This window comes from Anopheles gambiae, chromosome X (assembly GCF_943734735.2).
Source record: "Anopheles gambiae chromosome X, idAnoGambNW_F1_1, whole genome shotgun sequence".
In the NCBI taxonomy this organism is placed as follows: Eukaryota; Metazoa; Arthropoda; class Insecta; order Diptera; family Culicidae; genus Anopheles; species Anopheles gambiae.
The window spans coordinates 27,140,657-27,212,745 of NC_064600.1; the positions used below are offsets into that span (position 1 = coordinate 27,140,657).

Sequence of the window (72,089 nt, forward strand, 5' to 3'; positions counted from 1 at the left end):
GATGTTAAATCTGATGCCAACTCAATGTGGACAGCCTTGGTTACAAAACAGACGAACAAACAAATATAACCCTTTTTCGATGCTGCACGCCGATGTGTTCCCTTCATCATAATAGGCCCCGCGTAATCAACTCCACTGATGGAAAACGTTCTTGCTTGCCTAACTCGCTGTAGAGGAAGATCCGCCATTGGTTGCTGCAATAGTCTTGGTTTGCATCGTGTGCATCGTATACAATTATGGATGATTCTCTTAACGACATTTTCACCGCCTACTATGCAATACTTCTGCTGAATAGTGTTTATCATGATTTGAGCTCCTCCATGCATTAGCGTCTTGTGATAGTAGGTAGCAATTAGTATAGCAATGCGGTGTTTTCCTGGCACTAAAATTGGATGTTTATGCTCCTCATCTAAGTCTGAATTGCACAACCGACCTCCAAATCGAATAAGACCATCGTCCTTGCAGATTGGACTCAACAATTTCAACGGTGATGAACGACTAATAGGTCTCCCCTGCTTCAGCGATTCGATTTCCTTAGCATAAAATTCTCTTTGCACCAAGCGCATTACGATCTTCTCCGATCGTTGTACCGATTCTATCTCATTAGTTTCTGTGTTGTGCGCATCGCCCTTTCGTTCATCAAAGAATTTGTAGACGTAGGATACTACTCGCTTAAAATCCTTAAAATCCTCGGCATTTGAAATTTTATAAGTTGGCCAAGCAGTTTGGTCCATTTGCAGCCAATCTGGTCCATTCCACCAAAGATCATCTTTGATTATTTCGGTTGGAAATCTTCCTCTTGACACTACGCCAGCGGGATTGTGTATACCAGGAACGTGTCGCCATTCGATACCTTGAGTTGTGCATTGAATTTGCGATACTCTGTTTGCCACAAAAGTTTTCCATCGATTGGGAGAAAATTTCAACCAATATAACACAGTAGTAGAATCGGTCCAGCAGTATGTTTGTACTTCCATGTTGATCGATTTTCTCACTTTAGTTATCAGTTTGCTAAGCAAATAAGCAGTGCACAGTTCGAGTCTTGCTATGGTGTGCTTCTTAGACAATGGTGCCGCCTTTGATTTGGACACAAATAGCCGTGACGACATTGTCACGGCTAAATCAATACTTCGAACATATACACATGCACCGTAGCCGCTTTCTGAAGCATCGCCGAACCCATGAAGTTGAATGGTATCTGGATGAGCAATAGCAACCAGCCTCGGAACGCTGATCTCCTTTAGATGAACAAGTTGTGTTTCAAATAGTTGCCATTCCTCACGCAGTTGGCGTGGAAGTTCCACGTCCCATCCATATTGCTTGTCGTCTTGATCTCTTAGCGTCCACAAATGCTGCATAAATTGTTTCGCTTTAGCCTTTACTGTATCGATTATACCCAGTGGATCATATTTCCGAGCTACAGTCCGATAAACGCTACGCCTTGTTACTACCTGCTCCCCTTCGATCTCCGGCACTCATATACTCAGCAAATCAGATACAGGATTCCAAACAAGGCCTAAAGTTCTAACTGCGCAGTTTGAATTTGATTCATACAACAGCACTGGGTCTTGAGGTCCCTTTATGGCATCTGGCAACACTTGCGGACAATTTGACGTCCACTTTCGCAACGGAAACCCACCTCTATCTAGTAAGGATTTTGCTTCAAAACAAAGTTGTCTTGCTTCCTCTTCGGTATCTGCACCCGTGATAAGATCATCGACGTAAAAATCTTCCTTTCTAGAAGCATCGAGCGGAAATTGCACTCGATGATCTTCGATTATGCTATAAAGTGCTCGGATGGCTTGGAACGGTGCTGCTGCAGTACCGTATGTGACGGCATTAAGCTCAAAGGTTTCAATCGGCTCATTTGGTTTAGATCTCCACAGGATTCGCTGAAATCGACGATCTTCAGGATTTATCCATACTTGCCTATACATTTTTGCCACGTCAGCTGTGACTGCAACTGCTCTTGTTCTCCATCTTATTAAAATGTTGGTAGTATCCTGTTGAATGGTAGGACCAACCTTCAAAACATCATTTAACGATAAACCATTTAATGTTTTACATCATGCATCGAATACTACCCTGCATTTTGTTGTTAGACTATCCTTTTTGAAGACAGCATGATGTGGCATGTTATAGCCCTCACTTTCGGTCGCCTGTGTGGTAACTCTACTCATGTGTCCCATTTCTTCATACTCCTTCATAAAAGCTACGTATTCTTGAAGCATTTCAGATTCTCTAGCAAATCTTCTCTCCAGCCCAGTAAATCTCCACAATGCAATTTGTTTTGAATCACCCAACTCTAAATTTGACTTGAATGGCAATCGCACAATTATCTTTCCGGTAGAGTCTCGTGTGCTTGTATCAATAAAATGCTTCTCGCAATTTTGTTCTTCTTGACTCCAAACTCGTTCTTCACCAACTTCTTCAATATTGAAAAAGTTCTCCAATAGATTATTTAAGGTAGCGGCTTCATCTTGAGTTGACAAGGCACAAACTAAATTCACAGTATTAGGCTGAGATTTATACGGACCTCCAATTATCCATCCCAACTCAGTTTCAAGTAAAGTTGGATAATCATCAGCTAGTTTGATCTTTCCGCTCTCTATAAATCTACGAATATTTCAACTCCTAGAAGCATATCGATTTGGTTTGGAGCATAAAACTCAGAATCAGCTAGGTGAATGGTGTTTGGAATATTCCAGTTACTAATGTCAATAAATTGCGTCGGTACTTCTGATGTGATTTTGGGCAACATAAGAAACTCTGCATGCGAATGATAGTTCGATATTCTCAAGCAAGCTACGTTTTTCATGAAACCATAGCAAGCTACGTTTTTCAGACACAATCCCGCGCACTTGCAAATACACATTAAAAAGCACACTCTATTTCTCTCTCTCTCTCACACACACACACACACACACACACACACACACACACACACACACACACACACACACACACACACACACACACACACACACACACACACACACACACACATACACAAACACAAGTAACGTGGTAAAACAAGTGCAAGGTGCGTTGAAAACACCAGGGTTCTATCTTTATGTCCGATACTGTACCAACGACTACTTCAGTTAAATTCGTAATCTATCCTCCAATGCCACATACAGGTTCGTTCAATCGAACCCCTTTTAATCCGAGTTGTCTTGTCAATTTCTCTGTGTTAAAGTTTGTTTGAGAGCCTTTGTCAATTAATGCCCTGACAATACATAGTGTTTTGTGAATATTATCAATATATATCAGTACGGTTGATAACAACGCCCTTTTGCGCTTAGCCTTGTATGCAGTTGCTGTTACCGAGGGAACTGGGGGAATCATTTCTTCGTTTGCCATCTGTTGGGACCGCGAAAAATAATATCAAATGATTTGATGTTTCGAAATCGCGTTGATCTCGTGTATATAGGGCTTAAAAAAGGTGACGTGAAATCTTACGAAGTTTCCACCGTTGTAAGGCTTTGCCATCGTGAAATAAGATATAAAGGAGCGGAAGGAGGCAAACTAGCCTTTTGCTTGACCAACTATTACCACTGAAGAAAGTTACTATATAAAAGGACAGTCAACGAAAAATTAATCGTTCTTGTTTTTTTTTGTGACCTTTAAATTACGAAAGAAACGAGTGCGGCGGGGCCGCAACACCATCGATATGGTTCGTTTACATAATTTGGAATGGTATTTCCCTTTACAGTGTTTACATACGGAGTTAGATTTGCAGTATCGCACTGAATGGCCCACTCTTAAACAGTTGAAGCAAAGCATTTGGGTTTTTACTAACTCTTCTCTATTAGCAATTGTAAGGGCTTCAAAATTTGGACAAGAGTTTACATTGTGCGATTCACCACATACTACACACCGGTTTATGTTCTGATTACTCTCATAGACTTGGATAGGAAGAGCTATGTTGCGATTGGGTTTTACCTGCCTACCGGCCACCATGTTAACCTGATTTGTAAGATGATTTATCTGTACACTAATGCGTTTTTCGAGAAACTTGATTAAATCATTATATTTATCTTCGGTGAGATCAGCAGCATGTTTTTCCCAAGCCCAAACTGTATCCTCATCTAGCTTGTACAGCAGCATATTTGTTAGTGGAATATCCCACTGGTCAACTGGTGCCTTCAATCGTTGAAGTCCCCTAACTAGCCTTATTACTTCGTTTACAACACGCTGTAGTTCGTGCACTGAATTGTTACTCATGCGCTTCAAATTGTGTACACCCAGAAAATACTCTCGTTTAATACGCTTGGTGTTATCGAATCGTTTCACTAGTGCATCCCAAGTTGTTGTATAACTATCTGCAGTAATTGGAGTATGTTCAAATTGCGTTGCTAAAGGCTCTGTCAAGGACGATAATAGGTATTGCAGCTTGGTCACTTCTGGAATATCACTTGCCTCATGTACCATTGATTCGAATCGATCTTTAAAAGACAACCATTTTGTTATATCACCATTAAATGATGGCAGATCTACTTGCGGAAGCCGTATAGATGTATTGAATGAAGATGTTTGTTGCATTTCAGAACAAGGATTTATGTGAGTGGATTCTAGATTAGGGCTCCTTGGGGGATCTTGAAGAGAAGCTTTCATCTCGTGATATTTGCAATCAAAATTCGTCGTATCATTTACTATGCCTTCTAACACTTCTTCATTTTGTATTTTTTCATATGCCTGATCCTTCAATTCATCAAATTGTATGCGAATGTTTTCTAATGATTGCAGTCTACCTTGTTTTTCACGAGCTTTCGAGTTATCATACGTTCGCAGAAAATCGGCAATTAATTGAAGTTTCAAAAATATATCGCGTTTCTTAAGCTCAAAAATCTTTACAGCTAGTTTACTCATTTTGCACTTTGGGTTTGACACTCCTGATAATACGATGAACTCTCGGTCTAATGCGATGGCGGATTATAAGATGAAATGATCGTAGCTTCGCGTCACTGTAATACTCACGCACACGGTGCTGGTACTTGAAGCTTGTAGTATGATCAATCTGCACACAAACGTAGTGCCGATCTATGTGTCGTGGTTGCAGGAATATCGTGGTGGTTGCGTGGTTGCTGTAATGCGATGAAGTTGGCGCCGATCTGTGTTATACGATGAAACACTCACACACGATCAACGCGCAGGATGATGAACGTGTGGGAGGATGAATTCGCAGGAGGATGAACGCTCAGGATGATGAATGCGGGATGATGAACACAGTGGCTAAAACGGAGACTCACACAGATAACGATAGAATATGGCGTTGCAGTTGATGATATTTCACACACGTTGTAGGAGCAATACAATGATATTAATATCGTTGAATACACGTACAATCTTCAGCGAATACTTATATGACTTTAACAGGTTTGATTTATCTTCTCCACTCGGCGCAGCTGGTTGAAACACCCGATAAAGCAAGATGATGAATGCGTTTCGATGAAGATTCACGAGGATAGCGATGGATGAGCCAATAAATTCACTGAAGTCTAGATCACACGTTTTCCCGTGGTAGCGAGGATATCCGTATCGATAAAGCGATGAAAGTGCACAAGCGTAATTGTGGCGATGCGATACTGTCGTTGTTGGAAAGCCAGGGTACTGTACGCGCGTGATTGCGGCGGTACAAGTGTCTCGTGTCGGATGGGAACTGATAATTACGCACGCGCGTGGTAGCGACGGTGCCACAGATGAGACGAATATTCTCCAATTCACGTTGAGTAGCAAATGTTAAGAGCAATAATTTTAATTTTTACTAATTCGGATAAATCCGGTTCGAAGGATCAATGTTTCGATAGCTCTTATTTCGATGAGTTCTTTATTGCTACTAAAATTTCATAGGTTTCAATATTTGATCTTTAATGTCTCTACACAGCCGAAGCTCACCTCTCCACAGTTCATGGTCTATTCTAGAAACTCTCCAAATTCCCGTTAAACATTTTCAACCTGCTTCCTCAAGATTATGCGTAACACCAGGTCTTGAGGCAGGCAGCACAAGCAAGCAGGTTGCGTTAGGGATAAGTTTTCACTGAATAATTTTACAAAATATCGGAGCGCAAAGAATCTTCGACCAGTCACTATGACGTTTGACGTTTTGTAATGTTGGCTTCGACCAGTCACTATGACGATTGACGTTTTTGTAAATGAAGGAGTAATGTTGGCGTTTGTCGATGATGTCATCATCCCATCGCAAGACGAGGAGCAGGGGCTAGCAGCGAACCGGTTTGTGCTGGATGTAGCGCAAAGCGCGGGCCTGAAATTCAATTGAAAAAAATGCGTATTCCTGCAACGTCGTGTCGAGTATCTGGGATACCAAATCTACGAAGGGCGAATCGAACCATCATCGCAGAAAGTGGAAAAGTTAAGAAGTTTTCCCGTACCGACGAATGTGAAACAGCTTCAGTGTTTTTACGGTTTAGCCAATTATTTCCGGAAATTTATTCCTGATTTTGCGAATATGATAAGGCCATTATCGATGTTGTTAAAAAAGGAAGTTGAATTTATTTTTGATCGTAGTGCGATGGAGGCATTTGAGAGAGTGAAGCGATTACTAACGGAATATAAAGTTTTGCTCATTTTTAAATTGGGTCGTAAAACAGAAGTGCATACGGATGCAAGCAAAGACGCCTTGGCAGGGATTTTGATACAGTATGATGATGAAGGGAAGTGTCATCCATGTTTTTTTAATAGCCGGCTGATAAATGCAGCGGAAAAGAATTATCATTCTTTTGAATTAGAAGGATTAGCAGTGGTTGAATCTCGCAAAAAGTTCAGATGATACTTGTTAGATCAAAAGTTTAGTGTCATTACGGATTGCGTGGCATTGAAGCAAGCACTAAACAAGAATGTAGTTAATGCAAGAGTTAGTAGATGACTTGTCGTATTAGCGGAATTTGATTTTGACATTGAACATCGACCCGCTGAGAGAATGCAACATGTAGATGCATTATCACGAGTAAGTGTGTTAAAGATATCGGTATTGATTTTTAAGAAGATGATTAAGGCTCAAAAAGAAGACGAAAAATGTTATGAAATAGTACACACTATAGAGCTTGGAGGAAACTGTGGTAATTTCGTATTTACTAATGGATTACTTTATAAAGAAACAGGCCGACATAAAATAATTTACGTACCACGTTCCATGGAAGTAGAAATAGTTAGGCGAGCGCATGAACAAGGATATTTTGAAGTGAAGAAAACTATGGAGCGGTTAAGGGAAGAATATTACATTCCGAATGTTGAAGAAAATATTAATGACTGTATTAACAATTGTGTTGAGTGCATTTTGAGTGAGAAGAAGCGAGGAAAGGCGGAAAGCCATTTACAGCCAATTCCTAAGGGCGATGTACCGTTAGATACTTTTCATATGGATCATTTGGGACCCATGCCTTCGACTCGAAAATCTTATAATTATATTTTGACTATTATTGATGCGTTCACCTAGTTTGTTTGGATGTTTTCGACAAAAACAATATCAGCGCAGGAAGTTTTGAAGAAATTGGAAGTAGTGGCTACTATGTTAGGAGATCCTAGGTGCATTATTTCTGACCGTGGAGCAGCGTTAACGTCCGGAGCTTTTCGAAAATATTGTGAAGATCGTGGAAAAGAGACACATACGATAGCGACAGGGATTCCTAAAGGTAATGGTCAAGTCGAGCGAATTCATCGTGTGATCATACTAGTACTGACGAAACTTTCTATTAAGAATCCAGAAGAATGGCACAAATATGTCACTGACGTTCAGAAAGTATTTAATAATAGTTGGCAAAGAGCGATACAAACAACACCGTTTGAATTACTATTAGGAGTGAAAATGAAGACTAAAGAAAGTATAGGATTTATTACTCTATTGGCAGAGGAGCTGCAAAATAATTTTCAAGAGACCCGAAATGAATGGCGGACGTGGGCAAGGGATGGAATTCAGAATATACAGGAAGAGAACAGGAAGTATTATAATCTTCGCAGAAGACCAGCACGAATGTATCAAGTGGGTGATATTGTAGCCCTGCCGGAAACACAATTTGTCACAAGAAAAAAGGTTATGCAAAAGTTTTATGGTCCACTATGGTGACCACTAGTGCTGCGGATGCGTTAAAGCCATGGGAACATTCGGAACAAATGTAAGTCAGGAAAGGCCGTGTGGAAATGGGATTCGACAACTAAGGTATAATTTGTCAATTGGAAACGAAATGGAATTTACTTCGGGTGTAAGATGTAGATATGTACATATATATATATATATATATATATATATATATATATATATATATATATATATATATATATATATATATATATATATATATATATATATATATATATATATATATATATATATATATATATATATATATATATATATATATATATATATATATATATATATATATATATATATTTATAGTTTATATATATATATATGTTTATATATATATATATATATGTTTATATATATATATATATATATATATATATATATATATATATATATATATATATATATATATATATATATATATATATATATATATATATATATATATATATATATATATATATATATATATATATATATATATATATATATATATATATATATATATATATATATATATATGAACACATCCAGATTGGGGATGTCCATGGGGATATAGATTGTTGGATAATACCGTCAGCAATCATTTCTTCGATTTGCCTATTCACTTCTGCTTTATGAATATTGGGGTATCTATAATTTTTTGTATGAATGGGTATATAGTCTTTAGTTTTTATTTGATGTCTAATAGCGGTGGTGCATGAAAGTTTTTCTTTTTCTTGATGGATGATGCCTAGATTTTGTTTCAGAATTTCGAAAAGTGTATGTTTTTCTTCTTTGTTTAAATGATCGGTGCGAATTAAATTTTCGAGATTTGCTATGTAATTTTGCGGATGGTCATTATATGGGTGTGTGCTCATGTGATTTATTTCGATCATTTTGTCCAATTCATATGTTTTTGGTGGTTTAGTCCAATGAAATGTTAATGTCTCGCCGTAATTCCTGGCAAGAACTTTAGCATATCCTTGTTTTGCTTTATAAACGCCTGAAGGAATTATTGTATCTTTTATTTGAATGTCTTTTGGAAGAAAAATGTTTCCTTTTGTTTGACAAACAGGAAGCTTTATAATTTAAGAATTATTAGCATTTAATGTAATTGAAGGGGGTTCTAATGTTCTTATTTCTAAGTCAATTGTACGATCGGGTAGAATAAGTTTATGATTTTTTGTATCCATTAGTGTTTCCAAATCGCAGAGTGATTCGTATCCGAGTATTCCGTCAAAATAATTATGACATTTGAAAAGGTAAAATTTTAATTTTTTATCTAGAATGGTTATGAATGTGCATTCTTGTGATTTGAACTTACCATTTTTATTTTTTATGGTGATTGTTTCGCATTTCACTCTTTGAGTTAGTGGAACTAATTCTGGATTTAAAAAGTTTTTGTTTGCTCCGCTGTCTACTAAAAGTTTGATGTTTGAGCCATTTAATTTTGTTGTGTAAAAGGGTAGTCCGTTAATTGCGTTTAACTCGGTGGGATTAAGTTTGCAGTAATTTGAAAATTTACATCTTCTTCATTACCGGTTTCTTCGTCTGAATCGGATTCTTCTGATATTGTTTTTCCGTCATCTTCTTCGGCTGTATGCGAGAAAATTTTGTTTCTCATATTGGACCGTAAGGATTGATCGACATCCATGGGAACAATTTTTGTACGATCTGAAGATGGTTTCATGTTATTGAATGGTCTATTTTCAAGGTGTTTAGGTTGTGAAAATTTATTATCCCTTTTTACATTTTTGTCGACACTAGGATGTTTTTCGAACCCATTATTGGTGTTTGATTTAGTTCTGTCGGCGTTTTGGAATCTGCATAGAAAGGCATAAGCTGATTCCAAGTCTTCTGGTTGTGCGGTTTGTGCATATCCAAAATATGTTTTGCTCAGACCATTTATGAACGCAGCGAGGCATTCTTGTTCTAAAAACAGGTTAATTGCCTCTCAATGTGAAGCGTATACCGTATTCTGTCTTGCTACTGGTTTCATATTGATCAAAATTTCTTTTGTTTTTCTATAGGGAAGGCTCAAAGATTCGTTTTGTTTTAGGTTTCACAGTTGTGTTTGATACGTTGCGATGTTGTTTCGATCGCCATAAACGTTCTGCAAAATTTCTGCGACTTCATCAAAAGTAGTAGAGTTTTCGTTCACACAAATAGTATCACGTGCTTTGCCCTCTATCTTATTAATTACGGTCTGTTCGTAGACACTAAATATTTCTGGTGCCACATTGTTTTTGAAGAGGTCTAGTGTTTATTAACTGTTGTTAACCAACCGATTAACTGTTTTTTTGTTTCCGTCGAATCCGGGAATGACCCTAATTGGATCCGGGATACGAAAATAGTCAGCACTGCGACTCGAGGTCGTTTTCTGTTGTTGTTGTTGGAAGCGTTGTAAACTATCGTTTTCCGCTTGGAGTGTGTAAACGCGTTCCTCTAACAAGCGCATAGATTCAATCAGTGCGTGTATATTTTGTTCCATTTTCACTGGTATTTTCTTGTCCCTAGTGAATTTCAAAAAACGAACTTTTGGGGAAGGGGTATATTTTGGCATTCAATGATAAAAATTGTTTGTTGCCTACCGCCTTTTTATTATAAGAGTGGGTGAACTTATGCTTTAGGATGTAACTCACCTTTTTTTTATCCACGTGTCGGGAAATTAGGGGTTTCCGTTACCTGTCCTTTGCTTTGTCCTTCCTTTTCTTTTTCGGTCGCTCGTTGTCCACGGGTTGGGTCAGCGATTGTCCTTCCTTTTCTTCTTTGGTCACTCGTTGTCCACGGGTTGGGTCAGCGATTGTCCTGCGTTGATTAGTTTACCCAGTAACGCTGGCTGGGGAGTCTTGCCGCTAGCTTTTGTTCGAATGTTCTCTTCCAATTCTAAATAGTTGAAACCAACCGTTCGTGCACTTGTTCTTACACTTTATGAAATAATGAAATTCACGCGATCGTCACGAGTCAACCACGGATCGGGCGATGGAGCAAAGTCCGGGCGATACACAGATTTATTTCTGTTATTTCACTGCACTGTACTTGTATAGGCCGGTCTCGTAGTACAGTCGTCAACTCGTACGAGTTAACAACATGCCCGTCATGGGTTCAAGCCCCAAATAGACCGTGCCGCCATACGTAGGATTGACTATCCTGCTATGGCGGGAAATCAATTAGTCACTGAAAGCCAAACCCACAAGAGGTAAAGGCAGGCCTTGACCGACAACGGTTGTTGAGCCAAAGAAGAAGAAGAAGAAGTACTTGAACACTTGTGAATTGGGCCTAGCCGACTGCGCCAATTATGTAAACGATTGCCCAGAGTAAGTTTTAAAAAAATATTACTGGGGATCTTTATTTGCGAACTGCTAAACTAAGACTAAAGCTAACTTCTGGATTCGGTACTATTTAGCTAGGCTGGTTTTTTTGGTGCTGCCAGGTTTGCCGGTCACGTTGTCGTCCACGTTTATGATGATCATGTTGCCTCGGTCCGTCTGAACATACGACACCACATCTGGTCGTGGGAACCTGCTTCCAGTGGAGTTCCCGTTGGAACCTGACTCCGCGCGTGGAGTACCATCGATGGCTCGTTTTCTTATTCAGCACCTGTATCATAGCGCGTAGCGCATGTGTTCATATATATATATATATATATATATATATATATATATATATATATATATATATATATATATATATATATATATATATATATATATATATATATATATATATATATATATATATATATATATATATATATATATATATATATATATATATATATATATATAAACATATATATATATATATATATATATATATATATATATATATATATATATATATATATATATATATATATATATATACATATATATATATATATATATATATATATATATATATATATATATATATATATATATATATATATATATATATATATATATATATATATATATATATATATATATGAACACATGCGCTACGCGCTATGATACAGGTGCTGAATAAGAAAACGAGCCATCGATGGTACTCCACGCGCGGAGTCAGGTTCCAACGGGAACTCCACTGGAAGCAGGTTCCCACGACCAGATGTGGTGTCGTATGTTCAGACGGACCGAGGCAACATGATCATCATAAACGTGGACGACAACGTGACCGGCAAACCTGGCAGCACCAAAAACACCAGCCTAGCTAAATAGTACCGAATCCAGAAGTTAGCTTTAGTCTTAGTTTAGCAGTTCGCAAATAAAGATCCCCAGTAATATTTTTTTAAAACTTACTCTGGGCAATCGTTTACATAATTGGCGCAGTCGGCTAGGCCCAATTCACAAGTGTTCAAGTACTTCTTCTTCTTCTTCTTTGGCTCAACAACCGTTGTCGGTCAAGGCCTGCCTTTACCTCTTGTGGGTTTGGCTTTCAGTGACTAATTGATTTCCCGCCATAGCAGGATAGTCAATCCTACGTATGGCGGCACGGTCTATTTGGGGCTTGAACCCATGACGGGCATGTTGTTAACTCGTACGAGTTGACGACTGTACTACGAGACCGGCCTATACAAGTACAGTGCAGTGAAATAACAGAAATAAATCTGTGTATCGCCCGGACTTTGCTCCATCGCCCGATCCGTGGTTGACTCGTGACGATCGCGTGAATTTCATTATTTCATAAAGTGTAAGAACAAGTGCACGAACGGTTGGTTTCAACTATTTAGAATTGGAAGAGAACATTCGAACAAAAGCTAGCGGCAAGACTCCCCAGCCAGCGTTACTGGGTAAACTAATCAACGCAGGACAATCGCTGACCCAACCCGTGGACAACGAGTGACCAAAGAAGAAAAGGAAGGACAATCGCTGACCCAACCCGTGGACAACGAGCGACCGAAAAAGAAAAGGAAGGACAAAGCAAAGGACAGGTAACGGAAACCCCTAATTTCCCGACACGTGGATAAAAAAAAGGTGAGTTACATCCTAAAGCATAAGTTCCCCCACTCTTATAATAAAAAGGCGGTAGGCAACAAACAATTTTTATCATTGAATGCCAAAATATACCCCTTCCCCAAAAGTTCGTTTTTTGAAATTCACTAGGGACAAGAAAATACCAGTGAAAATGGAACAAAATATACACGCACTGATTGAATCTATGCGCTTGTTAGAGGAACGCGTTTACACACTCCAAGCGGAAAACGATAGTTTACAACGCTTCCAACAACAACAACAGAAAACGACCTCGAGTCGCAGTGCTGACTATTTTCGTATCCCGGATCCAATTAGGGTCATTCCCGGATTCGACGGAAACAAAAAAACAGTTAATCGGTTGGTTAACAACAGTTAATAAACACTAGACCTCTTCAAAAACAATGTGGCACCAGAAATATTTAGTGTCTACGAACAGACCGTAATTAATAAGATAGAGGGCAAAGCACGTGATACTATTTGTGTGAACGAAAACTCTACTACTTTTGATGAAGTCGCAGAAATTTTGCAGAACGTTTATGGCGATCGAAACAACATCGCAACGTATCAAACACAACTAACCTAAAACAAAACGAATCTTTGAGCCTTCCCTATAGAAAAACAAAAGAAATTTTGATCAATATGAAACCAGTAGCAAGACAGAATACGGTATACGCTTCACATTGAGAGGCAATTAACCTGTTTTTAGAACAAGAATGCCTCGCTGCGTTCATAAATGGTCTGAGCAAAACATATTTTGGATATGCACAAACCGCACAACCAGAAGACTTGGAATCAGCTTATGCCTTTCTATGCAGATTCCAAAACGCCGACAGAACTAAATCAAACACCAATAATGGGTTCGAAAAACATCCTAGTGTCGACAAAAATGTAAAAAGGGATAATAAATTTTCACAACCTAAACACCTTGAAAATAGACCATTCAATAACATGAAACCATCTTCAGATCGTACAAAAATTGTTCCCATGGATGTCGATCAATCCTTACGGTCCAATATGAGAAACAAAATTTTCTCGCATACAGCCGAAGAAGATGACGGAAAAACAATAATCCGATTCAGACGAAGAAACCGGTAATGAAGAAGATGTAAATTTTCAAATTACTGCAAACTTAATCCCACCGAGTTAAACGCAATTAACGGACTACCCTTTTACACAACAAAATTAAATGGCTCAAACATCAAACTTTTAGTAGACAGCGGAGCAAACAAAAACTTTTTAAATCCAGAATTAGTTCCACTAACTCAAAGAGTGAAATGCGAAACAATCACCATAAAAAATAAAAATGGTAAGTTCAAATCACAAGAATGCACATTCATAACCATTCTAGATAAAAAATTAAAATTTTACCTTTTCAAATGTCATAATTATTTTGACGGAATACTCGGATACGAATCACTCTCCGATTTGGAAACACTAATGGATACAAAAAATCATAAACTTATTCTACCCGATCGTACAATTGACTTAGAAATAAGAACATTAGAACCCCCTTCAATTACATTAAATGCTAATAATTCTTAAATTATAAAGCTTCCTGTTTGTCAAACAAAAGGAAACATTTTTCTTCCAAAAGACATTCAAATAAAAGATACAATAATTCCTTCAGGCGTTTATAAAGCAAAACAAGGATATGCTAAAGTTCTTGCCAGGAATTACGGCGAGACATTAACATTTCATTGGACTAAACCAGCAAAAACATATGAATTGGACAAAATGATCGAAATAAATCACATGAGCACACACCCATATAATGACCATCCGCAAAATTACATAGCAAATCTCGAAAATTTAATTCGCACCGATCATTTAAACAAAGAAGAAAAACATACACTTTTCGAAATTCTGAAACAAAATCTAGGCATCATCCATCAAGAAAAAGAAAAACTTTCATGCACCACCGCTATTAGACATCAAATAAAAACTAAAGACTATATACCCATTCATACAAAAAATTATAGATACCCCAATATTCATAAAGCAGAAGTGAATAGGCAAATCGAAGAAATGATTGCTGACGGTATTATCCAACAATCTATATCCCCATGGACATCCCCAATCTGGATAGTCCCTAAAAAATCAGATGCAAGTGGAAAGGAGAAATGGCGCATCGTGGTTGACTTTAGAAAATTCAATGAAAAAACGATCGATGATCGATACCCTATTCCCAATATTGAAGAAATTTTGGACAAGTTAGGTAGAAGCATGTACTTCACTACACTTGATTAAAAATCCGGCTTTCATCAAATTGAAGTTGATAAAAAGGATAGACCAAAAACAGCTTTTAGCACAGAAAAAGGACACTTCGAGTTTATACGAATGCCCTTTGGCTTGAAAAACGCACCTGCTTCTTTTCAACGAGCCATGAATAATATTTTAGGTGACCTTGTAGGAAGAAACTGTCTCGTATATCTAGATGATATTATTATTTTTGGTAAATCACTCCAACAACATTTGGACAATTCGAATAAAGTGTTGAAAGAATTAATTGAATCAAATTTAAAGGTTCAATTAGACAAATGTGAATTTTTAAGAAAAGAGTGTGAATTCTTAGGACACATCGTAACTCAAGATGGCATCAAACCCAATTATTGCCAAAGCAGTTGTGCGTGTCGAGAGAGAAAACGTTCTCTTCATCTGCATACGGTGATTTAAACGAAATAGAGTGTTCTGAAAACGAAGTAAAAGAGAGTGCATCTGATATAGGCGAAATTACTGAGATAAATTACAGAGAGAGTGAAAGTGAACGAAATGAAACAGGTACAATTGGCGTTAGGAAATCTAAAGCATACGGCGAATATTGCGAAGATGAGCGCGATTATTTCGACTCATTGAGCGATACGCAAATTGACATTCGTAACATCGAGATCGTAAAGGAAACCAGTTTGAATAGGTCACATACAATGCTGATTCTGGACGACATCAATTACTTTTTTAAAAAGCGAGTTGCTAGTAGCGGTTGTTTAAGGGGACCGAAAACCATCACGTCATCATGGATATTTTCAAATCGCGATAGATATTCTCTACCGTTTGAGAACAACAGAAGAAAGTTACGGCAAAGAAACTGCTTTGGTCTTTGTTCTTTTAGTAAACAAACCGTACGCAACGGCTTGTGTACTGGGGGGGAGTATTGCCAAAGCAGTTGTGACAGCCGAACTAGACCACCACGATCAGCCAGGTTTAAGCCGCTCCCGAATATTGAGCGAATGAGAGCGAGTGGCACTGCAAGAAGAAGTGGCCAGTTGCGATCAATAATCGGGAGAAAGAGCACGGGATTTTTTTAACGCGCGTGTGCGCTAGAGTAAAATAAATACTTTTGCCGGAGTAAGGCAAGGAGCGAGATTAACGCGAGACTTTTATTTATCACTAGTGCGTTGTTAAAGAAACCGTCAATATTAGGTCGCAAATTTCTATTGCCAAAGCAGTTGTGACAGCCGAACTAGACCACCACGATCAGCCAGGTTTAAGCCGCTCCCGAATATTGAGCGAATGAGAGCGAGTGGCACTGCAAGAAGAAGTGGCCAGTTGCGATCAATAATCGGGAGAAAGAGCACGGGATTTTTTTAACGCGCGTGTGCGCTAGAGTAAAATAAATACTTTTGCCGGATTAAGGCAAGGAGCGAGATTAACGCGAGACTTTTATTTATCACTAGTGCGTTGTTAAAGAAACCGTCAATATTAGGTCGCAAATTTCTACATTAAAAAAATCCCCTGTGTTTATTGTGTTGAGCATAAGCTCGGATTAAGAGCAACACAACGTATCTAAACTCGGATCAAGAGTAGCAGTACAATTAGTCTACAATCCAGGAAGATGACGTGGCATACGTGTGAGCTGTTAGAGGATAGAGCAAAACCATCATCGTCTCCAAACCCAACGAAGACAACCAGCAGCTTCCCGATGAGTATAGCTCGTCAAAATATGTTGCTAAATCTGTTAGCTATAGAAGAAACAATGGAACTGGCCGAGCCAGAAAGACGAAAACAGGCAACAAGACGTAAATATGAGGTCCTGCTGGCTGAATTGGACAAAATGGAGTCGCTGGTAGATTTGCCTGTCACCACGGATCACGCTATTTCGGCGTGGATTGAACCTGAAGAGGCAAGGCACGTTAGGCGGCAACCGGGAGAGCCAAGGTTCATTCGGTGCAACAAAATAGAACAAAACAAAATAGAAAAAATATTGCATTGGCCCATACCAAAAACAACAACTCACATTAAAGGCTTCTTAGGAATCTTTGGTTATTACCGAAAATTCATAAAAGATTTTTCAAAACTGACCAAACCTCTCACAAAATGCCTTAAGAAAGGTTCTAAAATAACACATAATGACGAATTTATAAATTGTTTCAACGATTGCAAACAAATGCTCACTACTGATCCAATTTTAAAATATCCTGATTTTAGCAGAAAATTCATTTTAGAAACAGACGCAAGTGACTTCGCCCTTGGCGCTGTACTTTCACAAAAATTCGAAGATGGTAAGGAACACCCAATCGCTTACGCTTCTAGAACGCTTAACGAAACAGAGTGCAACTATTCAGCTACCGAAAAAGAGCTACTCGCCATTGTTTGGGCAACCAAGCATTTCCGACCGTACATTTTCGGAACAGTTTTTGAAATAAGAACTGACCACAAACCTCTTGTTTGGCTAAGACAGAAAAATGATTTAAATAGAAGACTTCTTCATTGGAAACTTGCCTTGGAAGAATTCGAATTTGAAATAAAGTATAAAAAAGGTACTCTTAATGGAAATGCAGATGCACTATCCCACATAACGGAAAACCCTGCTTTAACATCCGAATTAAATGCAAATACTGCCTCTAACAATACTGGCATTATGACGCAACACTCAGCAGATACTAATGATGACGAATTGATCCCAGCAACTGAAAAACCACTAAATGAATTTAGAAATCAAATAATACAGAAATCAAATAATCAAATAATAATAATGATTCTCGAGAAGCAATTACACTTTTCGGAAATTATCATAGAATAACAATAAAAACACCCCTTTTTGGACCAGCTATGTTGATCAACATAATCAAAGAATATGCATCTCGCAAATGTGTTACTGGCATTTGTTGCAGCGAAAAAATCTTACAAAACTTACAAATTATCTACAAAAACTATTTCTCTCGCGCAAAATCGATCAAACTATTTTGGACAAAAACAATTTTAAAAGACCTAACTCATGAAATTAACTAGGATTTGATTATTGAACGAAAACATAATGCAAACCATAGAGGAATTATTGAGACCAAACTAAATATTTCTAGAAAATATTATTTTCCAAACATGAAAACTAAAATTACTAAATTTATTAACCTTTGCAAAATATGTCAAAAAGCTAAATTTGAAAGACGCCCATATAAACAAAAATATCAAATTACTGCCACTCCTAAAAAACCTTTGGAAATCGTTCATATGGACATCTTTATAATTAGCGATAAACATTTTCTAACCCTTTGCGATAAGTTCTCAAGACTAACCATGGCGATTCCTTTACAATCAAGAAATGCTGTACATATACTAAAAGCACTAACTCAATTCTTCGCTAACGTTGGAAGACCTTGTTTGCTTGTGATGGACCAAGAATGTTCGTTTAAATCCACCACAATCAAACAATTTCTTGAAGAAAATAATGTAGAATTCCATTATACAAGTGTTGGTCAATCCTCTTCAAATGGAACAATAGAAATGGTCCATAGAACAATAAGAGAATTGCACAATTTAATCTCACTACGAGATTCTACAAAAAATCTATCAACTACTTCAAAAATTAATTTGGTAGTCTCAATTTACAATGAATCTATACACTCTCAAACGAACATATCCCCTAAAGAACTATTTTTCGGCTTCAAAAACGAAGATCCTATCCCTGAGGACCTTCAAGAAAGAATTAAACAAAAAGAGGAACTTTATAGAGTGTATGCCACAAAATAAAAAGAAAAAAATCCAAATACTTCGAAACATTAAACAAAACAAGAGAAGAAACAGAACTATTTAAAGACAATCACACGATCTACGAAAGGAAAAGAAATAATTTAAAACATGAAGAAAGGTATCGTGAAACGAAAGTTTTCGATAACCTAGTTACAAATATTTTAGACCGAAATGGAAGAAAAATTCATAAATCAAAATTGAAAAGGAAACGAAAAACCTAACATACCATTTAAATTCTTTTTCATCCTTACGGAAATCACAGCTGAATATTATAAAAAAAAAACTAAAAATGAAATTTGGAATGATTCATTTCCTCATAATAGTTTTGACTAATTCAAAACTTATAACAGCAACAATTTTTAGAGACTAACCTTAACTATATTCAGAATTTAGCCAATAATATTAGCCTAACCAACCATCTTAAGGACACCTTAGACTATAAAATCCTATCAGCTTATAAAACAAAATTAGGAAATATAAGACCTAGAAAACAAAAGATAGGCAAAATAAATGGTTTAAGAACAATTATGAAAATAATCGCAGGAAATCGCAGATCAGAAAACACTTAGAACATTAAGAATTTAGAACAACCAGGAAACAAAACCATATCCAACATTAACGCTCAAGTTAGAATTAATTCCGAAATAGAAAAATCAGTTAACAAAATTACACAAACTCTAAAAAAACAAAAATCTAAAATCAAATAATTAATCAGATAAAAGTCGTAAAAACTGAAATAGAAAATGTTAATCTTATCCTGAACATTGATAACATTGTACAACTGTAGAAGACATAGAAGAATAGACGGATGTAAAATTTGTAGCCAAGCATAAAAACACCATTTTCAATGTTAACGAAGAGTGCACGATTTGCAACAACCCACAACCGCTAAACGACGAGTGTATCTTAAATGTCATCAGAAATTATCCATCTAAATGTACCACCACCACGAGCTCTGAGCATACGAGGAATAATAATACGAGGAATGAAACCAGGAGTCATTCTAATCGATACCACCTTTGGCGTGTCAGTCATTGATTCATGTTCAAACAGCCAAATAAAAGCAGTACCCACACCAGAAATAATTCTAAACTAGCCAAGTATACAAGATCTACACACAAAGCATATTAGTAACATACATCAATTCCATTTAAAAACACTCCGCTTACGCACGCATACAATTGCAGGAGGGATAGTAATTGTTGTTCTAACAGACTTTCTTATAACTGCATTCTGCATCTACAAACACAAAACCAAACATGCAGAGAAGAAAATGTCTACCGAAGCAATTCAAAACATCATCCCACTGCAAACGTCGGTAAGTCGATCGAGGACGCTCGACGTTTAAGGAGGGAGAAGATGATAGCGCTACGCGCTATGATACAGGTGCAGAGTAAGAAAACGGTCTCAAGCGAGCCATCAATGTTACTCCACGCGCGGTGTCAGGTTCCAACGGGAACTCCACTGGAAGCAGGTTCCCACGACCAGATGTGGTGTGGTATGTTCAGACGGACCGAGCCAACATGATCATCATAAACGTGGACGACAACGTGACCGGCACACCTGGCAGCACCGAAAACACCAGCCTAGCTAAATAGTACCGAACTAAAAAACTTACTCCGGGCTTTCGTAAAGATATATATATATATATATATATATATATATATATATATATATATATATATATATATATATATATATATATATATATATATATATATATATATATATATATATATATATATAAATATATATATATATATATATATATATATATATATATATATATATATATATATATATATATATATATATATATATATATATATATAAACTCGAGACAGGTTTCGGCACATTAAAAAAAATTTTTTTTAGTCACTATACACTGTGCTTCATGATGCGTCGTTGAAGCATCAAACATGTTAAAATTAAAAAAAATATTAGATTGATGTTAGACGTTCTAATACGCTTGTTTTAAATAGGCTTCTTCACCCTTAACTGGCAGGGGCATCGAATGATCTCATCAGCAGCGGCACGAAATAAAATAAACCATCAATACACCGATAACACTTTGAATCCCAATCCAGCTTCTCCCACATCGTCTCAAGGTCACACACAAATTTATAAATGCTAACACCCACCAATAGCAATACACAACCGCAATGCACATAGGAGTATCAACGCATACACCGCAACAGCCAATCAGCTGGCGGCGGAAGGCACGGGCAGAAGCGCAAGTAAGGTAGGGCAGGGCGAGGGAGGGAGAAGAAGCGGACGAGAAAATGGGCGCCAATTATTTTAAATTTTTTGACCGTTTTTTTTTTGCTCCGCCGTCATAAATAGTTCGTCCATTTCGCCAACAGATGGCGCTAAACTTGCTCGACCCAGCGCAGGAATCGCTGAAGTCCAGCGCGGGGATCGGGCCAAAATCTGCGCTGTCCAAATTTGGTACATTTCCTGCGCTGGAAACTGCTCTAATTTGCGCAGCGGGGATATAGATAAAACTACTTGACTAATTTGGACTGCATGAAATGAACTGCTCGAACTACACGAATGAACTTTTTAATGAATTATGTAATGAACTATGGGACAAACGAATACACAGTTGCAAACAGACCGGCGATTAAGGTGCACTCTTCTCATTTTCATCAAATTTATACTGAGTTAATATCACAGTCCAGCACTTTAGTGAATATATTTCTCACACTGAGCCGGGTATAATTTCCTTCGTCGATCGGAGAGTGCCTCCGACTAGTAAGAAATGAGTGATTCTGATGTTTGTGTTTGATTGCACCTACTTTATTTGTGTTCTGATGACAGCTAACTTTAACTATGACTATCACAAGTTTTTATTTATACTTCCTGAGACATGTACATATGGTTTATGAATTGCGTAAGGTAACTTTCTCGTTTGAATCGTGAGAACGGTTGACTTCCTGTTTATGTTTGTTGCGTTTCTGAACATTGCTATTTCTTGAGACGTGTTTTGTTTGATATGTGTTTACTTGAAAAGGGTTTTAACTTGAAGTGTTTTAGTACGATACATCCGCACATACGCTTTTACTTCACAGTGAAGTCGTATGCAACATACAGGCCCCCGTAACTTCTCGTGAGAGGTTACGCATCTGTTGGTGCCTTGAATGGACGTATACGTAGACGTCTTCTATTACATCTTTTAGTTGCAAAAATCGCTAGTATAGTTAAGGATATGAGCGCAAAAGTTCTATTCGGTCTAGGATTGTTTTATGTATTGTTGAGGAGTACTCTTGATGCTTTACTACTTTTTCTAGTTTCTTTATGAAGTTTAAGCCTGGTGCGATTGCTCTTTTTGAAGCTTATTTAACTAGAGCACCAGTCGATTGAACGCGTTTTCCTATCCTTAATTTGCACCGTTTTTTCTCTAATCATGTGTACCTGTCGGATTTCTATTTTTGAAGCAAATTGTTCTGATTTGGGGGCTGCTAATGTTTTTTGTTTCAAGAAATCTGGACCGTCTAGCCATATCGAGTGCCCCTGTTTAGGTTTCGTAGCTTCGACTGCTGGATTGTCTTTTGAAGCTACCCAGTGCCACTGAATTCTTGATGTTCGATGGATAATTTCCCCTATTCGACATGCCACAAATTGTTTGTAATTGCGAGCTTCTGAATTGATCCATCCTAGTTCTGTCTTTGAATCTGTCCAATAGAATTCTTCATCTATATTCAGTCTCAATTGCTTTTTAATGGTATCGGCAAGTCTTGCACCAAGTATTGCCCCTTGAAGTTCTAACTTTGGTATTGTAAGTGGTTTTGTGGGAGCTACTCTTGACTTAGCTGCCAAAATATTGACATTTACTGTGTCACCTTGTATTGTTTTTAGATATACCACGGCTGCGAAAGCCCTTTCTGAGGCATCTACAATTTTTTTTTAGTTACTATACACTGTGCTTCATGATGCTTAGAAGGTCGTTGAAGCATCAAACATGTTAAAATTAAAAAAAAAATATTAGATTGATGTTAGACGTTCTAATACGCTTGTTTTAAATAGGCTTCTTCACCCGTAACTGGCAGGGGCATCGAATGGTCTCATCAGCAGCGGCACGAAATAAAATAAACCATCAATACACCGATAACACTTTGAATCCCAATCCAGCTTCTCCCACATCGTCTCAAGGTCACACACAAATTTATAAATGCTAACACCCACCAATAGCAATACACAACCGCAATGCACATAGGAGTATCAACGCATACACCGCAACAGCCAATCAGCTGGCGGCGGAAGGCACGGGCAGAAGCGCAAGTAAGGTAGGGCAGGGCGAGGGAGGGAGAAGAAGCGGACGAGAAAATGGGCGCCAATTATTTTAAATTTTTTGACCGTTTTTTTTTGCTCCGCCGTCATAAATAGTTCGTCCATTTCGCCAACAGATGTCGCTAAACTTGCTCGACCCAGCGCAGGAATCGCTGAAGTCCAGCGCGGGGATCGGGCCAAAATCTGCGCTGTCCAAATTTGGTACATTTCCTGCGCTGGAAACTGCTCTAATTTGCGCAGCGGGGATAAAGATAAAACTACTTGACTAATTTGGACTGCATGAAATGAACTGCTCGAACTACACGAATGAACTTTTTAATGAATTATGTAATGAACTATGGGACAAACGAATACACAGTTGCAAACAGACCGGCGATTAAGGTGCACTCTTCTCATTTTCATCAAATTTATACTGAGTTAATATCACAGTCCAGCACTTTAGTGAATATATTTCTCACACTGAGCCGGGTATAATTTCCTTCGTCGATCGGAGAGTGCCTCCGACTAGTAAGAAATGAGTGATTCTGATGTTTGTGTTTGAATGCACCTACTTTATTTTTGTTCTTATGACAGCTAACTTTAACCATGACTATCACAAGTTTTTATTTATACTTCCTGAGACATGTACATATGGTTTATGAATTGCGTAAGGTAACTTTCTCGTTTGAATCGTGAGAACGGTTGACTTCCTGTTTATGTTTGTTGCGTTTCTGAACATTGCTATTTCTTGAGACGTGTTTTGTTTGATATGTGTTTACTTGAAAAGGGTTTTAACTTGAAGTGTTTTAGTACGATACATCCGCACATACGCTTTTACTTCACAGTGAAGTCGTATGCAACATACAGGCCCCCGTAACTTCTCGTGAGAGGTTACGCATCTGTTGGTGCCTTGAATGGACGTATACGTAGACGTCTTCTATTACATCTTTTAGTTGCAAAAATCGCTAGTATAGTTAAGGATATGAGCGCAAAAGTTCTATTCGGTCTAGGATTGTTTTATGTATTGTTGAGGAGTACTCTTGATGCTTTACTACTTTTTCTAGTTTCTTTATGAAGTTTAAGCCTGGTGCGATTGCTCTTTTTGAAGCTTATTTAACTAGAGCACCAGTCGATTGAACGCGTTTTCCTATCCTTAATTTGCACCGTTTTTTCTCTAATCATGTGTACCTGTCGGATTTCTATTTTTGTAGCAAATTGTTCTGATTTGGGGGCTGCTAATGTTTTTTGTTTCAAGAAATCTGGACCGTCTAGCCATATCGAGTGCCCCTGTTTAGGTTTCGTAGCTTCGTCTGCTGGATTGTCTTTTGAAGCTACCCAGTGCCACTGAATTCTTGATGTTCGATGGATAATTTCCCCTTTTCGACATGCCACAAATTGTTTGTAATTGCGAGCTTCTGAATTGATCCATCCTAGTTCTGTCTTTGAATCTGTCCAATAGAATTCTTCATCTATATTCAGTCTCAATTGCTTTTTAATGGTATCGGCAAGTTTTGCACCAAGTATTGCCCCTTGAAGTTCTAACTTTGGTATTGTAAGTGGTTTTGTGGGAGCTACTCTTGACTTAGCTGCCAAAATATTGACATTTACTGTGTCACCTTGTATTGTTTTTAGATATACCACAGCTGTGAAAGCCCTTTCTGAGGCATCTACAAATGAATGCGACAGTTTGCCTTAATGTTCGAATAGGATCTGACGATCTTAATATCTTCAACAGTTTTTATAGCGTCGAGTCCATAGTTTTTATAGCGTGGTGATATATCATCCCATTTGACCTTTTCCTACCATAGTTCATGCATGAGAACCTTTTACTTCTGTAGTGAGATTGATGACCAAGCCCAATGGGTCGTAGATTCTCATTATATTTGAAAGTATATTCCTTTTGGTCCATTTTGTATCCTCTAGTGGTGGAATTTATAGTTTATTTCTGAAAGTATCGTTCCTTGTGCATCAGTGCATGCCAAGAATTTTCTCATAAGTACAGCAATTATCCGCAGTACGCGATACTCGAAATACGCGAATTCGCAGTACGCGATTCTTCGAAATTTGAAAGTTCCATGTGTTTTTTTGTAAATGTTTTAATTTTTTGAGATATTTTATGCTCTCTTTGAATTTCTTTACTGTTCTTAAAGCATTTTGCATTAAATTTGTGAAAAAGATACCTGTTTTACAACAAAAAACTTAGATGCAAAACTCTGTGGCGATATTTTTCAACCCTCGAACCAGTAGTGTAAACTATTTTTCCATAGGAATCCGCCATACGCAAAAACTCGAGATACGCTATTGTGCTCGCTCCCGTACGATAGCGTATATCGGATAATGACTGTATCATCCTTGTTTTCAATAAAATGCGTCTCTTTATTCGCTCTCTTGTTCTCAGGAAAAAAGCTTATCAATTCGTGAGAATTTGATAAAAAGTTTGTATATAAATACCCGTCCGGCAAAATGAGTGTATTTTTTGAGTGATTTGAGTACCGTCCCCCGTTAGCAGTTACTCTTAGAGGAATGAGTTACACCCTCGCGCGAGCCCTCCCCACCCGTAACGCACGGTGCGCTCTGCAGTTCTCAATGTGTTGTGTTCTTTCCAATCATGCTACCAACACATCCAAAGATATTTGTTTCTTTCGTTTCTCGTTTTCTTTCATGCATTGCCACGATCGCAAATATGGACTTATTCTAACAAGAAACACAAACACGGTCATTTTTGGTTACATTAAACACTTTATTTAAACATAAATTACACTTTCACAACACATTAAGAATCCTTCATACTCACGAATGGCGTCATACTGCAAAGTACCGGGTCGAGCCAGGCTGCGGGAAACTTGTCGACAATCTGCGTTGCCTCTGTTCAGCAAATTCTTACCTGTCGATGCACGCACTGCATTTGCGTCTGTACACACTGTTCACTTCACACTTAATCAAAACACACCGGCGCACGAGACTTATAACGAAATGCGCATCAACGCACAAACACTGCGCGCGGGACTTAGAACGAAACGCACACAACCATCTCCGACAAAGCGTCGCGCTGTACTGGTGGTTTTGTACGCGTAGGAGGGGGGACATACGGAGCGATGGTTCGATACTGTAGTGTAAGCGAGACAACACGATGTGACGAGCAGTTCCAAGTTGTTGAGCTCGCTGAACGAAGGCACGCAGGGAGCTGCGTGGTAATTAGCCTAATCGTGAATTATCATGATTTTGTTCACTGTTTTTGCAGCATCTTCAATATTGGCGAAACTATTCAGATAATCATCTACATCAACTGTGTCAAACTCATTTCTTCAGATGGCCGCAAGTACAAATTTTCAGTGATTTGCGGGCCGCAAAGTTGAGAATGGAAAAAACCCCAATATTTATGTAAAATACTTTTTTACATTTTTATTGTTAAACAAATTGACTTTTTATACTCCTGGCTTCTTATCTGGAATCGTTTGTTATGTACAAATTCGCGAAGTTTTTTTATATGTGCTCTTTTTTATATGAGAAAAAATTTAATGTACTTTCAATGTTATTATTAAAATAGGACATTTTTGATTACTCGCGTTCTCTTACAGCAGTTCTGCTAGAAAATATCTGTCAAACACACTTTTTCTCTGAAGTATTAGAAGTCTAGCAGCCTGAAGTGAATCTTTTTCAAGCAATTCGAGCTATCCATCACTGGATGAATAACAAACATATTTGCTTGCAATTTTTATACAGATCAAGAGAAATATTTTAATAACACGTGTTTAAGCATTATTTTTCGCTGATTTCCAAGTTCCAAGTGTTCTGGTGATATATTCATTTCTTATAATAAGAACCCGTATTTTACGAATAACTTTTTTTTAAATTACGATAATTTTATCTGACGAAGATTCGTGGTGTATGATCCCATAAAGATCGGCAAATCTTTTTTGACACTTGAAGGGAGATGATTCGCGAATTGAGGAATTGAAAACTATGTGAGCTAATTTATTAATAAGCTTTGTATTGCAAGGCTTCGGCATTTCGATTATTTTTATCCTTAATCTAAATCCTTTAGGCTTAAGCGTAATCATATCATTTGGGTTTTCATTTTTGGGGAGGTTGGAAATTACATTAATTCGTCTTGCAGAATGTTGGGTACAAATAATTTCAGCTTGACAACAATCATTTTTAATAACATTTATGGTGGCATGATTATGACAAAAAACAAAAGTGGCTCCAATCGAATTTCAATGATGTAACATTCTAAGGTCGGAAAAAAATCGGAGCCGAATGAATCCTTTACTCGGCAGTCGGGGGCATGGAGATTGTCAAATTCGGTAGGACAACCGATGACTCCAACGGTTCCGAATGGCTCTAAACGGCTCTATAGGCTTCGGACGGCACCGAACGGAACTGTTGGTTTGATTTGGCCGGATTCGAAGTCGGAATAGCTATGATCGGAAATAGTTTTGAGTCGTGGATGCGATTCCAGCAATCAATCACTAGTTGTTGCAAAGTTTCCTAGTGTATGTATCAAGTTATTTTCATTCCTTTTTCGTTTGTAGACAGTTGACGCAGATCTATTTTTCCATACAGAATGTGCAACCGCGTGTTTACAAAATTATGTTAATATTCAGAATTTAATCGAAACATAATACCACTACGTTTGCATTCGATTCCATTTTTCTTAAGGGTCTCGATTGATATGTACGTTTGTGTAGAATAAGTTTATGAGATGTTATGGGTACATTCATGTTAGTTTCGAAAAATATACCAATAACAGGATTGTTCTTCTTTGGAACCTTTAATACACTTTGACACATAGTAATAACAGATTGACGATTTGCAGTGCTTTCAGCAATTTTCAAAATACTCTCGCGTGCCGCATTCAGAATCGACGCATGCGGCCCGCGGGCCGCTAGTTTGACATACCTGATCTACATAATGATGATCGGTAATTGCCTTCACCACCTTTGAATTTTGTTCTTCGAATTTTAGAGCATTTTAATTCTTCACAAATTTCTACTTATGCTGGGGTCGCTCCAAATGCCATTACCTGCATAACGTAGACCTGAGGGTCTTTGTCAGGAGATTCTCTGTAAAAAAACACGTTGGGCACACTGATCTTATTGCTTAACCTTTACCTGGTGGAACATTTCCTTTATATCACCAGAACAAGCAATTTCGTTCTCACGGAATCTAATGAGAACACCAAATAAAGAAGTGGTAGCATCTGGACCGGATAGGAGGAATCAGTTCAGTGACCTTCCTTCATTTTTTTTGCTGTTGCATCAATTACTAGACGGGGCTTAGGTGAAAACTTGTTCTTGTTTACTATAGCAAAGTGAGGAATGTAGTTTATCTTGCGGTTATGTTCGAGTAGCTCTCCAGGGGTAGCCTTTCGCGCATATCATTTACTTAGGTATTCCGCAACAGTTGGGCCATTCCGATACCATTCTTTTAATTCAACATAATTTTCTTACTTTATTTCTTGGGATTTTTATCTAGTGAGTGCTTAGGGATAGCTATTTGGTAACTGTTGGTTGTCTTCCTTCCAAAGTAATCCTTTCTCGTATCGGTTTCCCTTAAACGCCAAACTATCCTTCATCATTTCCTGCCTCTGCTGTTCTAATTTTGGCATTGTCGATTCGTTTGATTTAACTCCAAATTCTTCAATTGAGGAAAATTTCTGCATCAGTGACGACATTAATTTTTCATCTTTTTCCCTTTGATCTTTGATTGTAAAAAGAGGACTTCGCCTGTTTATATCATTTTGCAAATAATGTTTTCCTTCTTCGAATATTTTCCATCCCAGGCGAGTCTTATGAGCTATCGGCTGGTTAGGTTTACCGGAGCGATATTCAATGCTTTGAGTATAATACAGGGTTTTCCAATTGAGTTTAGACTAGCAGCATACTTTTTTTCAATAGTCGCAATAGATTCTTGACTGCCATCCTCTATTTTTGATTATGATCAATGGATTTTTGACTAGGAGCAATTGATTTCAGCAAGCCGGTTGCTGGCGTGGAGTGACCAGATGATTTTTAGAGGTTATCGGTAGGAAATCTAAAGAAAATTCGATATTGGGGGCCTTCACGATTCTAGTTAGTTTTTTGTATGGAGTTTGACAGTTGGAGGCTGAAATCATGTAAATAATCCATACAAAACCACACCAAAAACTAGCCTGCGATGTTCAGTCTAGAACATTTTAGCCTAAAAGCTAGAATTAGATTCGAGTACCTGCTCGAAAACACAGGCTTGTTTACATATATCCCAAGGTGCATTAAAGAGATCAGGTGATCGAATCTGGAATCAAAGTGTATGTAGTCCAGGTGGTCTCATAGCATTTTTTCATAACTAATTTTGAACATCACTTTTTGACAGAACGAGTGAAAACTTTTACTCCAACGAGCTTTCTGGAGGCTTGACGAATACTCAAAACACTCTTACAATTTTCATTCATTAACAGAAGCGATAAAAATCAGTCTTCTAAATTCATACACCTTGGGATAAGCCCACCTGTATATTATACTCAATTAGATAGCTGCTCGAAAACTGCTATACAATGCAAACAGCTGACAGTCTGAAATTTCAGCCTACGAATTTCAAACGTAAAGGGCCCCATTTTCGGTAAAAACAACTTTTTATTAACTCACAAAATTTATTAAATTCCAATTTTAGAGTTGAACGGTGAATTTTTTTCTTTGACATAACAACCGCTGTCGGTCACGGCCTGCCTGTACCAACTAGTGAAGTGAGCTTGGCTTTCAGTGACTTACAGGGTTTTCCAATTGAGTTTAGACTAGCCGCATACTTTTTTTTGAATAGTCGCAATAGATTCTTGACTAGCATCCTCTATTTTTGATTACGAGCAGTGGATTATTGACTAGGAGCAATTGATTTCAGCAGGTCCCTCACAGGTGCATGACAGCCTAAGAGCGACGCGTTTATAACATCCGGTGTGACAGATCGACTTGAATAATAATCTGTGGATAGTATTTAATTTCATCCGCTCATTAGCTTAAAGCGTTTGTTTTACTGCAATATATCATCCACAAAATAAGATGTATTTTATTCGTCACACTGGGTATTATAAACACGACGCTCTTAGGCTGTCATGCAGGGACCTGCTGAAATCAATTGCTCCTAGTCAATAATCCACTGCTCGTAATCAAAAATAGAGGATGCTAGTCAAGAATCTATTGCGACTATTCAAAAAAAAGTATGCGGCTAGTCTAAACTCAATTGGAAAACCCTGTAAGTCACTGAAAGCCAAGCTCACTTCACTAGTTGGTACAGGCAGGCCGTGACCGACAGCGGTTGTTATGTCAAAGAAAAAAATTCACCGTTCAACCTTAAAATTGGAATTTAATAAATTTTGTGAGTTAATAAAAAGTTGTTTTTACCGAAAATGGGGCCCTTTACGTTTGAAATTCGTAGGCTGAAATTTCAGACTGTCAGCTGTTTGCATTGTTTAGCAGTTTTCGAGCAGCTATCTAATTGAGTATAATATACAGGTGGGCTTATCCCAAGGTGTATGAATTTAGAAGACTGATTTTTATCGCTTCTGTTAATGAATGAAAATTGTAAGAGTGTTTTGAGTATTCGTCAAGCCTCCAGAAAGCTCGTTGGAGTAAAAGTTTTCACTCGTTCTGTCAAAAAGTGATGTTCAAAATTAGTTATGAAAAAATGCTATGAGACCACCTGGACTACATACACTTTGATTCCAGATTCCACCACCTGATCTCTTTAATGCACCTTGGGATATATGTAAACAAGCCTGTGTTTTCGAGCAGGTACTCGAATCTAATTCTAGCTTTTAGGCTAAAATGTTCTAGACTGAACATCGCAGGCTAGTTTTTGGTGTGGTTTTGTATGGATTATTTACATGATTTCAGCCTCCAACTGTCAAACTCCATACAAAAAACTAACTAGAATCGTGAAGGCCCCCAATATCGAATTTTCTTTAGATTTCCTACCGATAACCTCTAAAAATCATCTGGTCACTCCACGCCAGCAACCGGCTTGCTGAAATCAATTGCTCCTAGTCAAAAATCCATTGATCATAATCAAAAATAGAGGATGGCAGTCAAGAATCTATTGCGACTATTGAAAAAAAGTATGCTGCTAGTCTAAACTCAATTGGAAAACCCTGTATTATACTCAAAGCATTGAATATCGCTCCGGTAAACCTAACCAGCCGATAGCTCATAAGACTCGCCTGGGATGGAAAATATTCGAAGAAGGAAAACATTATTTGCAAAATGATATAAACAGGCGAAGTCCTCTTTTTACAATCAACGATCAAAGGGAAAAAGATGAAAAATTAATGTCGTCACTGATGCAGAAATTTTCCTCAATTGAAGAATTTGGAGTTAAATCAAACGAATCGACAATGCCAAAATTAGAACAGCAGAGGCAGGAAATGATGAAGGATAGTTTGGCGTTAAAGGGAAACCGATACGAGAAAGGATTACTTTGGAAGGAAGACAACCAACAGTTACCAAATAGCTATCCCTAAGCACTCACTAGATAAAAATCCCAAGAAAGAAAGTAAGAAAATTATAATGAATTAAAAGAATGGTATCGGAATGGCCTGTAATGTGTTTGGATGATGTTACGGTCGCCATGTAATGTATTCGGATGATAGCTACGGTCGCCATGTAATGTTCGGATGATAGGTACGGTCGCCATGTAATGCGATGATCGTACAACTGTACTTCGAGTATCGTCGCGGTAGGTCAGTTTTTACTGACATGAGCCGAGGTGGATTAAAACTTCGTTCGAGCGGACTTTTCGACACTTGATCGTCCAGGCGATCATAGAAACCTTTAGGAGGTTTCCCTTACTGGAAACGTTGGAGTTTAGAGGCCTTACCTTGGGTAGGGGGACATAACTAAACTCTTTAAATGAGAAGTCGATAGATGTAGGATGGGCATAGTCCTATCCTGACAGTCCGAACGAATCTGACTTGCCATGATCGGAGTTGGTTTTATTTATACTCAAAAGAAGTTAAGGGTTTCTCACATTTGGTTCCGGGTTGTATGTTGGAAAGTTATTGTTTTCACTCAGCTAGTTACGTTTGTCTTTTGTTGACAAGAACGATGGTTCTTGTCACTAAGTTTCTGTTTTGGGTTATAATGCATAAACTGTTCCTGCTTATGTTGTACGTTTCGGTTGGTTCTGTTAAGTGTGTCACAATTGTTTATGTTGTACGTTTCGGTTGGTTCTGTTAAGTGTGTCACAATTGTTTTTATATGAACGGTGTGGCCTGAGCTCTTCCGGGTGTGTATGGTATGATCTGATTTACTGAGTGTGTTATAATGAATGTGTTACAATGGTGTGATTTGGCTTTCCAATGTGTCTATAGCTGATAGTGTGTATTATAATTAGTTTTGTATAGCAGATATGCTACACCTCCTCCCTTTAGGAGAATAACGAAAATAATGAAATTGTTTGAAGTTATTCTTTTCATTTAATTAAGATACGTTTTTAGCTATGCTTATTTGATTTACTAATATAATCGTTTCTTATCTCTTAAGGCGGGTAATATTTAATGTAAATAGATCTATTATCTAGAGATAAAGAATTGGGAATATTTAATTTTCTTCTAAAATATTTAGATTCTTCTATGATTCCTTTGTTGGGTTCATTTCTACAGTTTTCTGCTTTTATAGATCTTATGACTTTTAGCATGGTAATGACATTATGAAATTTTTCTTTGAGCTCGTTTGGAATCTTGTCATAAGTAACATTATTTCTTGGTTCTTTTACATATTCTTCACATAATGTGGAATAATTAATTTTTTTAGCCTTATTATCGTGGCAATATAATTCATTGTTTGATTCATTTATATACTTTTTCTTTGATTTGATGTTACGTTTTATTTTCTTCAAATGTTTTGGCTCAGTTGCATGATTGTCGTTGCAATTAATTTCATCATTTATTTCCATGTTGTCTAGCAGTAATGAACTCTTGGTTACTTGTTCTTCAACCATATTTTTCTCATTGTCATCACTTGTAGTAATCATTTGAATATGTTGTTTGTTTTCATGTTTATAATCATTGTTATTATCATTTTCATTTTCTTTTGTTAAGTTATTATTTTCTTTAATGATTCTTTGATAGTAATCTCTTGATCTTTTCATATCATTATTTGTTTCATTATTTGATGCATTTCTTCTTTTTGATTTATCTTCATATTTTCTGTCATTAGAGTTTGCTTTGCTGTTAATCTGTTTATAATACTTCTTAGCATGGTCTTTCATTTCAATAGTATTTCTATAATCTTCATCATTTTGGTGGTAAATATGATTCTTATGTAATTGATTATTATTATTATTGAACTGTTCATAATTTATGTTATGTTCTGTTCTGATGTAATAACATTGCATTTTATTGGATTTGTTCTGAATACTATTGTTATAATTGTATTCGCGGTTATTATATCCTTGGCTAACTTGACTCTGACTACTACAATTGTTTAACTGATGGTGGCGTTTATAGAAACTGAAGTTGTTATTATTTCTATAACTGTAGTTGTTGGATGTTGTTTGAGTTGTTATTGATTGATTAAAATTTGGACAAAATTGATAATTATTTAGGGTGTCTTTATGATGAAAATCCCTGTTGTTATTTCTGTTATAGTTATTTGATCCTTGGAAATGATGTATCTGTGCGATGTTCTGCCTAGATTCACATTCATTTACTATTCTAGTCACTTCGTATATTGTTTCAAATTTTCCTAATGTTAAGGCTGTTCTTGAGTCTATATTTGTAATTTTATCAATCAGAGTTTCCACTCCTTTTCTAACTGCCAATTCGTTTGCAACATCGGCTGGTATATTTTTTTGTATATATAAAATTTTTAATTTTTCAGTAAGCTCTTCTATCTCATTGCATAGGATTTTTGTATTCTTTGTCTTTAGTGCTTTCATATCGGATATTATATTTCCTAGTTCTATCTTTTTCTCGCATCTTGATCTTATATCTTCCACAATTTCTGCTACTGTTGATACATTTGAAATTATTCCTGATTCAGCTTTTCCTGTTAATCTGGTATAAATAAATTCAACTAATATTGATTCCTGATCTACTGAAAACATTTTTTTGGCAAATTGTATCGATCTTATAAATGAGTTAAGTTGCTCGTTTGAGCCATTATACATGGGTATAAGAGCCAAAGCGTCTTCCAAATTGAACTGTGCCATTATTCGCGTTTTAATGTATTTCAATTCCGTTAAATTGTTTGAGATTATATAGTTTAATAAAAAAATGTTATTTTGTTTGATTTGTGCTGGACATATAGGTTATAGAAAATGTTCTGTACTGTTTGTATTTATCTTTTTTTTAATTTGATGCTCAAAAAAATCAGTATCGAAAATATAATTGTTTCTTACTTCTTTAATTATTTGCTGGGTATAATATTTTAATATGCTATCATTGATAGTAATAACTTGATTCTTTTGCGTTTCTTTGCGTTTGGGCATGTCTGATGCAGCGCAAACTCTAATGTTTGGCTTGCCTTCGCATTTTTGTTCAAATTTGCTTTTGTCATTTTTGTGGATAATTATCTGTATCTAACATGCAAGGGGGATACATTCCTAACCTGTTTTTTATGCTGCTCTTGCCAATTTATACAGCCTCGTTAGTAATATTTCAAATTTACGATACCTTCTTTAAATACATAGCATGTATTTGTTGTTGTTGCTGTTGCTGATGCTACGATCGTTACCGGTGCTTGGTGTTTAATCGGTGCTAGGTACATACTCGGTGTTGGATGTGAAGTTCTGCGATGTCATCAGTCGTCGCTCGATGTTCTGTCGTCTCAACCCCGACTCGTTCATTCTTGTCTGCCAATCCATATTGGGCAGTAGGCTCGGTTTGTCTTTTCGTCTTCCACGGTGGGAACGGTTGTTCCATTCAATCACGCTGATCACAACTTGTTTTGCACTGCACTTTATTATTCCATATCACTTGCTCCAAGAATCGTATAGATTGCTATACTGTACTGTGCTGAACTTAGGTTGTTGTTAAAAGTTAGCATTTTTTTTTCTATAGTTTCCCATTTCAAGGTTACTCTACTAGGTAAACCGATCGCATAAGCGTTAATACGTTTTTACACATTTAGGTAGGTTCTCACAACACTGTGTACGGTTAATGTTTGTTCGTCAATTAAACATTCAATTTGCACTTACACTGCACTAAATGTTTTTTCTTTTCATTCTGCACTGTACGAAACTTACTTGTAGCTGTTCTTTCATCGTTATTGCTTTTGTTTAGATATGGGTTACTTGCGCCAGCTGCGTTGATGAATGTTCCGTAAAAAAAATTGCACATTTGACACTTTTTTTTCACTTTCCGCCGAATGCCGGTTATGGTCACAATACTTTTGGTTCGTCACACGACACTTAAGCTTTACGTTACCGTTGTACGTATCACATTTTACTTGAAATAATTTGCTTACACTTTTGCCTGTCGATTGCAGATTAAGGTCACGGTCGCCATGTAATGTGTTTGGATGATGTTACGGTCGCCATGTAATGTATTCGGATGATAGCTACGGTCGCCATGTAATGTTCGGATGGTAGGTACGGTCGCCATGTAATGCGATGATCGTACAACTGTACTTCGAGTATCGTCGCGGTAGGTCAGTTTTTACTGACATGAGCCGAGGTGGATTAAAACTTCGTTCGAGCGGACTTTTCGACACTTGATCGTCCAGGCGATCATAGAAACCTTTAGGAGGTTTCCCTTACTGGAAACGTTGGAGTTTAGAGGCCTTACCTTGGGTAGGGGGACATAACTAAACTCTTTAAATGAGAAGTCGATAGATGTAGGATGGGCATAGTCCTATCCTGACAGTCCGAACGAATCTGACTTGCCATGATCGGAGTTGGTTTTATTTATACTCAAAAGAAGTTAAGGGTTTCTCACATTTGGTTCCGGGTTGTATGTTGGAAAGTTATTGTTTTCACTCAGCTAGTTACGTTTGTCTTTTGTTGACAAGAACGATGGTTCTTGTCACTAAGTTCCTGTTTTGGGTTATAATGCATAAACTGTTCCTGCTTATGTTGTACGTTTCGGTTGGTTCTGTTAAGTGTGTCACAATTGTTTATGTTGTACGTTTCGGTTGGTTCTGTTAAGTGTGTCACAATTGTTTTTATATGAACGGTGTGGCCTGAGCTCTTCCGGGTGTGTATGGTATGATCTGATTTACTGAGTGTGTTATAATGAATGTGTTACAATGGTGTGATTTGGCTTTCCAATGTGTCTATAGCTGATAGTGTGTATTATAATTAGTTTTGTATAGCAGATATGCTACAGGCCCAACTGTTGCGGAATACCTAAGTAAATGATATGCGCGAAAGGCTACCCCTGGAGAGCTACTCGAACATAACCGCAAGATAAACTACATTCCTCACTTTGCTATAGTAAACAAGAACAAGTTTTCACCTAAGCCCCGTCTAGTAATTGATGCAACAGCAAAAAAAATGAAGGAAGGTCACTGAACTGATTCCTCCTATCCGGTCCAGATGCTACCACTTCTTTATTTGGTGTTCTCATTAGATTCCGTGAGAACGAAATTGCTTGTTCTGGTGATATAAAGGAAATGTTCCACCAGGTAAAGGTTAAGCAATAAGATCAGTGTGCCCAACGTGTTTTTTTACAGAGAATCTCCTGACAAAGACCCTCAGGTCTACGTTATGCAGGTAATGGCATTTGGAGCGACCCCAGCATAAGTAGAAATTTGTGAAGAATTAAAATGCTCTAAAATTCGAAGAACAAAATTCAAAGGTGGTGAAGGCAATTACCGATCATCATTATGTAGATCAGGTATGTCAAACTAGCGGCCCGCGGGCCGCATGCGTCGATTCTGAATGCGGCACGCGAGAGTATTTTGAAAATTGCTGAAAGCACTGCAAATCGTCAATCTGTTATTACTATGTGTCAAAGTGTATTAAAGGTTCCAAAGAAGAACAATCCTGTTATTGGTATATTTTTCGAAACTAACATGAATGTACCCATAACATCTCATAAACTTATTCTACACAAACGTACATATCAATCGAGACCCTTAAGAAAAATGGAATCGAATGCAAACGTAGTGGTATTATGTTTCGATTAAATTCTGAATATTAACATAATTTTGTAAACACGCGGTTGCACATTCTGTATGGAAAAATAGATCTGCGTCAACTGTCTACAAACGAAAAAGGAATGAAAATAACTTGATACATACACTAGGAAACTTTGCAACAACTAGTGATTGATTGCTGGAATCGCATCCACGACTCAAAACTATTTCCGATCATAGCTATTCCGACTTCGAATCCGGCCAAATCAAACCAACAGTTCCGTTCGGTGCCGTCCGAAGCCTATAGAGCCGTTTAGAGCCATTCGGAACCGTTGGAGTCATCGGTTGTCCTACCGAATTTGACAATCTCCATGCCCCCGACTGCCGAGTAAAGGATTCATTCGGCTCCGATTTTTTTCCGACCTTAGAATGTTACATCATTGAAATTCGATTGGAGCCACTTTTGTTTTTTGTCATAATCATGCCACCATAAATGTTATTAAAAATGATTGTTGTCAAGCTGAAATTATTTGTACCCAACATTCTGCAAGACGAATTAATGTAATTTCCAACCTCCCCAAAAATGAAAACCCAAATGATATGATTACGCTTAAGCCTAAAGGATTTAGATTAAGGATAAAAATAATCGAAATGCCGAAGCCTTGCAATACAAAGCTTATTAATATATAAGCTCACGTAGTTCTCAATTCCTCAATTCGCGAATCATCTCCCGGCAGGCAATTGACGTTTCATACTAGGGCGAGGGGTGTTGAAACGCATGGAAGAGCAGGAAGAAACACGGACGAGCGGTGATGAACTGCAACTGTTTGCGTGCAACAGCACCAAACGGCATGTGACGACGTACAGTGTGTGGATGTGTGTGTGAAATTTTAGGCAGCGAAGATGGATCGAGGTTATGTTTACAAAGTGAAAGGGATTGATGCAGAAGCGTCTTTGTGATAAAATGTATTTTAGTTTCATATTTTCAGTGTTAAAGTTTTTAATGTGAACTTAAAAGTAATGAACAATGGTTTTATTCTCTTGTGTGCTGTTGGCGAATATTGAAGCGTTGAAATATTGAAGCTTCATATGTTAGTTTGTTGTGCTTAATGTGAAGCAAAACTATGTGCTTAAGTGTTAGAAATTAGAAATATTTAAACGTATCCGTCTAATGTTCAGTTGTACCGATCTAATTGTCAATATTTTTGGGTGTCCTTATCGTTTAACAGGAGAAACAGATTGGAGGTTAGATACGTGCAGCTATTTCGCCTCCACAGGTATGTATGTTAATTAAAGTTGTTGTATTTGTAACTTTTCATTAGGCTGACATTAATTAACTAATCGGATAAAATTTGCCGTTTAACATTAAGAATAATCGATGTTATCAGTGTTCTTCAGTTGTGTTTCAAGCTGTCCGAAGGCACACAAATCCGATTCACCTCGTATGCACCCAGCGGATTTCATGCGAAGGATATTGGAAAGCCATCAAAGAAGTGGGCATGATGGTAAGGAAACTTTGATTCTTTTTACTTTTAGATTTCTTATCCTTATTTTTGTTTACAACAACCTTGGATCGTCGGCGCCGGCCTTATGGAAACTGCGCGGTCAGAGCAACAACCGGAAGCATTTCGTTCCAGGTGGAAATTATCTCAAGTTTGGGAATTGAAGAGAGTTACGGCACACTGTGAACATCGTTGTAAACAATTGATGGTAATATTTATATAGGTAACATTTATATTTATATATTTATATATATGAATGCATGTGTTTATCGAATTATTCATTAATTCGTTTATTTATTAATTAGAGCATTAGTTTAGTTACGGAGCAGCTTATCCCGGCCTTTCTCGGGTTTAGTTGCTGTTGCTTGACCGCGACGATTGACACCAGAGTTTGTTATGGTCGTATTGTCGTCGTGTAATCGTGTTATTGCTGTTAACGTACTTTATTTATATCTATTAAGATGCAACAGCATTATTTATTTTCCGGAATATCGTTAGCGTTGTTCCTGCTAATAAGACGGAAGACGTTTGAAATTAGCACCTGTGTCAATCGTCAAACGGTTGACAGTGGGCACTAAAGTACAATAAATGGTAGGAGCAAAAACGCGATGGCTGTTACTGATTTGCAAAATGAAACCAACAGCCATTTTACATGTTTTATCTTAAACATGCATTGCACCTGAAAGCTACCAAAGCAAATGTGTATTTCGTACCTCCTGATTTGTGATAGAATAAAAGGTACAGTTCCATTAAAACAGTCGACCGATTGATTGATCCAAAGTTTGAAACGTTTGTGTGGCTTGTGCTGTGTTTGTGAAATTGGTGTTGTGAAAATTAAGTGTGAAAATGATGAAAAGAAAGCGTGAAACAGGCTCCTCTTATAAAATTGCTCAAGCCGATAACAAAAAGCTTGAGGCCGAGTTATTTGGCGAAAGTAGTTCTTTTGGGATGAGCAGCAACCCATCAGCAATTAATGAAGAGGACATTTGTGTGCATGATCTTCTCGTATGTGGTCCTCAAGATATTGATCAAGAAGAACACAACTATGATTGGATAAATATCGAAGAGATTGACAACTGCGAAATTATCAACGATGACGTATCCGAGATAACGTTGGAAAATGCACCGGATTCCCCAAAGGAAGATGAGCCAATTGAGGAAGTTATTAGAAACTGGGCTCTAAAAACATATCAGACGCACCAAGCACTCAACAGTTTATTGGCTATTTTGCATGCACGAACCGAATTTAACCTACCAAAAGATGCGCGTACGCTACTTAGAACAAAGCAGTGTGGAAAGGAAATAGTACCGATAGCTGGAGGAGAGTTTTGGTATCCGGGAGTACGATCGGTTCTCCACAACTATTTCCGGTGAGTAAACAATAATATTGTTTTATTCAGGAGCAGGCCGTATTGTTTAACAAGGCTGTTAAAAATGACAAAATCTAATGCATTTTTTTCTATTTGCAGTGATGTACAACCAACAGTAAATGAGTTTTCTTTAAATTTCTTTATTGATGGACTACCGTTGCACAAGAGCACCCGAAAACAGTTTTGGCCAATACTGATGAGCATTCACGAAATGCCAGAAGTTCCTGTGTTGATGGTTGGCAATTTTTATGGGCAATCTAAACCGAAGAGTTTAGATGAATACCTTCGTCCACTCGTGGAGGAGCTCAATGAGTTGATAGATAATGGTATAAAAATAGCCAAAAAGACCATCAAAATAATTATTAGAGCATTTATCGCAGACGCACCTGCACGAGCGTTCATAAAAGGTGTTGCCTATTTCAATCATAAACTGGGATGCCAGAGATGTACAGTCGAAGGACAATTTAGTAAAAAAGCTCGAGTGATGTATTTTTCGAAGATAGACGCACCAAGAAGAACGGATGAAGAGTTTCGTGGAGAAAAGTATGGTGACCACCACCGAGAAAGAACACCTCTACTGCATCTAAAGACAATCGATATCATTCGAAATATTATTATCGCGGATGTATTGCATTTGATAGACTTTGGAATATCACGAACATTAATCGTCGGATGGAAATCAGGAAAGCTAATAGGGCGCAGTTGGTCATCGGAAACGCTGAATTACATAAATTCGCTACTTCAAAAGGTGGAAATTCCGCCTGAATATCATCGCAAATTCCGTCGAATTGAAGACACTGGTTTATGGAAAGCCATTGAATATCACATGTTTTTACATTACGCCAGTTTTATAGTGTTGAAAAATGTATTAACTGAAATGGAATACAAACATTAAATGTTGTATTTTTGTGCAATAAGAGCATTTTCTTCGGAAATTTACAAACATTTTTGGCCAGAAGCGGACCGGCTTCTCAAACAGTTTGTTGTAGAGTATGGTGTCATTTACGGTGAACACCGTTTGACTAGCAATGTACATAGTTTGGTACATGTTTTCGAAGATGTGGACAAATTTGGAGTTCTTAAAAATATGTCATCTTATCGTTTTGAAGGTACATTATTTCATGTTAAAAATTCACTTCGAAACGGTCATCAGGTTTTGGTTCAGGCTGCAAATAGAATATCGGAACAATCTTCTAAATCTCGAACGGCAAGGAATAACTCATACCCTTATTTGGAACACGTAAAAAAAGGAGTAGTACTGCATGTAAATTATAATACCACATTTTATCCAACTTCTCAAGCAAATTGGTTTCTAACAAAAGATAATTACATTGTTCAATATTGTAGGACAACAAAAGTAGGATCTGTTATTCACATTTACGGGAAGGCATTTGATAAAATAATTAGTCCAGATAAATACTGTTCTTCGCCATTGATGGAAGACATTTATGAAGCTGAAGTGAACGATCTTTCTACACAAGAGATGGTATTTTTGATAGAAGATATAAAGTGTAAATTAGTTGCAATTAAAACTGATGATAGTAATTATGTATTTGTACCTCTTATAGACACATTAATGAAGTGAAAATAAATGATAAAATTTGACTTGACTTAAAAGGATGTTTACCTTTACCTTTTATAAGGTTGGCCGTGATATTGTTTATAAGAATTTAAATGTAATGTTTAAATGTAAATGTATGTTAATGTAATGTATGTTTTTTTGTATATTTGGTTTGAGTTCTTGGTTAATTATGAATTGGTAAAGTGTTTTACAATCTTTCATTTCATTTTCAAGATATTACGTTGGTGTTTCACCATTTCAGGATTTAGAAATTGTTTTTCTATCAGACGCAAGGACTGCTTCGAAGTTTATTAAAGAATAGATAAAAGCTGTAATATAATATCAATAGTACATTACAATAAATAAAAATGGAAAAGCAATATTTTTATCAATAAATAATATGTAATATATAAACGGCGATGCGGTAACGGCAACTATGAATAGGTAGAGCAATTTAATTAAATAAATATATTTTTATTTCTTCCTTCTATGGCAGCTTGTTTTAACATTTCCCTGCATGTTTACTCTTGCCGGTGCATGCGTCAGTTTTCTTTTTAAATATTCTTTAACATATTCTATATCTACTTCTATTCCTACGTGGTTTGTGGCGATAGACTTAAATAAGCGCACTGTATTTCGGTATTTACTAAAAGCTATTTTTTTTCCTGACGATCCTTCCCAGCTGCACCGTGCAAGAAAATTCCTATCAAACAACACGTCTAAAGCCTCATGCATCCTGTTGTTGGGATCCTGGCTGCTGATATCTGCATCTATCCTTTGAGTATAACTGCAAAATGCAAAATCATCTTCAGCTATTTTTGCTTCAAAAGCATCAAACTGTTGTTCATTTCCGATTTTTTCCATGGCTAAACTCTGCGCATTTCTTCTTATACCCTTCATAGGATTCAGTATTGTGGACTGCTCATTTAAAATCACCAATATCTGAGCGCTGCGTGCATCAATTTTCATTAACATCATCCGACAAAGAGGGCAGCAGCTTCCAGAATGCTCTGTTGAAGTAATTGAAAGGACTGTTTGCTTTGCTCCTGCTGCAGTCTGGTGTTCATCGTCGGTGATCATCATTATTGGCGACGAAGGCAGCACAGGTTCGTACACCGAAAACGTAGCAGAACTCGTTGACGGTTTCTGATAACTTTTCCTGGTTATATTTTCAGGCAAATTTATCACAACACTACCAGTTGCTCGTTCAGTCTTTATGTTCGATGTACCGGTGCTTGTCGATGGCTCTTGGTTTCCACCATCAACTATCTTGCCTGGCGGTCGGATCTGGCTAGGAACACCGGTAAAAGATTGCTCAGATATAGCAGTACTCGTTGATGGTTTTTGAACATTAACGCTGATCATTTTGGCTGGTGTACGGCTCACAACACAAACAGATCCTCCAGCAGCCGCTATCACCGATGCAGAAGCACTGGTGGGTAATTGTTGTCTTACAACAGTGGTCTTCATACCACGCTGGTTCTTCGGAGCATGAACTTCGGCAAACGATCCAATCGATGGTACTGCAGATCCCGTCAATGCCTGTTGTCTACCGATCTTCATGCCTGATTGCTGCGGAAGAGCATCAGTAACCGATACCAATGATGGCGCAGCAGTACTAGTTGACGGTTGCTGTCCATGTTGCTGGCCTAACGGACGGAATGGTGCAGCAACACCAGGTAATGTTGACCGATGATGATTACCATCACCGGCACTCGAGACCAGCGCTGACACTGCATCCGTTACCTTCACCTGTTCAACAACACGAACTGGCATTCTTTGTTGACTGAGCCGTGCGCGCTGACCGGCCACTGAAACCACCGAAGGCACTGCACTTGTTGTCGTGAGTTGTCCAACAACACGGACCGGCAAGCCGGGAGGACGAATGGCACTAGGAACGGCAACCGAAACCACCGTCGGCACTGCACTTGTCGTCGGAAGTTGTCCAACAACACGGACCGGCAAGCCGGGAGGACGGATGGCACGAGGAATGGCAACCAAAACCACCGATGGCACTGCACTTGTCGTCGGAAGTTGTCCAACAACACGGACCGGCAAGCCGGGAGGACGAATGGCACGAGGAACGGCAACCGGAACCACCGATGGCACTGCACTTGTCGTCGGAAGTTGTCCAACAACACGGACCGGCAAGCCGGGAGGACGAATGGCACGAGGAACGGCAACCGGAACCACCGATGGCACTGCACTTGTCGTCGGAAGTTGTCCAACAACACGGACTGGCACATCTGAATGACGAAACGACTGCACACCCGCAATGGCCGAAGGCATCACTTGTAGAGGAAGTGGTACTTGAGACTCTTCCACAACTTCTTCCTCCAAACGAAGACACGTTAGTTTATCTTGCGTCGACATGGTGTAACTTTTGCAAAATGTACGAAATTGCACTAATATTTTCAAATTTACACAAAAGACACTTTTAGACACTTTTTCACGAGGCACTGACACGATGTATTAACTTTGGAGTCTGAAGTTGAACTAAAATTGTTTAACAAAGTGTTAGCCCTTTTATACTGCATTTCGAGCAGACTTATGAATGAGTGGGAGGAGTTAAAGGACTTGTGGAAGAAGGAATAGGATATGGTGTAATGTCGAATATTGTGCCTGTTGCTTGTGCTACCGAATGTCGCCAAGCTCACGTACCCGCGTTTTATGTACCTTTTCTTGGTGTTTTCGAGTTACTCGCCACCAACATGCATATCGGCTGGAACTTGGACCCATGCTAAATTGAAGCAAAGTTAAAGTAAGTCTGACCTAAGTCAGTCCGAGTAAGTCAGTAGCTAAAGTAATATAAAGACAGTATGATAAACTGGTAAGTAATGTTAATTTTTTCATTTCAGCTAATATGCCGTGCGAAAAAGCAAAATAAACATTTAATTTTAATGTTTATGAAGCCAAACAGACATTATTTCTTCATCTAAAACGTTTTTGATGTGTTTTTTTCTCATCGCGTTTAGGCGTCGTGTATCAGATCGCAACTGCTAATAATTTCGTCGTCTGAGGCGGACTGTTATGGAGGTACCAAATCTTCAGTGATGATGAATGCGTTCACGAATCTACGAGCCGGTGATTGGCGGTATCCAGATCATCGTCGTACTGTTAGCTTACCTAAACTACCAAAATTAGTGACAATGTAAAATGTAAGAGAAAGACAAATTGACGATTAAAGTAATATAATTAAAATTAATGTTTAACATGGATTGCGCTCCACTAACAGTATTTTTCTCTTATATTGTCTATTTCAGTTGTGCTGTGAAGATTAGGGGAATTTGGGGCAAGTGTGCCAACGGGGCAAGTGTGCCACCAAGCATTTTTCCTTAAAAACTTTAGTTTAATGATCAATTGTGTATACAGTTGGTTGCTTTCCAATGACAAGGTATGCTGAGCCGAATTTCATATTGACCAATCGATATTTCGCATTGTTTTGAACTGATTAATATGAGCTTCAAAATTGTGCAGAATATTATAATTTTTTCATCCAACCAAATAAGCTCTCAAAAATCATGCGAACAATCAACCGAGAAAATATTTACACCACCGTATAGCTGAGAAAACGCGAAATTTTTTGTGGGGTTAGTTGAAAAAAACTTTCTTTTTGTCACTGAAAAATTCAATTTCAAAAAAGCTACAACTTTTGGGGTAAAAGAGCCATCTCTATTTGGGGCAAGTGTGCCACCATCTTTCATAGGCGCGAGCTGTCAAAAATGTAAACATTGTTGTAGCGTGCTGCGGTACGGTGCGCTTTTACGAGCGGATTCTACTCCGGAAAAACAGACCAGCAACAACCCATATTGCGATACAGTTTGTGATGAAAAGGGGTTCTGGTGACTCAAGACATGTAGGAATACATACACTAGTGGTACAAACGTAATTATTTCCAACTATGTAAGAAATACGGTTATTTTAATCAGGTGGCCGTCTTGCCCCATACGAGTGGCACTCTTGCCCCATAGCCCAAAAAAGAACGTCTTTTTGGATCCTTTTTAAAACACTTCAAAAACTGTTTTGTTTGCACTTTTTTCAAGCGAAATTCATTTATAAGTGAGGAAATAGATGTAAAATGGTTATGAGATTGAAATCGGCTTTTGAATAACACGTTTTAGTGAGTTATAACTTGAAATGCTTAAGGTGGCACACTTGCCCCAAATTCCGCTACAGCTGGCTCTCACAACCGTCCGGAAGTCGCAGTAATTTGGTAGCATAAAGATCATCACCACCGCACGAAGCGCAGCATATTGAAGCAAGCCCAAGCGGACAGCAACCACCTGCAGCAAACGTACGCCGAACGAATGGACGTGGTAGACGCGTTATGATTCCAAGGCGATATTTGCGCTCTGAAAATGCTAGCACAGATGTTTGAGCCACAGAGGTGACGTTCCGAGAGTGTAAAAACTTGCCGGGCCCACAGGTACGTAACAAACGCGCCCAAATCTATGGCATTGGGTGTTAGTTACACTGGTGCGAGTAGGAAGCGTGCAAATGAAAAAATATGTAAAAATGTCCCCATTATTCCTTTGCACATCCAAGAAACGATCACGAATGATCAGCATGAAATGCACTTGACTGATATTATTCTTTTTCTTTAGTTTCAGATAAGCCGTTCTCATCAATGCCATATCATGTACGGTCGGTTAGTTACACTTCATAACGAAGGACAATCACATCTGGTTAACGGAATGCTGCCAAAACGATGAAGCTGGCTGAGCCCTCGATGACGACGCAACTCCTGCACGTTCGTCGTCATACTATCATTTCAACTGGAGGCATGTTTGTTTTAGGCGGCTACAACATGTTGATTGAACATGTTGAATAGAACAAACATGTTGATAATGGTAATGTATTGCATTCTCAACGCTTTATTTGTACGAAATGCAAATGACTTTCTTTACTTATTTTATGTTTTATATTTTAATTTAATTACCGGTGAATGCTGGAACTCCGTGATACCCGTTTTCGTGCGCTGAATACGGTTTGTATGAAAAATAGTGTATTTTTAGAATATTTTATTTTTCAATAAAGTAACGGTAAATTTGAAATACACTGCGTTGATAAACAACCCGAATGAAAGAAATACACGGATAAACGAATGTAAACAATACACGAAAGAACGGGAGGTCCGTTTCATCCGTACCCCCCCACGCCCAATCATGTCTTCCGTTGGGCGCCTGAGCCATGCACGGTTGGACGCCCGTTTCTCCTCCTCCGGCGCCGTCAGTTTAGCTGTCAATTGCCTGCCGGGCTCCCTTCAAGTGTCAAAAAAGATTTGCCGATCTTTATGGGATCATACACCACGAATCTTCGTCAGATAAAATTATCGTAATTTAAAAAAAAGTTATTCGTAAAATACGGGTTCTTATTATAAGAAATGAATATATCACCAGAACACTTGGAACTTGGAAATCAGCGAAAAATAATGCTTAAACACGTGTTATTAAAATTTTTCTCTTGATCTGTATAAAAATTGCAAGCAAATATGTTTGTTATTCATCCAGTGATGGATAGCTCGAATTGCTTGAAAAAGATTCACTACAGGCTGCTAGACTTCTAATACTCCAGAGAAAAAGTGTGTTTGACAGATATTTTCCAGCAGAACTGCTGTAAGAGAACGCGAGTAATCAAAAATGTCCTATTTTAATAATAACATTGAAAGTACATTAATTTTTTTCTCATATAAAAAAGAGCACATATAAAAAAACTTCGCGAATTTGTACATAACAAACGATTCCAGATAAGAAGCCAGGAGTATAAAAAGTCAATTTGTTTAACAATAAAAATGTAAAAAAGTATTTTACATAAATATTGGGGTTTTTTCCATTCTCAACTTTGCGGCCCGCAAATCACTGAAAATTTGTACTTGCGGCCATCTGAAGAAATGAGTTTGACACAGTTGATGTAGATGATTATCTGAATAGTTTCGCCAATATTGAAGATGCTGCAAAAACAGTGAACAAAATCATGATAATTCACGATTAGGCTAATTACCACGCAGCTCCCTGCGTGCCTTCGTTCAGCGAGCTCAACAACTTGGAACTGCTCGTCACATCGTGTTGTCTCGCTTACACTACAGTATCGAACCATCGCTCCGTATGTCCCCCCTCCTACGCGTACAAAACCACCAGTACAGCGCGACGCTTTGTCGGAGATGGTTGTGTGCGTTTCGTTCTAAGTCCCGCGCGCAGTGTTTGTGCGTTGATGCGCATTTCGTTATAAGTCTCGTGTGCCGGTGTGTTTTGATTAAGTGTGAAGTGAACAGTGTGTACAGACGCAAATGCAGTGCGTGCATCGACAGGTAAGAATTTGCTGAACAGAGGCAACGCAGATTGTCGACAAGTTTCCCGCAGCCTGGCTCGACCCGGTACTTTGCAGTATGACGCCATTCGTGAGTATGAAGGATTCTTAATGTGTTGTGAAAGTGTAATTTATGTTTAAATAAAGTGTTTAATGTAACCAAAAATGACCGTGTTTGTGTTTCTTGTTAGAATAAGTCCGTATTTGCGATCGTGGCAATGCATGAAAGAAAACGAGAAACGAAAGAAACAAATATCTTTGGATGTGTTGGTAGCATGATTGGAAAGAACACAACACATTGAGAACTGCAGAGCGCACCGTGCGTTACGGGTGGGGAGGGCTCGCGCGAGGGTGTAACTCATTCCTCTAAGAGTAACTGCTAACGGGGGACGGTACTCAAATCACTCAAAAAATACACTCATTTTGCCGGACGGGTATTTATATACAAACTTTTTATCAAATTCTCACGAATTGATAAGCTTTTTTCCTGAGAACAAGAGAGCGAATAAAGAGACGCATTTTATTGAAAACAAGGATGATACAGTCATTATCCGATATACGCTATCGTACGGGAGCGAGCACAATAGCGTATCTCGAGTTTTTGCGTATGGCGGATTCCTATGGAAAAATAGTTTACACTACTGGTTCGAGGGTTGAAAAATATCGCCACAGAGTTTTGCATCTAAGTTTTTTGTTGTAAAACAGGTATCTTTTTCACAAATTTAATGCAAAATGCTTTAAGAACAGTAAAGAAATTCAAAGAGAGCATAAAATATCTCAAAAAATTAAAACATTTACAAAAAAACACATGGAACTTTCAAATTTCGAAGAATCGCGTACTGCGAATTCGCGTATTTCGAGTATCGCGTACTGCGGATAATTGCTGTACTTATGAGAAAATTCTTGGCATGCACTGATGCACAAGGAACGATACTTTCAGAAATAAACTATAAATTCCACCACTAGAGGATACAAAATGGACCAAAAGGAATATACTTTCAAATATAATGAGAATCTACGACCCATTGGGCTTGGTCATCAATCTCACTACAGAAGTAAAGGTTCTCATGCATGAACTATGGTAGGAAAAGGTCAAATGGGATGATATATCACCACGCTATAAAAACTATGGACTCGACGCTATAAAAACTGTTGAAGATATTAAGATCGTCAGATCCTATTCGAACATTAAGGCAAACTGTAGCATTCATTTGTAGATGCCTCAGAAAGGGCTTTCACAGCTGTGGTATATCTAAAAACAATACAAGGTGACACAGTAAATGTCAATATTTTGGCAGCTAAGTCAAGAGTAGCTCCCACAAAACCACTTACAATACCAAAGTTAGAACTTCAAGGGGCAATACTTGGTGCAAAACTTGCCGATACCATTAAAAAGCAATTGAGACTGAATATAGATGAAGAATTCTATTGGACAGATTCGAAGACAGAACTAGGATGGATCAATTCAGAAGCTCGCAATTACAAACAATTTGTGGCATGTCGAATAGGGGAAATTATCCATCGAACATCAAGAATTCAGTGGCACTGGGTAGCTTCAAAAGACAATCCAGCAGACGAAGCTACGAAACCTAAACAGGGGCACTCGATATGGCTAGACGGTCCAGATTTCTTGAAACAAAAAACATTAGCAGCCCCCAAATCAGAACAATTTGCTACAAAAAGAGAAATCCGACAGGTACACATGATTAGAGAAAAAACGGTGCAAATTAAGGATAGGAAAACGCGTTCAATCGACTGGTGCTCTAGTTAAATAAGCTTCAAAAAGAGCAATCGCACCAGGCTTAAACTTCATAAAGAAACTAGAAAAAGTAGTAAAGCATCAAGAGTACTCCTCAACAATACATAAAACAATCCTAGACCGAATAGAACTTTTGCGCTCATATCCTTAACTATACTAGCGATTTTTGCTACTATAAGATGTAACAGAAGACGTCTACGTATACGTCCATTCAAGGCACCAACAGATGCGTAACCTCTCACGAGAAGTTACGGGGGCCTGGATGTTGCATACGACTTCACTGTGAAGTAAAAGCGTATGTGCGGATGTATCGTACTAAAACACTTCAAGTTAAAACCCTTTTCAAGTAAACACATATCAAACAAAACACGTCTCAAGAAATAGCAATGTTCAGAAACGCAACAAACATAAACAGGAAGTCAACCGTTCTCACGATTCAAACGAGAAAGTTACCTTACGCAATTCATAAACCATATGTACATGTCTCAGGAAGTATAAATAAAAACTTGTGATAGTCATAGTTAAAGTTAGCTGTCATCAGAACACAAATAAAGTAGGTGCATTCAAACACAAACATCAGAATCACTCATTTCTTACTAGTCGGAGGCACTCTCCGATCGACGAAGGAAATTATACCCGGCTCAGTGTGAGAAATATATTCACTAAAGTGCTGGACTGTGATATTAACTCAGTATAAATTTGATGAAAATGAGAAGAGTGCACCTTAATCGCCGGTCTGTTTGCAACTGTGTATTCGTTTGTCCCATAGTTCATTACATAATTCATTAAAAAGTTCATTCGTGTAGTTCGAGCAGTTCATTTCATGCAGTCCAAATTAGTCAAGTAGTTTTATCTATATCCCCGCTGCGCAAATTAGAGCAGCTTCCAGCGCAGGAAATGTACCAAATTTGGACAGCGTAGATTTTGGCCCGATCCCCGCGCTGGACTTCAGCGATTCCTGCGCTGGGTCGAGCAAGTTTAGCGCCATCTGTTGGCGAAATGGACGAACTATTTATGACGGCGGAGCAAAAAAAAACGGTCAAAAAATTTAAAATAATTGGCGCCCATTTTCTCGTCCGCTTCTTCTCCCTCCCTCGCCCTGCCCTACCTTACTTGCGCTTCTGCCCGTGCCTTCCGCCGCCAGCTGATTGGCTGTTGCGGTGTATGCGTTGATACTCCTATGTGCATTGCGGTTGTGTATTGGTATTGGTGGGTGTTAGCATTTATAAATTTGTGTGTGACCTTGAGACGATGTGGGAGAAGCTGGATTGGGATTCAAAGTGTTATCGGTGTATTGATGGTTTATTTTATTTCGTGCCGCTGCTGATGAGACCATTCGATGCCCCTGCCAGTTAAGGGTGAAGAAGCCTATTTAAAACAAGCGTATTAGAACGTCTAACATTAATCTAATATTTTTTTAATTTGAAAATGTTTGATGCTTCAACGACCTTCTAAGCATCATGAAGCACAGTGTATAGTGACTAAAAAAAATTTTTTTTTAATGTGCCGTAACCTGTCTCGAGTTTTCGGGTCTCAATACACACACGCACACACACAGCGCGGGGAAAGTGACCATTCACTGTATCATGCCGCGATCCCCCACCCCGCCCGGCGCTTTGGATGAGGATGCAAAACAGGATAGCTGAACCAGCCGTTCTACCTATAAGGTAGCCGTAATCGATCATGCGTGAAGGGGTGGGGGGTCTAGTGGGGGGGGGGGAGTGCTTGCTTGCGCGACTTCGGGATGCGTGCTCACGAGCGCGCTTTCGTTGGTGCGTGCTGGCGTGCGCGCTTTCATGCTCGCGGGCGCGCGTACGTGCGTGTGTGTGTGTGCGTGCGTTCGTGCTGGCGTGCGCGCGTTCATGCATGTGTGTGCGCGCGCGCGCGCGCGTGTGTGTGTGTTTGTGTGTGTGTGTGTGTGTGTGTGTGTGTGTGAGAGAGAGTTTGCGCGCGTGTTTGTATGTGTGCGTGCGTTTTTAAACCCCAAAACTATTTGATTCTGATGCGTACATTTTCATCCGCTGCGGCTACAAAGTCCATGCATTTTCGATCTCGCTACCTGAGAGACAACACAACCATTGGCATTGGCATCTTTGCCATTGGCTCTGCTGTTGGGGGAATTAAAAAGACACATGATTTAAGCAAATGTGCCTTTGAGTTGTTGCACATTTATTTCTAATTAATTTATTAATTAAACAAACCTTCCCCGAGTGTGGACTGCTATTGAAAGTTGTTTTTATTATTATTATTATTATTATTGGCGTAATAGCCAACGGGGTCATGCCGGCCTTTTCAGGACTGGAGTACCACGTAGCCTGATAGTCAGTTCTTGCTACGGCGGACGGTTCATACGCGATTAGAACCCACGACAGGCATGCAGATGTGCGGAATGATGGCGGTGCCGCGGGCCCGCTCCTATCCAGCGGGCAACTTGCATACTGCCACACTGTCTCTTGCTTGATGCATACGCTGCAGGTAGCGGCGGACCTAACAGTAGGTGGACTAGGCGGTTGCCGATGATCTCTAGGCTGTAGTATGCCGTATGTGTACAAGTGGACAGAGTATTAACGACAAGGGTACCCGGAAAGATGGTCGTTAGGGCTCCGTGGCTGGAGAACCATTTGCACCTCCCCTCTCCCCATGGCGATAACAATTTTAGGGCCTGTGACCAATGATCGTAGTAGTACCCCCTCCTCCCGGTCATCAGCTACCATTTACAGGGGCCTCAATTCGTCTTTCCGTCTTATATGAACACCTTCCTTTCTTTGACCGATGGATCATAACATTCCGGAAGAAAACACATTTGGCGACAGTTGTGCACACACACGCAGGCTCACACCGATGCGCAGACAGCTCAGCATATCTGTGTAATCTACAACATACGAAAGCAAAAGCTTAGTGTAACAAAGTTATGTTTAATGCTTAACACGTTCAGATCGATGGCAGGCCCCAGGGACTACCAGTGAACTTTCCAGGATGCTGGTTTCACAATCAGCTTGCGTTCTTGATGCTGGCGGAACGGAAAGTTGATGAAAATCAGCGCCGGGCTGAACGTGTCAATGCGAATTAGGGTTCAGCGCGTTGCACAGCAAACCCTCCAGCGTAAACTAGAGATTCCTTAGTCATTTTTATATTGCAGTGTTTGAACTCATTGCGATTTTTTGGGTTGATTTGTGAAAATGCAACATCATCGCCGCAATGTTTGTTAACGGCATTTTTAGGCGCCACAACCAGTGCTACAAAATGTCATGACTATAACGAGATTTTCACCAAAAAAAACAATCAACATATGCGTGGTAGCTTGATAGTCAATAAAAGTGCGTCATGACATGCTGAACACGACATGTGAATTCTTGAGTCCAACGTGATACTCTGACTGACCGCTTAGCTTACTGCCCGCATAAGCATAATCATGACTATTGCTGGCTGTGTACTGTGCTGCCAAATATCACTGTTTCAGTCACCAACGCTCATGACTGAAACGAACCTCAAATCAGCTCACGTACACAAGTGCGATGATCAGACGCAAGATGAACATAGTCGTTGTGACGTGTGACCAGATTGGTGACATTGCAGCAACCACCTCTTGGTCGGTCACTTTGACGTGACTTTGTTTGTCTGTGATCAATTTCGAAATGTCACTGGTGCTATCACGAGCACTCGTGATTGAAATGAAATTCATTTCGGTTCACGTACACATGTGCGATGATCAGAGGTAAGACGCACATGGTCGTTGTGACGTCTGATCTGATTGGTGATTTTTGGTAACCAACTCCTGGTCAATCAGTTTGTCGTGATTTTTTGGTATCTTATTATTGCGATAGACTTAGAATATACGTGGCGCGGGCGAGTGGTGTTTTATTAACCATGTGCATATGATTACAAGCAGTAGTCGGTTCTGCTAGCTGGTTAAAAGATCCCGCATCCTACATATATTGCCAGACACATTTTGCTGATCCAAACGTTTATGTATGAACTCTCGTAAGCAGTGCACATGCAAGGATTACCGCTTCATAATGTATTTATTAATTACTCTAGAAAAACACTTAGACCCACAAACAGCCGGCACTGGAATTTGAGGCGATTTGGAAGAAGGGAAGGAAGAGTCAGTACGACTTTTAGCGGACATTAGCTAAGTTTCTTGTCCAGATGACCAATTTTACGCTGTTCGATGGTAACGGGAATCCTATGTTAATGATGATCTCCGGGGGCGGATACACGGGCTGTTGTTGGTGGCAGTGGATAGACGCTAGGTGTCAGCATGCCGTGCCCGTTAGAAAATCCGTACCCGTGCGCGGTGTCAATTGCGCCAAAGGTGGATTATGAAAGGTGCAGGAATTTGGTGGCTTTGTCTAGAGTTAGTGCTTTCGGATATAAAAATAATAAAACCAGGATGTAAAACAAAAACTATCTACCTTTTCATCCATCTACAAAACATCTTTTTATATTTGCACTATGGAGAAACTAACAAATTACACGCCTCGTATGCTAAGAATATCATCGATTCGATTAAAATTATTACACTAACAGCACAGTGAATGAGAAGGTGCCGCTGAAGTGAGTTCACATCCGAGGAGCTCTGCTTGATCGTTTTCCAACCGAATTCGAACGCCGACGCAAGTACTGGAAAACTGCCTACTTTATCTTTTTGAGTCGACCGGATTCTTAGGCCGGTTCCTTGGCCAGACGCTTTACTTCGTTTTGCCAAAATTCTCGATCGTACCGACCATGACCAAAAGGCAATCTCCGTCAGTTGGGCGAGTTTGCCGTTCATGAGCATGGTGTAAACCTTGATAATGTTCTGTTTGTTCACCAGCTTGCCGGCATAGCCCGTGAACACTTCTGTGACCTGAAACGCCTGTAATTCGCAACGCTTGAAACGGCGCATCATGCGCACAGCACATCATATTAAGCGCGCATTACAACACAGCGCTTAAAGTACGCGACTGTGCGGAAAGTTTTACGTGGACGTGGAAAAAATGGAGACCAAACCTCAAGTGCTCAAAGAGCGGACAGGGCTCAAAAACTCAAAGCGCATAGCACGTTAAGAGCACAAAAAGCGCACCGTTCTCGTAGACCAAACTGTGCGAAAAGTGCTAGCACAATGCACTATGTGCAATACTACGAACAGCTCATTCATTGTCAGGATGGGAATTATTTCCTGGAGCGTCCTATAGTTCTACAGGATCCACTGCACGCCACGGTAAATGTTATAATGTTCAGTATCGGTGATGTTTTGGGTTCATTATTCGCGATATCGAATCCAGTGGATTCACAGCCAAGTATATGCTTATCTCGGCGATGGCATGCAACAGCATGGTGGCATCAAAGCGAGCAAATGTGGTAGTCAAAAATGGATCGGTCAGAGAATCAGCCGGCACGTCAAATGGCCTGCACCGTCGTAATCGTGGCAATTTACTCCTGTATACATACATTATAAGCGAGCTTATTACATTATAAACCGTTCCTAAAAATAGCAAATAATAATGTTTATCAATCAATCGAGTGAAAGAAAGAAGCAAAACTTACCATGAATTAAGTATGAGTGCTAAGTATGACACCAGCATCCAACGCTGGTGCATGGTTCCAAAATATGAAGCCGTTACCTCGATCCCATTCTACGTGTGCTTCGACTTGCTGATATGTTAAATTGTATGAAACACGAACCGTTTGCAATTTTATCTCCTAGCTTCGAATAACAAACCAAACCGTTTTCCGCTTGCTATGCCTCTTGAAATGTAAATATTAAACACACATTAACAACAATCGTTCTCCAAGCCCAAGGTGTATGGAGACCAGGCTGCTCATAGCCTGTTTTTTAATTTCCAAATTTGTACGACACATCTTAATATTAGTGACTTAATAGAATGGCATATTATTATTGAAACCCGTAACCGTTTAAATAGACTTAAAGCGACAACGTTTTTTGCGACAATTTCGCTCTCGTTTTTGATGAATTGCATTGATAAATTTGAGACCAAGTAGATCAAAGTAGCTCAGTTTACCCAGTCAACCTGCTTGTTTTTTGTTAAAAAAAACATAAAAAAACAAGTTGAATTGTGCTTAATTTTATTTTTCTTTTAGTTTGGTATTAATCTGGCTTGAACAAACTGGATAATTAGATTCTTTTTGATGCAGCAGAATTATTGCGCTAGGCAAGTAGCTCTGTTTGCAAAATTGGGCTACTTTCTGTCACGCGCGACGCTGCCGCCCTATGTCTTTTTGAACGGTAACGGAAAGACATCACTATGGAATAGTTTGGATTATTTCGTCAAAATTTATTATTGTTCAATAGCATTTTATCTACACAATTTGATACATTATATATGCCTGTGATTGTATTAACTGTTGGTTTTTACAATAACGAAATAATATGATCCAGTTTATACAAAATTTGAAATTTATATAAAAATTATAATATAAATTTGACAGTAATTAAATCGAAATTTGACGAGTAGATTTTAATTCTGTCCCATCGTTGAAACGGTAGCATCGTTTTGATGTAGTCGAACACTTCGCTGTTATCATTCAAGTGGATTGGAAGTCCGTTATTGCGTGCCAAATTTTACTCTAAATTAAAAAAAAATAAAAAATAAAAACAAAATGGAAGCCTCGGGAAGTGGTAGTGGACAGCCGAAGCGGAAAACGTATGCGAAGTGGAAAACGTATGCGTCTACTGCTTGGAAGTTATTGCTGCAGGTTGAAGATCGACTTGTGTGAAACATCGATCCACAAAATGGCCAGTATGAGCAGGCGCGTTATGAAGGAGGCAACTTCATACGCCATTTCCGGCTATGCCACGAAGAGCTGGCTCGGCTTCATGGGTTTTTCGACAAAGAAAACGAGCCCCCCAAGCGCAAAAAAGTGGTCGCTAAAAGATATGTTGCGATTGACCACGAAACTATGTTTCATGCTAGCGTTGATCTAGTCACAGTCAACAACCTCCCCTATAGTTGTTTCGAATGGCCTGCTTTCCGGAAGGTTTGGGGTGCGTGTTGTGATGCACTAGGCATAGTTATAAATCGCGAGAACATTAAAACACACGTCCGAGCGGTTGTGTCACGTGTAGTGGATAGTCTCGCCAACGAAATGCGCGAGAAACTTATATGTTTGAAGGTGGATTCCGCTGTACGTTATAACAGGCATGTACTAGGAGTGAATGACCAATACGAGCTGGACGGTATAATGGTGTGTCGTATGTGTGTAACATTTTGAAAATGTTTTGTTATCTATTAAAAAAAAAAGGTTTTATCAGTTTTGAAAATTGAGATAAAAATATAAAATCATAAAATATATCGGAATATGTATAATATAAAAATTATATAAATATATTATTTATATATATTTGTATATATATATATATATATCTGTATATATATATATATATATATACATATATATATATATATATATATATATATATATATATATATATATATATATATATATATATATATATATATATATATATATATATATATATATATATATATATATATATATATATATATATATATATTGTAAACTAAGGTTTTATTCCAAACGAGTTTTTTACGGAGCAAGGTTTTTCCGACTTGTTTATTTGTGATTCCGTTTTCGAATGACAGACGTTGTCATATCCTTTTGACAGTTAAGGATAAGGTATACATACATTTTGAGGTGAGGTTGACCAAGGTTCATATTTATGATACGTCTACAATATATATATATATATATATATATATATATATATATATATATATATATATATATATATATATATATATATATATATATATATATATATATATATATATATATATATATATATATATATATATATATATATATATATATATATATATATATATATATATATATATATATATATATATATATCCAAATATATATATAGAGAGAGAGAGAGAGAGAGATAGAGATATATTTGAATATTCATGTAAAGGTCTAATTTGATGTTTTTCATATATATATTTTCTCAAGCTGAGAAAACGTTCTCAAGTACTCATTTAAGTTTCTGAAGCACTCAAAACTTGTTCTCTGACGCGAGCCCGTGGCCGTCGTCAGTTTTTCTCACTCTGAGAAACTGATATTGAAAATCAAGCTTTAGTTGTAGCTTTAAATAGGAAATATGTTTTTGATAGCATTTTTTTTTTAATTTTTTTCAATTAAAAACATTGAATACGTTTTCCAAAGTGATTACCGGAAAACAAATAGCACAATTGCTCATATTTCAGATAGCCGATCGCTGCCTCGTTAACTTTCTCAAAGATTCTCAAAGATCCTCAAAACTGATTTTGTTCCGATTCGACAAACGCTGAGAACGAGGATTTCTCAAAAGCACTCATGAGTGCTTGAGAAAATGAGCGCTGAGAATCCCCATGGCCCCGCGGCCTTACACTGCTGAAAACTTTATAGAAAAATATCGCTAAACATTTTCACCATGTAAATAACGTTTATAAATCTTTTAAATAAAATCAATCAGTATTTTTATACATTTTTATAAAGTAAATCCAATCCTGTCGTTAAATTCGTTAAATTCAAATTTCAAGAAAATGTGTAAAGCTGCCTTATAATTGATAACAAATCATCCAAAAATGATGTAACGAATGAAATCCAATACCAACGGCAAACAAATCTAAATTCAAAACTTAACCATCCTTGAATGGTAGATATAAACGTGTTTAAATGCTTGACAGTTGTATCTCATGATTTTCATTCTCTCATGAGCGTCGAACGGATTTCGTCGATCGAAGCCGGTACTCGCCCCGCCTATCTTATTGTCCGATACTGCACCTGACTGTCATCCATATTGCAGCGTTCCCGATCTTATCTGCCACTCAGCTACTAGAGCCCGTGGAATGCTGTATGGCTCAGATATTATGGCAATATCTCCTGTCTCTTCCACCATCACCAGGCTCAGTAATGCCTGTGCCTCTTCACAATTATTTAGGTTTATTTGAACTACTTTCATGGTGCTGCTTTCTTACCCGCCGGGCAGAACGCTCCGCTAGAGTGATGTGCGTTGGTTCTATCTGGACAAAGCACACATCGCGGTGGCTGACGACACGTAGCAGCGAAGTGCCTTTTTCCCCGCGGTGCAGGCAGCAGTATCTTCTATCTGGTCCACTACAGTCCTGTGGTCGGGTGTGGTCGGTTTGCCAGCAGCGATAATAATTTTTGTTCAATAGGGGAACTGGGGAAAGTTTCGATACCTGAAGGATTTTCCCTGAATACAATACTTTTGCCACCGTAAACTTACTAGTAGACGTCGAAAAAGTTTTTTTTATTCATTATGTATCATCTCACGAGGAACTACGGTTTTTGGATTGATTCTGATAACATTTTGATGAAAATAATAATGTGAGTTTTGGTTGCATCACAACTGCAGTGCGGGTAAGATCGACACCGTGACAAAATCTGCACCAACTTTTAAAATAACCAACTCTGATGGCCTGTTGTTTTTTATTGAAGTTCAACAAAGTATTCCGTACCAATTTTGAGACAATTTAACATAAAACATCATTGAAATATGCGAAAGAAATGAAGTTGCAAGCAGGAACAAAACTTTCATTGCAAATAGCATCGGACCATACTCCAAATAGAAGAAGTTTTCTGCTCTTGTAACAACCCACACTAGCTTTACCGGGAGTTTAACTAGAACGGTCTACATTAGTTGTTGCGTACGACCTCATTATGAAGTAAAAGCATCCATGCGGATGTAGCAAAGTAAAACACTTCAAGATAAAACACTTCAAGTTAAAACAAAGTTCAAGCAAAACACCTCAACCTCAAGCAATAGCGCGCGCTTCAGAAACGCATCAAACATAAACAGGTAGTCAACCGTTCTCACGGTTCAAACGAGGAAGTAACTTACTTAATTCATAAAACATGTCACATGTCGCATTAAAAATAAATAAAACTTGTTATCAAAATAGTTACAGTTAGCTGACCTATATACGGTCAGCAACTAAATAGCATATAAGAGATGAAAACCTAAATAAAGTAAGCGCATTCGAACACAAACCTCAGAATCGCTCGTTTCTTAATAGTCGGAGGCACTCTCCGGTCGACGAAGGAAAAATATACCCGAATCGGTGTAAAGCACCGGCGTTGGGCGCTGCGACGGAGCAACACATCCGCCAGCAGCATTATGTAGAAATCGACTGTTTAGAGTAAAGATATATTAGTTTCTACGGATTCAGAATGAAGAAATCCACTGTTTAGAGTGTAGATTTCTTAGTTTCTTCGGAATCAGAATGATGAAAACGACTGTTCAGAGTGAAGATTTCTTAGTTTGTTCGGATTCAGAATATAGAAAACGAATGTTTAAAATCAAGATTTCTTAGTTTCTACTGATTCAGAATGTAGGAATCGACTGTTTGGAGTGAAGATTTCTTAGTTTCTTCTGATTTTGAATGTAGAAAACGAATGTTCAGAGTGAAGATTTCTTATTTTCTACGGATTCAGAATGTATAAAACGAATGTTTAGAGAAAAGATTTCTTAGTTTCTACGGATTCAGAATGTAAAAAACGAATGTTTGGAGTGAAGATTTCTTAGTTTCTACGGATTCAGAATTTATAAAACGAATGTTCAGAGTGAAGATTTCTAAGTTTCTCTGGATTCAGAATGTAAGAAACGAATGTTTCGAGTGAAGATTTCTTAGTTTTTGATGATTCAGAATGTAAAACTCGAATGTTTGGAGTGAAGATTTCTTAATTTCTACGGATTCAGAATGTATAAAACGAATGTTTAGAGTGAAGATTTCTAAGTTTCTTCGGATTTTGAATGTAGAAATCGAATGTTTAGAGTGAAGATTTCTTAGTTTCTACGGATTCAGAATGTAGAAAACGAATGTTTGGAGTGAATATTACTTAGTTTCTTCGCATTCAGAATGTAGAAAACGATTGTTTCGATTGAAGATTTCTTAGTTTCTTCGGAGTCAGAATGTATAAAACGAATTTTAATAATCAAGATTTCTAAGTTTCTTCGGAGTTAGAATGTAGAAAACGAATGTTTAAAGTAAAGATTTCTTAGTTTCTACGGAGTCAGAATGTAGAAAACAAATGTTTGGAATGAAGATTTCTTAGTTTCTTCGGATTCAAAATGTAAAAATCGAATGTTTGGAGTGAAGATTTCTTATTTTCTACGGATTTAGAATGTAGAAAACGAATGTTTAGAGTGAAGATTTCTTAATTTCTTGGATTCAGAATGTAGAAAACGATTGTTTATAATCAAGATTTCTTAGTTTCTACAGATTCAGAATGTAGAATACGAATGTTTAGAGTGAAGATTTCTTAGTTTCTACTGATTCAGAATGTAGCATACGAATGTTCAGATTGAATATTTATTAGTTTCTACGGATTCAGAATGTAGAAAACGAATGTTTGGAGTGAAGATTTCTTAATTTCTTGGATTCAGAATGTAGAAAACGAATGTTTATAATCAAGATTTCTTAGTTTCTACTGATTCAGAATGTAGAAAACGAATGTTTGGAGTGAAGATTTCTTAGTTTCTACGGATTCAGAATGTAGAATACGAATGTATATAATCAAGATTTTTAAGTTTCTACCGATTCAGAATGTATAAAACGAATGTTTAGAGAGAAGATTTCTTAGTTTCTACGGATTCAGAATGTAAAAAACGAATGTGTAGAGTGAAGATTTCTTAATTTCTTGGATTCGGAATGTAGAAAACGAATTTTATTAATCAAGATTTCTTAGTTTCTTCGCATTCAGAATGTAAAAAACGAATGTTTGGAGTGAAGATTTCTTAGTTTCTTCTGATTTTGAATGTAGAAAACGAATGTTCAGAGTGAAGATTTCTTATTTTCTACGTATTCAGAATGTAGAAAACGAATGTTTAGAGAGAAGATTTCTTAGTTTCTACGGATTCAGAATGTAAAAAACGAATGTTTGGAGTGAAGATTTCTTAGTTTCTACGGATTCAGAATTTATAAAACGAATGTTCAGAGTGAAGATTTCTAAGTTTCTCTGGATTCAGAATGTAAAAAACGAATGTTTCGAGTGAAGATTTCTTAGTTTTTGATGATTCAGAATGTAAAACTCGAATGTTTGGAGTGAAGATTTCTTAGTTTCTACGGATGCAGAATGTATAAAACGAATGTTTAGAGTGAAGATTTCTAAGTTTCTGCGGATTTTGAATGTAGAAAACGAATGTTTAGAGTGAAGATTTCTTAGTTTCTACGGATTCAGAATGTAGAAAACGAATGTTTGGAGTGAAGATTACTTAGTGTCTTCGCATTCAGAATGTAGAAAACGATTGTTTCGAGTGAAGATTTCTTAGTTTCTTCGGAGTCAGAATGTATAAAACGAATTTTAATAATCAAGATTTCTAAGTTTCTTCGGAGTTAGAATGTAGAAAACGAATGTTTAAAGTGAAGATTTCTTAGTTTCTACGGAGTCAGAATGTAGAAAACAAATGTTTGGAATGAAGATATCTTAGTTTCTTCGGATTCAAAATGTAAAAATCGAATGTTTGGAGTGAAGATTTCTTATTTTCTACGGATTTAGAATGTAGAAAACGAATGTTTAGAGTGAAGATTTCTTAATTTCTTGGATTCAGAATGTAGAAAACGATTGTTTATAATCAAGATTTCTTAGTTGCTACAGATTCAGAATGTAGAATACGAATGTTTAGAGTGAAGATTTCTTAGTTTCTACTGATTCAGAATGTAGCATACGAATGTTCAGATTGAAAATTTATTAGTTTCTACGGATTTTGAATGTAAAAAACGAATGTTTAGAGTGAAGATTTCTAAATTTCTTGGATTCAGAATGCAGAAAACGAATGTTTATAATCAAGATTTCTTAGTTTCTACTGATTCAGAATGTAGAAAATGAATGTTTAGAGTGAAGATTTCTTAATTTCTACCGATTCAGAATGTAGGAATCGACTGTTTAGAGTTAAGATTTCTTAATTTCTACGGATTCAGAATGTAAAAAAGTAATGTTTGGAGTGAAGATTTCTTAGTTTCTACGGATTCAGAATGTAGAATACGAATGTATATAATCAAGATTTTTAAGTTTCTACCGATTCAGAATGTTTAAAACGAATGTTTAGAGAGAAGATTTCTTAGTTTCTACGGATTCAGAATGTAAAAAACGAATGTGTAGAGTGAAGATTTCTTAATTTCTTGGATTCGGAATGTAGAAAACGAATTTTATTAATCAAGATTTCTTAGTTTCTTCGCATTCAGAATGTAAAAAACGAATGTTTGGAGTGAAGATTTCTTAGTTTCTTCTGATTTTGAATGTAGAAAACGAATGTTCAGAGTGAAGATTTCTTATTTTCTACGGATTCAGAATGTATAAAACGAATGTTTAGAGAGAAGATTTCTTAGTTTCTACGGATTCAGAATGTAAAAAACGAATGTTAAGAGTGAAGATTTCCTAGTTTTTACGGATTCAGAATGTAGAAAACGTTTGTTAAGAGTGAAGATTTCTTAATTTCTATGGATTCAGAATGTAGAAAACGAATGTTTGGAGTGAAGATTTCTTAGTTTCTTCGCATTCAGAATGTAAAAAACGAATGTTTGGAGTGAAGATTTCTTAGTTTCTACGGATTCAGAATGTAGAATACGAATGTTTAGGGTGAAGATTTCTTAGTTTCTAAGGATTCAGAATGTAGTAATCCACTGTTTGGAATGAATTTTTCTTTATTACTATGGATTCAGAATGTAGACATCGTCTTTTTAGAGTGAAGATTCCTTTTTTTTAATGGATTCAGAATGTAGAAAACGACTGTTTAGAATCAAGATGCCTTAGTTTCTTGGTATTCAGAATGAAGAAATCGACTGTTTGGAGTGAAAATTTCTTTGTTTCTACGGATTCAGAATGTAAAAAATGACTGTTTCGAGTGAAGATTCCTTTTTGTTATGAATTCAGAATGTAGAAATCAACTGTTTAGAGTGAAGATTCCTTTTTTTAATGGATTCAGAATGTAGAAATCGTCTGTTTGGAGTGAAGATTTGTTAGTTTCTATGGATTCAGAATGTAGACATCGACTGTTAAGAGTCAAGATTCCTTAGTTTCTATGGATTCAGAATGTAGAAATCGTCTGTTTAGAGTTAAGATTCCTTTTTTTATGGATTCAGAATGTAGACATCGACTGTTTGGAGTGAAGATTTCTTAGTTTCTATGTATTTAGTATGTAGAAATCGACTTTAAAGAGTAAAGAGTCCATAATTTATGTGGATTCAGCATGTAGAAATTGACTGTCTAGAGTGAAGATTCCTTTTTTCGATGGATTCAGAATGTAATAATCGACTCTTTAGAGTGAAGATTTCTTTGTTTCTACGGATTCAGAATGTAAAAATCGACTGTTTGTAGTGAAGAATCCTTTTTTTTTTATGGATTCAGAATGTAGAAATCGACTGTCTAGAGTGCAGATTCTTTAGTTTATATGGATTTAGAATGTAGAAATCGACTATTAAAAGTGAAGATTCCTTTTTGAATGAATCCAGAATATAGCAGTTGACTGTTAAGAGTGAAGATTCCTTAGTTTCTATGGATTCATGATGTAAAAATCCACTGTTAAGAGTTAAGATTTCTTTGTTTCTATGGATTTAGAATGTAACAATCGACAGTTTAGAGTGAAGAATTCTTTTTTTATTTTTTCAGAATGTATCAATCGACTGTTTAGAGTGAAGATTCCTTAGTTTGTATGGATTCAGAATGTAGGAATCGACTGTTTGGAGTAAAGATTTCTTTGTTTTCATGGATTCAGAATGAACAAATTGACTGTTTAAAGTGAAAATTTCTTAGTTTCTTCGGATTTAGAATGTAGAAAACGAATGTTTAGAGTGAAGATTTCTTAGTTTCTATGGATTCAGAATTTAGAAAACGATTGTTTAGAGTAAAGATTTCTTAGTTTCCATGGATTCAGAATGTAGGAATGGACTGTTTAGAGTGAAAATTTCTTTGTTTCTTTGGATTCAGAATGTAGGAATCGACTGTTTAGAGTTAATATTCCTAAAATTCTATGGATTCAGTATGTAGGAATTGACTGTTTGGAGTGAAGATTCCTTAGTTTCTTTGGATTCAGAATGTAGAAATCAACTGTTTAGAGTCAAGATTCGTTAGTTTTTCAGGATTCAGAATGTAGGAATGGACTGTTTAGAGTGAAAATTTCTTTGTTTCTTTGGATTCAGAATGTAGGAATCGACTGTTTGGAGTGAAGATTCCTGTTTAAATGGATTCAAAATGAAGAAATCTACTGTTAAGAGTCAAGAGTTCTTAGTTTCTTATGACTCAGAAAGTAGAAAACGAATTTTTAGAGTGAAGATTCCTGATTTTATGGATTCAGAATGCAATAATCTTCTTATTAGAGTCAAGAGTCCTTAGTTTCTGTGGATTCAGAATTTTAAAATCAACTATTTAGAGTCACGATTTCTTAGTTTCTATGGACTCAGAATGTAGAAATCGACTGTTTAGAGTAAAGATATCTTAAATTCTATGGATATTTATTCATATTCGTTCTTTCAGTCATTCATTCATTCATGGATTTATATTCAGGAGTACACATACACACCCTGCGCACTTGCATTACGCGCCGCTTATTGGTTTGAATATGGCGCGTACAGAATACACACTTAATGATATGCGGTTTGTATCTGGAGTGGTACACTAATATACATGAGCAAACACACACAAACACACACACACACATACACACTAGCAATACGCGCCGCTTATTAGTTTGAATATGGCGCGCACAGAATACACACTTAATGATATGCGGTTTGTATCCGGAGTGGTACACTATTATTCATGAGCACACACACACACTGGCACTACGCGCCGCTTATTGGTTTGAATATGGCGCGCACAGAATACACACTTAATGATATGCGATTTGTATCCGGAGTGGTACACTTTTATTTATGAGCACACATACACACTGGCACTACGCGCCGCTTATTAGTTTGAATATGGCGCGCACAGAATACACACTTAATGATATGCGATTTGTATCCTGAGTGGTACACTTTTATTCATGAGCACACATAAACACTGGCACTACGCGCCGCTTATTAGTTTGAATATGGCGCGCACAGAATACACACTCAATGATATGTGGTTTGTATCCGGAGTGGTACACTATTATTCATGAGCACACACATACACACACTCACACTGGCACTACGCGCCGCTTATAAGTTTGAATATGGCGCGCACAGAATACACACTTAATGATATGCGGTTTGTATCCGGAGTGGTACACTAATATTTATGAGCACACACACACACACACACTGGCACTTAAATATGGCGCGCACAGAATACACACTTAATGATATGCGGTTTGTATCCGGAGTGGTACACTATTATTCATGAGCACACACATACACACACTCACACTGGCACTACGCGCCGCTTATAAGTTTGAATATGGCGCGCACAGAATACACACTTAATGATATGCGGTTTGTATCCGGAGTGGTACACTAATATTTATGAGCACACACACACACATAAACACATTCACACTTTCACTACGCGCCGCTTATTAGTTTGAATATGGCGCGCACAGAATACACACTTAATGATATGCGGTTTGTATCCGGAGTGGTACACTAATATTTATGAGCACACACACACACACACACACACATACACACTGGCACTACGCGCCGCTTATTGGTTTGAATATGGCGTGCACAGAATACACACTTAATGATATGCGGTTTGTATCCGGAGTGGTACACCAATATTCATGAGCACACATACACACTGGCACTACGCGCCGCTTATTAGTTTGAATATGGCGCGCACAGAATACACACTTAATGATATGCGGTTTGTATCCGGAGTGGTACACTATTATTCATGAGCACACACATACACACACTCACACTGGCACTACGCGCCGCTTATAAGTTTGAATATGGCGCGCACAGAATACACACTTAATGATATGCGGTTTGTATCCGGAGTGGTACACCAATATTCATGAGCACACATACACACTGGCACTACGCGCCGCTTATTAGTTTGAATATGGCGCGCACAGAATACACACTTAATGATATGCGGTTTGTATCCGGAGTGGTACACTAATATTCATGAGCACGGACACGCACACACACTGGCACTTAAATATGGCGCGCACAGAATACACACTTAATGATATGCGGTTTGTATCCGGAGTGGTACACTAATATTTATGAGCACACACACACACACACACACACACACACACATACACACTGGCACTACGCGCCGCTTATTGGTTTGAATATGGCGCGTACAGAATACACACTTAATGATATGCGGTTTGTATCTGGAGTGGTACACTAATATACATGAGCAAACACACACAAACACACACACACACATACACACTAGCAATACGCGCCGCTTATTAGTTTGAATATGGCGCGCACAGAATACACACTTAATGATATGCGGTTTGTATCCGGAGTGGTACACTATTATTCATGAGCACACACACACACTGGCACTACGCGCCGCTTATTGGTTTGAATATGGCGCGCACAGAATACACACTTAATGATATGCGATTTGTATCCGGAGTGGTACACTTTTATTTATGAGCACACATACACACTGGCACTACGCGCCGCTTATTAGTTTGAATATGGCGCGCACAGAATACACACTTAATGATATGCGATTTGTATCCTGAGTGGTACACTTTTATTCATGAGCACACATAAACACTGGCACTACGCGCCGCTTATTAGTTTGAATATGGCGCGCACAGAATACACACTCAATGATATGTGGTTTGTATCCGGAGTGGTACACTATTATTTATGAGCACACACACACACATAAACACATTCACACTTTCACTACGCGCCGCTTATTAGTTTGAATATGGCGCGCACAGAATACACACTTAATGATATGCGGTTTGTATCCGGAGTGGTACACTAATATTTATGAGCACACACACACACACACACACACACATACACACTGGCACTACGCGCCGCTTATTGGTTTGAATATGGCGTGCACAGAATACACACTTAATGATATGCGGTTTGTATCCGGAGTGGTACACCAATATTCATGAGCACACATACACACTGGCACTACGCGCCGCTTATTAGTTTGAATATGGCGCGCACAGAATACACACTTAATGATATGCGGTTTGTATCCGGAGTGGTACACTATTATTCATGAGCACACACATACACACACTCACACTGGCACTACGCGCCGCTTATAAGTTTGAATATGGCGCGCACAGAATACACACTTAATGATATGCGGTTTGTATCCGGAGTGGTACACTAATATTCATGAGCACACACACACACACACACTGGCACTTAAATATGGCGCGCACAGAATACACACTTAATGATATGCGGTTTGTATCCGGAGTGGTACACTATTATTCATGAGCACACACATGCACACACTCACACTGGCACTACGCGCCGCTTATAAGTTTGAATATGGCGCGCACAGAATACACACTTAATGATATACGGTTTGTATCCGGAGTGGTACACTAATATTCATGAGCACACACACACACACACACTGGCACTTAAATATGGCGCGCACAGAATACACACTTAATGATATGCGGTTTGTATCCGGAGTGGTACACTAATATTTATGAGCACACACACACACACACACACACACATACACACTGGCACTACGCGCCGCTTATTGGTTTGAATATGGCGTGCACAGAATACACACTTAATGATATGCGGTTTGTATCCGGAGTGGTACACCAATATTCATGAGCACACATACACACTGGCACTACGCGCCGCTTATTAGTTTGAATATGGCGCGCACAGAATACACACTTAATGATATGCGGTTTGTATCCGGAGTGGTACACTATTATTCATGAGCACACACATACACACACTCACACTGGCACTACGCGCCGCTTATAAGTTTGAATATGGCGCGCACAGAATACACACTTAATGATATGCGGTTTGTATCCGGAGTGGTACACTAATATTCATGAGCACGGACACGCACACACACTGGCACTTAAATATGGCGCGCACAGAATACACACTTAATGATATGCGGTTTGTATCCGGAGTGGTACACTAATATTTATGAGCACACACACACACACACACACACACACACATACACACTGGCACTACGCGCCGCTTATTGGTTTGAATATGGCGTGCACAGAATACACACTTAATGATATGCGGTTTGTATCCGGAGTGGTACACCAATATTCATGAGCACACATACACACTGGCACTACGCGCCGCTTATTAGTTTGAATATGGCGCGCACAGAATACACACTTAATGATATGCGGTTTGTATCCGGAGTGGTACACTATTATTCATGAGCACACACATACACACACTCACACTGGCACTACGCGCCGCTTATAAGTTTGAATATGGCGCGCACAGAATACACACTTAATGATATGCGGTTTGTATCCGGAGTGGTACACTAATATTCATGAGTACACACACACACCCACTGGCACTACGCGCCGCTTATTAGTTTGAATATGGCGCGCACAGAATACACACTTAATGATATGCGGTTTGTATCCGGAGTGGTACACTTATATTCATGAGCACGGACACGCACACACACTGGCACTTAAATATGGCGCGCACAGAATACACACTTAATGATATGCGGTTTGTATCCGGAGTGGTACACTAATATTTATGAGTTCACACACACACACACACACACACACACACATACACACTGGCACTAAACGCCGCTTATTAGTTTGAATATGGCGCGCACAGAATACACACTTAATGATATGCGGTTTGTATCCGGAGTGGAACACCAATATTCATGAGCACACATACACACTGGCACTAAACGCCACTTATTAGTTTGAATATGGCGTGCACAGAATACACACTGAATGATATGCGGTTTGTATCCGGAGTGGTACACTATTATTCATGAGCACACATACACACTAGAGCTACGTGGCACTTATAAGTTTGAATATGGCGTGCACAGAATACACACTTAATGATATGCGGTTTGTATCCGGAGTGGTACACTATTATTCATGAGCACACATACACACTAGAGCTACGTGCCACTTATAAGTTTGAATATGGCGTGCACAGAATACACACTTAATGATATGCGGTTTGTATCCGGAGTGGTACACTAATATTCATGAGCACACACACACACACACACTGGCACTACGCGCCGCTTATAAGTTTGAATATGGCGCGCACAGAATACACACTTAATGATATGCGGTTTGTATCCGGAGTGGTACACTATTATTCATGAGTACACACACACACCCACTGGAACTACGCGCCGCTTATTAGTTTGAATATGGCGCGCACAGAATACACACTTAATGATATGCGGTTTGTATCCGGAGTGGTACACTATTATTCATGAGCACACACACACACACACACTGGCACTTAAATATGGCGCGCACAGAATACACACTTAATGATATGCGGTTTGTATCCGGAGTAATTCACTAATATTCATGAGTACACACACACACACACACACACACACACACACACACACTGGCACTACGCGCTGCTTATTAGTTTGAATATGGCGCGCACAGAATACACACTTAATGATATGCGGTTTGTATCCGGAGTGGTACACTAATATTCATGAGCACACACACACACACACACTGGCACTTAAATATGGCGCGCACAGAATACACACTTAATGATATGCGGTTTGTATCCGGAGTGGTACACTAATATTCATGAGTACACACACACACACACACTAGCAATACAAGCCGCTTATTAGTTTGAATATGGCGTGCACAGAATACACACTTAATGATATGCGGTTTGTATCCGGAGTGGTACACTAATATTCATGAGCACACATTCACACTGGCACTACGCGCCGCTTTATAGTTTATATATGGCGTGCACAGAATACACACTTAATGATATGCGGTTTGTATCCGGAGTGGTACACTATTACTCATGAGCACACACACACACACACACACACACACACACACACTGGCACTACGCGCCGCTTATTGGTTTGAATATGGCGCGCACAGAATACACACTTAATGATATGCGGTTTGTATCCGGAGTGGTACACTATTACTCATGAGCACACACACACACACACACACACACACACACACACACACACACACACACACACACACACACACACACACACACACACACACTGGCACTACGCGCCGCTTATTAGTTTGAATATGGCGCGCACAGAATACACACTTAATGATATGCGGTTTGTATCCGGAGTGGTACACTAATATTCATGAGCACACATTCACACTGGCACTACGCGCCGCTTATAAGTTTGAATATGGCGCGCACAGAATACACACTTAATGATATGCGGTTTGTATCCGGAGTGGTACACTATTACTCATGAGCACACACACACACACACACACACACACACACACACACACACACACACACACACACACACACACACACACACACACACACTGGCACTACGCGCTGCTTATGATTTTCAATATGGCGCGCACAGAATACACACTTAATGATATGCGGTTTGTATCCGGAGTGGTACACTAATATTCATGAGCACACATACACACTGGCACTACGCGCCGCTTTATAGTTTATATATGGCGTGCACAGAATACACACTCAATGATATGCGATTTGTATCCGGAGTGGTACACTATTATTCATGTGCACACATTCATACACATACACACTAGCGCTACGCGCCGCTTATAAGTTTGAATATGGCGCGCACAGAATACACACTTAATGATATGCGGTTTGTATCCGGAGTGGTACACTATTACTCATGAGCACACACACACACACACACACACACACACACACACTGGCACTACGCGCCGCTTATTGGTTTGAATATGGCGCGCACAGAATACACACTTAATGATATGCGGTTTGTATCCGGAGTGGTACACTAATATTCATGAGCACACATACACACTGGCACTACGCGCCGCTTATTAGTTTGAATATGGTGCGCACAGAATACACACTTAATGATATGCGGTTTGTATCCGGAGTGGTACACTATTATTCATGAGCACAAATACACACTAGAGCTACGTGCCACTTATAAGTTTGAATATGGCGTGTGTTTTTGCACGAAGCCGTAATTTCTTTCGACGAAAGAACCCGTACACGAAGCACTTACACACGGATAAAGATAAACACGTTTTATTTGCAATTAAAGTATACTTGCGGTGATCTCCGTTCACGTTGAGATCAATATGATAAGAGA

At 38.2% G+C, this 72,089-nt stretch overlaps 1 long non-coding RNA gene across 9 annotated transcripts; it reads left to right on the forward strand.

Moving 5' to 3' along the window:
• Nucleotides 1-38,063: 38,063 nt before the first annotated feature.
• LOC133392734 (uncharacterized) lies at nucleotides 38,064-45,413 on the forward strand. Of its 9 annotated transcripts, XR_009765789.1 has the most exons (7): nucleotides 38,068-38,605; nucleotides 38,717-38,833; nucleotides 38,938-39,038; nucleotides 42,444-42,867; nucleotides 42,937-44,591; nucleotides 44,737-44,919; nucleotides 45,025-45,413. It is a non-coding gene; the product is annotated as an uncharacterized LOC133392734 (long non-coding RNA). The 9 variants fall into 9 exon arrangements; XR_009765791.1 differs by having other exon boundaries at nucleotides 38,064-38,605; nucleotides 38,717-42,867; nucleotides 42,937-43,064; nucleotides 43,159-44,591; XR_009765790.1 differs by having other exon boundaries at nucleotides 38,064-38,605; nucleotides 38,717-42,542; nucleotides 42,664-42,867.
• Nucleotides 45,414-72,089: the final 26,676 nt, after the last annotated feature.